This window comes from Elaeis guineensis, chromosome 6, assembly GCF_000442705.2.
Source record: "Elaeis guineensis isolate ETL-2024a chromosome 6, EG11, whole genome shotgun sequence".
NCBI classification, from domain to species: Eukaryota; Viridiplantae; Streptophyta; class Magnoliopsida; order Arecales; family Arecaceae; genus Elaeis; species Elaeis guineensis.
This window is the reverse complement of record NC_025998.2, coordinates 2,293,924-2,361,653: the sequence shown is the minus strand read 5'-3', so window position 1 is coordinate 2,361,653 and position 67,730 is coordinate 2,293,924. Positions and strand designations below refer to the sequence as shown.

General features: G+C 42.6%; 3 protein-coding genes and 1 long non-coding RNA gene across 9 annotated transcripts in view; 2 read left to right on the top strand and 2 right to left on the bottom strand.

Moving 5' to 3' along the window:
• Positions 1 to 12,961: 12,961 nt before the first annotated feature.
• LOC105047697 (myosin-17) lies at positions 12,962 to 31,462 on the bottom strand. Of its 5 annotated transcripts, none has more exons than XM_073258879.1 (39): positions 31,195 to 31,462; positions 28,390 to 28,518; positions 24,644 to 24,787; positions 24,406 to 24,470; positions 24,170 to 24,326; positions 23,982 to 24,040; positions 23,632 to 23,791; positions 23,382 to 23,531; positions 23,153 to 23,289; positions 22,904 to 23,050; positions 22,681 to 22,782; positions 22,516 to 22,573; positions 22,334 to 22,435; positions 20,883 to 20,920; positions 20,178 to 20,304; positions 19,919 to 20,089; positions 19,463 to 19,594; positions 19,242 to 19,351; positions 19,064 to 19,124; positions 18,426 to 18,603; positions 18,003 to 18,208; positions 17,705 to 17,824; positions 17,509 to 17,607; positions 17,130 to 17,351; positions 16,648 to 16,787; positions 16,335 to 16,452; positions 16,197 to 16,250; positions 16,019 to 16,099; positions 15,749 to 15,919; positions 15,366 to 15,518; positions 15,031 to 15,237; positions 14,754 to 14,894; positions 14,612 to 14,682; positions 14,386 to 14,485; positions 14,214 to 14,270; positions 14,070 to 14,126; positions 13,886 to 13,966; positions 13,661 to 13,743; positions 12,962 to 13,565 (listed from the first exon to the last, which is right to left on the bottom strand). In XM_073258879.1, exons 1-39 carry the CDS (start codon positions 31,195 to 31,197, stop codon positions 13,442 to 13,444), a joined length of 4,515 nt encoding a protein of 1,504 aa, XP_073114980.1. In that variant the 5' UTR covers positions 31,198 to 31,462; the 3' UTR covers positions 12,962 to 13,441. The 5 variants fall into 5 exon arrangements, with proteins under 5 accessions (XP_073114980.1, XP_010925048.1, XP_073114979.1 ...); XM_010926746.3 differs by having other exon boundaries at positions 16,197 to 16,247; positions 24,406 to 24,551; positions 31,195 to 31,461; XM_073258878.1 differs by lacking the exon at positions 31,195 to 31,462 and having other exon boundaries at positions 19,919 to 19,992; positions 20,090 to 20,304; positions 24,406 to 24,551; positions 28,390 to 28,530.
• An 18,022-nt stretch (positions 31,463 to 49,484) lies between these two features.
• On the top strand, positions 49,485 to 51,574 carry LOC140858402 (probable WRKY transcription factor 51). The gene is made up of 3 exons (XM_073258876.1): positions 49,485 to 49,992; positions 50,100 to 50,243; positions 50,509 to 51,574. The coding sequence occupies exons 1-3, from the start codon at positions 49,694 to 49,696 to the stop codon at positions 50,654 to 50,656; spliced, it is 591 nt and encodes a 196-aa protein (XP_073114977.1). The 5' UTR covers positions 49,485 to 49,693; the 3' UTR covers positions 50,657 to 51,574.
• A 2,115-nt stretch (positions 51,575 to 53,689) lies between these two features.
• On the bottom strand, positions 53,690 to 56,667 carry LOC105047698 (uncharacterized). Its single transcript, XR_012141970.1, has 2 exons — positions 55,977 to 56,667; positions 53,690 to 55,809 (listed from the first exon to the last, which is right to left on the bottom strand). It is a non-coding gene; the product is annotated as an uncharacterized lncRNA (long non-coding RNA).
• A 10,248-nt stretch (positions 56,668 to 66,915) lies between these two features.
• LOC105047699 (uncharacterized) overlaps positions 66,916 to 67,730 on the top strand; it is a 6,716-nt gene continuing 5,901 nt past the window's right edge. Inside the window, exon 1 of one of the 2 annotated variants that reach the window (XM_010926749.4) lies at positions 66,916 to 67,190. In XM_010926749.4, coding sequence (XP_010925051.1) covers positions 67,004 to 67,190 — 187 coding nt within the window. In that variant the 5' untranslated portion in view covers positions 66,916 to 67,003. The remainder of the gene's footprint in view (positions 67,191 to 67,730) is intronic. The other variant, XM_010926748.3, reaches the window with a different exon arrangement.

The following is a 67,730-nucleotide window of genomic DNA, read 5'->3' as shown; positions in this document are numbered from 1 at the left end:
CCTCCGACCTGAGACCGCCACGGTGACTTGCAAGCAACTCACTGCACTTAGGCACTGGACTACCTGAATTTCTAATTCAGTGACGGAAGGTTGCTGGGTGTAGTCAAGTACTTGACTTGTCGGTGCGTGTGTCAAGATGGGATTGACCACTCCAGTTTAGGAGCTGTATACAGTCGTGTTTCAATTTAGCAAAACCTTGGCCAGGGTAGTCCTAGTGAGGAGTCACAGGACTAATTGAGTTGAGCACGATTCGGATGATATCATCAGGGTTGACAGTTTAACCCTGAGTCATCCTAAACACAGGGGTCAAAAGGGATGAATTATACGATAACCATATTCACGTAGGTTCTGAATGTTGCGATTGCGATTATTCGACCTATCCGGTCGTCGGGTACCATTGCTAGATGGTCACTTCGATTAGTACAGAAATTGGTTCCTGTGCTACCGGCTTAGGTTCGAACCTGCGGGGTCACACACATTAGAGGTTCCTTTCTGATCTGATGGCTGATTATGAGTCTTATCTATCTGGAACTCTATGATTGAGAATTAGGATTCTCTAATCATGAGTTTCACACATTTTGGGTACCGGGGTCAAAATTTTGAATTTCGAATTTTGAATTTGAAATTTGAACTCTTTGATCAGGGTTTCATATCGATGGTCTCTGATGCCTGATTGCCCATCGAATTTGGACTCAATATTTATGAGAGGTTTAATTAGTGATTTAATCACTAATTAACTCAATTTGATTGAGTAATTATTTTTGGATCAAGTCCAATTGAATTAGATTCAGTTTGGATTGACCCGATTAGGTTAAATGTTGACCTAATCGCTAAGGTGGTTTAGTCCCTGATTTGATCAGGGGTTAGGTTTAGTTAATTCCTGATTTGATTAGAATTTTATTAAGCCTAATTATGTTGAGTTTAATTTGGTCTAATTGTGCTCAACCTATTTTAAACTAGGTTGGCTCAATTTGAATCAAACCACCTTGTTTTAAATTTCCAGCGTCACCCAACTTCCTTGCACCCATTTGAATTCACGAGAAGAAACTTCTCGTAAAATTTTTCTCACGTAAAATCCTTCCCCACGTCCTCATTTGTGCGCCATATGGATGGATAAATTAATTAGTTAGCCATTCAAATTCAAAGCATGTTTCAATTTGAATGGATAACTTATCACTTGCCCTTTCATCCTTAGCGATTTTGTGCGCCACATTACTTACATGAGAAAAGGTTTCTCGTGAAACTTTTCCACGCACAAAGAGCCACGCCCCTTCTCTTCTCACGCCCAAAAGGATAGGGATAAGTTGGTTTTCGTTTGAATTCAAATTTGATTTGAATTCAAATGTGTAACCTCTTGTCTTTATCCTCTCACGCGGATAAGACACGTTCGACGTTGTTTTAAAAAGAGGAGAAAGGTGGGACGTCCGTAGAAAAATTAGGAGAGAAACTTTGGGGCGTGAGGAAGGCTTCTGCGTAAGGTGAAGGTCCAAAACCTTCCGAGAGAAAAAGAAAGAAAAGAGAGAAAATTGGGCGCAGGGTTTTTGGTGTGTACCCTAGGGTTTCTACCTAGGGTTCGGGAAGTGAGATTGGTGTGCCACGAGTGTCGTGAGTCCACCAAATTTCAGAGAGAGATCCATCAGCCTCTCAAGTAACTGTGCAGACGATCCGGAGCATCCGAGAAGTCGGCACACATCGATCGAAGGAGTTCGATCAACATCTGCCATCAAAAGGGTGAAATCATGAACTAGCATTCGTGAGGAGCTGATCAGACGGGAGCTTCGTGTGGACGATCCGCAGAGGCCAGACAGTTGGGTGGCTGCGACGTGACGATCAGAGCCCTCCGACGGTGATCAGATTGCGGTGATCGACTACCCGCAAAAGGTGATGTGTTCTGAACACAGTACTGTAAAACGTTTACTGATTCAAATTTGAATTTCAAATTTAAATGCATGCTGTTGTATCATATTTAGATCCTAGTGTAGGGTTAATTAATATTAATTAATGAGATTAATTAATAATTTCGTTGTAAAATAATAATTTTGAAAAAGTTTTAAAATTATCATTTTGCCCCTGCACTAAATTTTCGCTTCAAGCGACATAAACCTTCAGGACAATTCAATTGCCAACGTATATGCCCCCATTGGCGAGGTCCTTTACATAGTCAGGTTGTCAATTCATATTGTTCTTATATCAAAATTTTTCATAAATCATGTTTTATATTCTAATTTCGATAAGAAAATCTATAATCATGTAGTATCGAAATAAATCAATATAATGCATCATGAAATCAATATGTTTAATCATGCTTCATCATAACATTTCAAATAAGATATTTTTCATAATAAAATATCATTCATCCAATTCATACATCTTTTCACAAGTCATATTGAAAAAATATATTATAATTTATCGATAAATCTAGAAAAAGTGAAACATTACTTACCTCGAACGTATTCCAATAAATCCATATAATTCTATAAATTTTCTTCCAAAATTTTTCAGTTCATAAACCATATTACAATATCTGATTATCAGATGTCAACAATACCTATACGAGATCAAATTCAATAATCAGAAAGAATACGAATACCATATTTCAACAGTTTAAATTGGATCCGATCATCTAATTTCATCTAATCAAAATCTAATTAGGATATAGACAATCCAAAGTTTGACTATCAGATCAAATCGGATTCGAAGTGATAAGATCGAGGTTTCTTCATTGGTTTCATAAAATCAAGTAGAGAGAGAAAATCAGTGGAAAGAAAATTCATGAGGTACAATTCGAATTGATCAGGTGACAAAATTCAATATTACGATTGGTCCAATATCTCGATTGATAAAATCAACATGATCAAATCAAGCCATGGCTAGATCAGGATCATGGATGATCAAATCTAAAGATTCATGGTCTGATTAAGGTAGGTTCCAGTACGCTGTTCGACAATCATGGATCAAGATTCTTCATTAGAATCAGATAAAAAATATTAAAAAAAAATTTATTGATAAATCGATCAAAAGAGAGAAATAATTTTAGAGAGAGAAAATTTTAGAGAGAGAAGATTTTAGAGAAAGAAAATTTATCTTGAACTTCTCAGATGATATGATTCAACAAATTCGATCGATCAAATCAAATCATGCTGAGATTATCATGTGGATAATTCAATAAAATCATAAAAAATAGAATCTTAAAAATACCTAATCTGATCAAAGTGGGTGCCGATGTACCGTCCAATGATCGCAGATCAAAAATCTATCACTAGGATCATTTAAATTCATCATCATTCCTCTCAAAATTCTAAAAAATCTTAAGAGAGAGAAATAATCTAGAGAGAGAAAGTAGAGAGAGAAAGTTCAATTTTAGAGAGAGAAAATACTAGTTCAGGCTGAAGGAAGAGAGGGAAGAGAGAGAAATTCTCTTTCTCATATTTTATTATTTATATCATTATTTATTTATTTTTTTTTCTTTCTTCTTCTTTTTTCTTCACAAGAGAGAGAGGAGAGAGAGTCCTATTATTTTATATAAATTTTTTCTATTATTATTTTTTTTCTATTTTTTCTTCTTCTTTTTCTTTTCCTTCTTTTTTTTATTTTCTTTTTCTTCTTCTTTTCTTTTTCTTTTTCTTTTCTTTTCCTTCTTCTTCTTCTTTTTCTTTTCTTCTTCCCACAGTTGCCTTAGGCTGAAACAGGGGATCATGTGGTCCCCTCCTTTTCTCGGCCGACCAAGGGCCACAGCCGGCATGGCGGTGGCCGGCAACAAGGGGATGACGATCCCATGACCCGAAGGGACCAAACGATGGTCGACGGTGACCATCGACATCGAAAAATCGAAAAAAAAAAAGGCAAAAATAAAAGTTTCTTCTGCAACAAAATCTGCTGACTCCGGTCGCCGGCGATCGCGCACACAGGCATGAAAAGAAAGGGGGAGGAGAGAGGAAGAGGAAGAAGGACTTACCTCATCCTCGGTGATCCTGCCGGTGAGAAATCGCGGCGAGCATGAATCGAAAGGCCGCGGCTTCAATCGGAGAAATCGAAGAGGAAACACCGGTGATCATCGGTGATTGCTATGTCCTCTCACAAAGGAGAGGAGGGAGGTTCTTATAGGGCTCATCCTAGGATCCTTCAATGGCCCTAGGACTCCGATTTTTAATCAGAACCGGAGAAGGAGAAGACTCCGATCGGGAGTCTTCTTCCCCTATTTTTTTTTTTTGGACTTTGTGGCTGGGTTTGTTACTTGGGCCAGTCCATAACATTTTTTCCTCTAAAAAAAATTTCATCCTCGAAATTTTTTTTGCTTGAGTCTTCATAGTTCCTTGAATCTCATCCACAAATATTTCAATATTCTAATTCTTGGTATAAATTTATTCTTAAATTATTTCATAAGAAAAAAGTGGTACATCAAATATCGATCTGAAACAGAACCATTCATTTTCTTATTTATCAAGACCAACATCTCAAAGATTTTTTATATTTCAAGATTTTAAAATTATGCTCTCATTCCCTATAAAATAATGTTCAATACCTCATGACTAGATCAAAATCAAATCTATCTTTTGTGAATAGAAAAAATTAATATCTTAATTTCTGAATAAAATTTTATTTTTCATCATCATTTATTTATTTATTTTTTAAAATATTAACCACTCTTAATTTCAACCCATCATAAGACAGGAAAACATATTTCTATGAATCATATAATGACATCCTAATCAATCAAAATTCAAAAGTATTTTTTCTTATTCGTACCTTCAAAAGTTGAAGATTTATCATTTCAATTTTATTCTCAAACTTTTGATATTTTAATTCTCGATATAATTTTATCGTTAAGTCATTTTATAAAAATCAATATCACCAATGTTGATTAGAATCAATATCACTATTTCTAGTCATCGAAATTTTCTTACTCAAATCCTCAAACTCTTAAATATTCTAATTCTTGAAGTAAATTTTATCATTAAGTCATTCCATAAGAAAAAATTAATAACTCAAAAGTTAATCTAAATCAAAACTATTTTTTTCTTATAATCAAAATCAATGTCTTTATTTTAAGTGAATCAATTTTTTTTATCTAAACATTAACTACTATTAATTAATCGATTCATTATCAAATTAAATTATAAATAACTCTAATCCATCTTTTGTAGAACAATCATCAATATCAATAGATAACCTCAATCTTTTTCATTCAGTCAGAGAAATAATAATGATCAAAAGAGTTCAAACTTCAAATTTTATTATATCCTGAAGTTAAATATTTGAGTATAATAATCTAAGATCAAAATCATTATTTGATAAACAATCTCAAATTCTTTCTAATAAATAGAGAATTATAAAATTTAATTCTAGGATAGAAAAAATTTATCTCTAAATATTCTAAATCTAAAATCAAAAATCAAGGATCCACTCATCCTAGAATTAGGATGCTAAATATTTTTATAGCATAGTAGATGGAAGTGCTACTTTTGAAAATCACATTAGGGATATCCAAAAATTATTCTTTCCAATATCAATGAATTTCTTGTATCAAATAATATCATCTATTATAATTCTTTAACTCAAAGAGTCAACATTCTTGACTTACTCAAAGTAATTCAGATCACCATGCTTTTGCTGCGCACTCTATTCTAACAATCAAAATTTCTTAGGTTCACCAAAAAAATTTTGATCAAATTATTTCTTTATCTTATCAATAGAAAAGATCTAAAATTTTAAATTTCAATTGAAGTCAAAGATTAACTTTCAATTCTCATTCATACTTTTACTAGTGTACAATAATCTTGATTAACCCTCGAATCCAATATCATATTTATAACCATATAGATTTACTATAATCAATATGAATCAAATCTTAATTCTCATATCAATTCAATTCGATAATTTTCAAATCAAAATTCTTATAAGTCAAATCAACGAGAAAATCCTTCGATGCTCCACTAAATTTGGACATAATCTGAATATATAAGAATTTCAAATCATTATTTTTTTTAAAATTTCTATCATCAAGATCCTTAATATCTATCAAGTATCCTTTTACAACAATCATACAAGCCTCAAAAATCAAATCTCCATTTAATAGTAGATTCAATTAGGGACCTCGTTAACAAAAGCAAAGGAACTCCGTATCAATTCCTAAATCCAAAATTTTAAATTATAAATTCACATGGATCCCATAATCTCAAATAAATATAAATCATATCTTTTATCTTAATCTAAAAATATCAATCTTTCATTAACAACCTCAACAATAATATCAGAAAATCCTTTGATCAACTTAGATACGAAATCTTTAAATTAAAATTTTATACACATCATATAGTCTCCAAGAGACACAATAAGATCTATTATTTAGATCCAAGGATGATGATTAAAGATTTCGGTACAATGAATATCCTACAATCTCATAATCCATTTCATCCATAAGAAATAAGTTTCTTTGCAATATCCTCAAATATGTATTAATCCTAATATGCCACTTTATATATAATCCACATATCAAAATCAATTTCGATAAATATTTCAATCAAGCATCACAAAAGATTTTTTTTTTGTCTATCTTGGAACAACATTTTATCATCAAATCTTTATCTTGCCAATAATAGTCAACTTCTCAACTAGAAGTAATATCATAGTATTATTCTCACATCGAATTTGAACTTACGATTCACTTGAATAACCAATGATCAAATTAATAACCACAATGTATAATAAAATTTTATGTCATCCTTTTGTGATTACTTTTGATCAAGATCTAACTAATCATATCATGATCTATAGATTATCCATCATATTTCAAACTCCATATGTCATAATCTCTTGTGATCCTCTTATACATAATGTCAATAATTAATAAAAAATTATAAAATTTCTTCCACTACAATCATCAAAGATCTACACCATAATATTCTAGTGTCTATCCACTTACACTCATTCTATATCTGATTTTATGTTTCATAATTTATTCACTTATACTCTGATACCACCTTAATTGTCACGCCCCCAATCCGAGATTGTGAATCGAGGGTCATGACAACCGCCGCATACTCATAGAAAACTCTTCCCATAAGCATGCAAGGCATCTTATCATGCTATCCTAAAAAACAGTGGAATAATTAGTCAATAATTTAAATTCAAAATATATCAATCTAAATTTTTCTTTAATATCTCAATGAATTCAACAATGATTCATAGGCCTTACATCAAATTCAATAAGACTTTCAACCTAAAATAAAAGTATGGAGATTCTACTTCTGATCACTCTTCCATTCATATCTTGTATCATCTTAATTCCTCAACATCTGTAAAAACAGTAAAATAGGAGGTAATGGGCTAAACAGCCCAGTAAGTAATAAACATTTTCAACAGATTTCATCAGATATTTAAGTAAATAATCATTTATAGAAAATAAACATATAGAGTTCATCAATTTGAAATCAATTTCGATTATGCAACATAATTCATGCAAATTCATGTCTTTTTCAAAATTTGAGTTTCTTTCGAGATTTTAATTTTTTTATTCTTAAATTTTTTTGTCAACCATGAGCTATGACCATATTTTTCCTGTGGCAGGATCATAACACCGCGTATCTTCTTGCGATGAGCTGCGAATCATCTAGCAGTAAAGTCCTTCGGAACCGCTGGTCTCTTTGACGATTTGTCGCTGGTCTCTCTGGCGACATGTTGCTGATCTCGCTGACGACATAAACCTTCAGATAATTCAATTGCCAACGTATATGCCCCTATTGGTGGAGTCCTTTACATAGTCAGATTGTCAATTCATATTGTTCTTATATCAAAATTCTTCATAAATCATATTTCATATTCTAATTTGATAAGAAAACCTATAATCATGTAGTATCAAAATAAATCAATATAATGCATCATGAAATCAGTATGTTCAATCATGCTTCATCATAACATTTCGAATAAGATATTTTCATAATAAAATATCATTTATCCAATTCATGCATCTTTTCACAAATCATATCGAAAAAATATATTATAATTTATCGATAAATCTAAAAAAAGTGAAACATTACTTACCTCAAACTATTCCAATAAATCTACATAATTCTATAAAATTTTTTCAAAATTTTTCAGTTCATAAACCATATCACAATATCCGATTATCAGATGTCAACGATACCTATACGAGATCAAATTCAATAATCAGAAAGAATACGAATACCATATTTCAACGATTTAAATTGGGTCCGATCATCTAATTTCATCTAATCGAAATCTAATTAGGACATAGATGATCCAAATTTGACTATCAGATCAAATCAGATTTGAAGTGATAGGACCAAGGTTTCTTCATTGATTTCATAAAATCAAGTAGAGAGAGAAAATCAATGGAGAGAGAATTCATGAGATACAATTGAATTGATCAGGTGACAAAATCCAATATTAGATTGGTCCAATATCTCGATTGATGAAATCAACATGATCAAATCAAATCATGGCTAGATCGGGATCATGGACGATCAAATCTAAAGATTCATGGTCTGATCAAGGTGGTTCCAGTACGCTGTCCGACAATCATGGATCAAGATTCTTCATTAAAATCAGATCAGAAATATTAAAAAAAATTTCATTGATAAATCGATCAAGAGAGAGAAATAATCTTAGAGAAAAAAATTTTAGAGAGAAGATTTTAGAGAAAAAAATTCATCTTGGACTCTCAGACGATATGATTCAATAAATCCGATCGATTAGATCAAATCATGCTGAGATTATCATATGGATAATTTAATAAAATCATGAAAAATAGAATCTTAAAAATATCTAATCTGATCAAATGGGTGTCGGTATACCATCCGACGATCGCAGATCAAAAATTCATCATTATGATCATTTAAATTCATCATCATTCTTCTCAAAATTTTAAAAAATCTTAGGAGAGAAAAATAATTTAGAGAGAAAAAGTAGAGAGAGAAAGTCTAATTTTAGAGAGAGAAAATACTAGTTCAGACTGAAGGAAGAGAGGGAAGAGAGAGAAACTCTCTTTCTCATATTTTATTATTTATATCATTATTTATTTATTTATTTTTTTCTTTTTCCTCACAAGAAAGAGAGGAGAGAGAGTCCTATTATTTTATATAATTTTTTTTCTATTATTTTTTTATTTTTTCTTCTTCTTTTTCTTTTCTTTTTTTTCTTTTCTTTTCCTTCTTTTTTCTTTTTCTTTTCTTTTTCTTTTTCTTTTCTTTTCCTTCTTCTTCTTCTTTTTCTTTTCTTCTTCCCGCGGTTGCCTTGGGCTGAAACAGGGGACCATGTGGTCCCCTCCTTTGCTCGACCGACCAAGGGCCGCAACCGGCATGGCGGTGGCTGACGACAAGGGGACGACGATCCCATAGCCTGGAGGGACCAAACCGATGGTCGGCGGTGACCATCGGCATCGGAAAATCAAAGAAAAAGGGCAAAAATAGAGATTTCTTCCGCAACAAAATCCGACGACTCCGATCGCCGACGATCGTGCACACGGGCACGAAAGAAAGGGAGAGGAGAGAGGAAGAGGAAGAAGGGCTTACCTTATCCTCCAGTGACCCTGTCGGCGAGAAATTGCGGGAGCACGAATCGAGGGGCCGCGATTTCAATCGGAGAAATCGGAGAGGAAACACCGACGATCATCAGTGATTGCTATGTCCTCTCATAGAGAAGAGGAGGGGGGTTCTTATAGGGCTCATCCTAGGTCCTTCAATGGCCCTAGGACTCTGATTTTCAATCGGAATCGGAGAAGGAGAAGACTCCAATCGGGAGTCTTCTTCCCCTTTTTTTTTTTTTGGGCTTTGTGGGTTGGGTTTGTTACTTGGGCCGGTCCATAACTACTGTTCTATAATAGTACATTATTATTTTATAATAATATAATATTACTTTATAACTGCAAAGATAATTAGATCATTTCATCTCATTTAGGTAGCTGCTTTTAAATTATATTTCAAATAGAGAGGATTTTTTGTTTGAAACTTAAATGAATAGTTACTTTTATGTTTAAATTTAATTGAATATTTCTCATTAGTTTATCCTTCCATTTATACTAGTGAGATTTATTTTTTCAAATCTAAACTGCATTTCTCATACAGGTAGAAATAAAGATTTTTTTTAGAAAAAAATAACAAGTGACATTATATTGGAGTGAAACTCATATAGGAGTTAGATATTAACTCCTACAACAGTTGGTCATCTATTGTCTAATTTCTCATGAATTGGAAGATATGCCTCACCAAGTCAAATTATTATTCAAAAAGAAAATTTTAATTTAATCAGTTTGCTACGGGTCCCCAATATCATTGGATCCCAAGTGATAGTCATGCTCTCCTACTATGCGAGAGTTCCATTTTAATGCTGAAATTATATGGGAAAGCAATGACTTTTGAAGTTATGCTTTCTGATCAGATCTTGGAAATTAATGATATATCTCACTTCTATACTTCCAAGCCTTACCTACCCAAAGTAGCCAACTAGCTCCATGATGGAATCATTGGTTATCCTAAACTAGAGATCAGTAAAATATCATCTTGTGTGCTTCTCGTGACTGCACACATCAAGGCACCTCAAAGCTGTCAATATGCGATTCTCGCAGATGCATCAGACTATCCAATGATACAAATGCTGCGTCTCATTGAATAAATTATATCATTGTCTCAACTGCACCACCATCATCCCTATTTCTTTATTGATATTTGATCATACTTATCTTATAGTCATCCACTTAATACATTAATGTATGTTAGCTGAGATCACATTGGTTGATCTGAAGATATTTTCAACACAATTTGAAAGCACTAGCCACCATTTTGTAGTTCCACTTTAGATGCATTCAAAAGAAATGAAATGTGGTGCAACAGCAAACGAATTACCGACAGGGGATTCATTAATTAAATTAGTCATGGGTGATTCAAGGCTCGTCAGATAGAATTTGCACCATGATTGCAATGGATCACACCAAATGATCTCAATTTTTCTAACACCTCATTCTGCATTTTGTTCGACGGATCTTGACCAAAATCTAAATATCTTGCGCTCTAGTTTGCCTGATGGATGGAGAAAATTTTCATAAAGAAAGATTCTGTTATAATTACCGTCTAGATCCGGGATAAAAAATAATTAAAAGCCAATCCAGTCTTCTATGATATTTGGAGTTTCTTTGGTGATTTCAACGTGATGTTAGTTTGGCATATCTTTCGAAAGATAAACAATAAAGTAGATTAGATGACAACATATGTTGTCGAATACACTGAAAATTGGATTTGATGACTGGACGAGACGTGCAGGATCTTTTGTTTTTTAATTTTTGTACTGTAGTCACGCTGGAATGATGTGAATGCTCACATGTATCCCAAAAAATATAAAAAAAATAATATATCAAACAGCAAAAAGCTTAAAAAAAAAAAAAAAAGGCAAAAAGAAGTGAGGGGTTGGTTTCGCGTGTGTTGAGTATTCCGTCATCGCTACATGGATGACTCAAATGAGATCTTCCTTCTGAATAAAGACCGATGTGCTGTAACCCTGCTGCAGTTGTGAGCAGTTGACGTGCACATCCTGTCTTGAGGGAGCGGTTGCTTAGGTTTTGCAAATTGCACAAATGCAGACCAAGATAGGGCTTTGTTGCCGGTCACCATCCGGATGGTGACCGATGGCGAATTTCCCGCAAATCCTGCCGTTGAATGAGATTATTTTGATGAGAAAATTTGTTAAAGAACGCAGGAGTCGAAATAAAAAACATCTCCACAATAAATTTAAATTAAAAACAACATTTGCTCGGGCTCTTATCGATTTACTCGTGTATATGCATCATATTTGGTCCTACATACAACATAGAGGACTTTCAACATTGGCATTGAAGATTATATATATATATATATATATATATATATATATATTCCAGGTTTCCATTTTCTTTTCTCTCTTTCACCTGAACCAAGTAGTCTTTCTTTAATCAGCTTCCAAGAACTCAAACCGTCAAGGTTGAGGACGGCCAGCGTGCTCTCATCTTCTTTCGAATCTTATCATTATTTCACCCACTTCAACTATCACGCCAGCCTCTACCAGCCATGCCTGTTCCACCACCATCGTTTGTTGCCTTTGCAACTACATAATTCACTAGCTTTTTCACAACCATAAACAGGCCGAGCTGACCTTTCAAATTAAAGCCACGAGAGTGCTGGGCTCGACCGCCTGAGCTGATGCACATACCAACAAGCTTCGCTTGTCATCCAATGATGCAAGAGAATTTATAAGCTATGCCTTGGCAAGCGAACCCTTGGATGCAGCTTGTGCTCGGCTTGTTTTGCTATTAAACCGTCGTCAGCGTGCATCCCACGCTGTACACCAGCAACCGGTTGAAGGTGCATGGGATTTCATTTGAAAACATTCATTTCCAAAAATGTTTATCATGCAATTAAGAGTAATATCGAGATGATTAAGATGATAAATTCTCTCCATCCTCTTTAGCTGAGGCACGCATCAGTACAAGTACGTCGGTCCTGGTCCGGTCCAGCTGAATACATAATATGTTCTTATACCCCGCTCCAAAGGCCGCTGGTCCTTGCGACCGGTTTGATGCTCGAGGAACCGGAGTGCAAGTTCAACGGCATTTGCGGGAGAGGGTTATCCAATGACTACTCCAAGGATTATTTCATAGATGACTGCAAATTTATACCCTCTTCATAGAATCCAATTTCAAGAATGATAGGTGATTGCAATCTCATGACGATTTATTACAAGAGCATTTGATAAATGCCGATGCATCGGTTACAAAAATGTTTTACCACCACCACCACCACCTTGGCTATTATTAGACTCTCTTTTGAGATATGCAAGACTTGCAACCAGACCAAGTAGATATTATACCTTCGTGTCGCCACAAATCAACAGAAATGGTTGTGCTTACATCGTTTTATGGCTCTAGTTCCAGTTGCAGATGCTGTCTAATCACAGAGACATCTTGGGTTCACAAGACTTCCAACAGAAAGAAAGAATGATATATTACATGATAATAGTTGTAGCGTACAACAAGGATTGGCCCCAACAGGCTGACACTGTTGCTGCTTTGATGGCTTACGTTACAAAGCACAGACACTAGTCTAAGCACAACTTTTACTGTAGAACCCTTTGGAGTGACTACTAAACCCTGGGCATTTTCAACACCAGCCCAAAGTAAGACTAGTGGCTTGCTGCCTCTTAGATACACCTCACGCATGAAATAAGAAAAAAAAAATCATGGAAAAAAGAAAAAAATCAAAACCCAATACTAGCAAAAAAATAAAAAATTCTACCAATTACCCTGGCCTGACCAGCTGATTTGGTGGGAATAGGATGATCTCATATTTACATGATGGGAAAGAGGTTGAGATTTATGCACAGGTTGCAGGTGAATGGTACTGAAAGCCCAACAAATGCTTGGGAAGAGAGAGACGAGGTCCCACGAAAAGGAACATCGCTATTCTTTTCTCTGTTGCAAAAATGCAAAGCTTGAGTTCTCACGAATCAAAGGTGGTGGATCAACATCTGCTATCTCTATCTCTGTCATTGACTTGGAGATGTCATCCACCGTAAACGGGATGCTGCATCAAGAAAAATAAAGGGAAAGCATGTCTCATTAAGAAATTCCTGGAGCGACTAGGAATATTTTCTGCACAGATTTAGTGAAAGAGTTCACCTGGAATCATCATCCAACAAGAAGGAGCTGCTCACTGCATTATTTGAGTCCTCAGTCATCATGACTCTCATATTTGAAATAATCTACAAAGTACAAAAATTTAGTGAACTTAGATCATCGGACAGAAATGCTTGGCTTAAGAACTCAAGCTCCCTTCCACTCAGGATTGCTACTTGAGCATAAACGGATGATGGATCAAAGAGTACATCAACCAACCGCACTTACCTCTGATGAAACACTGCGTGTACCATATTTGTCATCCCAATACATTGTACTGATCCTGTATAACTGTTGTATGCTAAGAACCTGAAAAAGTGAGTAAATCCAGATTGTAGTTAAATATGTGGATGAGGACCGAACAAATGAATGATACAACAACAATTGTTATGTATAAAGGGATGATGCTCACGGGGCATAGGTCATTGGTTATCTCCTTCAGTGTCTTCTTGGGCTTTTGATGCATGACCTGAAGTTGGAAGAGTTGAGTAGGATCAAAAAAATTAAACATCATCATGAACAATAGGCCTTGTTTCAATATGTAAAGGAAATGTACCAAGAATCCCACAGCCTGCCTAATATGCTTCAACTCATCCCAAGCTGAACCTGCATACTGAATGCAAATAAATTTTGGCATTAACTCTTCATTGATATTGAATCTCAACAAAAATACAGTCCAGATGTTTTACTTAAAAAAACGGGGAAAAGACTACGGGACAGATCGTCACCTCTTCAGTGGCATCATAGCACCAGTGTTCTAGCTCAGTCAATCCTGCTTTGACATATTCCCCATTGCTAAATGAACAGCACTCACGCCGAAGGAGGAGACTACATAGAGTTAAAAGAAAGGAAGAAAAAAAAAAAAGGAAGAGAATTACTCCTTTATATCTAGAAAATATCACATGATATTAACAGCCGAGAAGCAACCAATGCTGAGTAGAAATTAAGATATACCTGTTAAATAGCTGAACGTTGATAAATGAAAATGTTTGCGTAAAAACCTTGCGGACTAAGAATGGGGGGACCTGTAAAGTTGGAAGACATAAGAAGCAGAAAATATTCACAAAGAAAAAGCATTTACTAGTGCAAAACATACATAATTGGCTCTCAGTATTTTCAAGTAGTTGGTTAAGCTTTTCACGATGCCTTGCCAGTGCGCAATCAAAGCTTGCTGAGCCATGGCATTTGCTTGAGAACGTGATCCTTTCACCAAGCTTGCTCGAGATGTTCTAGGTGCCTGAAATTTTGCAGAAGTTAACAAACTTGCCAAGCAATACTATTTGGCAAAGACTGGCAGAAAATAGTCACTGGGAATTATGACATGCAGCAGTTTTCATTTGTTCATTCGTCATGCAATTAACTGTTAATAATACCTGGATACACAAACCAAGCAGGGGGGATATCTCTTTCTTCAAGTTGTCTCTTATCATTCCATAAATCTTCTCAAGGAAAGCTGTAAGCTGTTGCTTAAAAAGAAGGGCTGGATATTTGGCTTCAACTTGGCGCAAGTCATTTAATCCACCAATCAGACGGCTACTAAGAAACATATGCCCAGCACTTTGAGGAGAGCCCCGGATACCCTAAAAGGGGTGGAAAATTTTAAATTAATAATGAGAACTGTTAAGAAAGGAAACTCAATTGGAACCATACGTAAAACCTTTAAAATGATAATTTACAAATGGAAAACAAAGGTTTTGTTTTGTTTTACATGAGACATCCTCCCAAACAAAGAAGCTGACATTCTCCGCCTCTGTGGAGTCATGCTGGCTGCTCCACTTGCCTTCAGTGTTCGTTGCAGGAGCAACAACAATGTGGACGAATTGGATAACCAATAGGCTAAGATATCATTGTTATCTTGGGCCTTGAGATAAACAGGAAAAGGAAAATTCATCAATATGCGACATTAGCACAAAATACAACATGCGATAAATCTTGACCAATATGACTCTGATGCAGGAAAGTGACTGGTGTTACCACATATATGGAGCTGTTTCACATTACACCCCAAAGGGTGAAGTGTTTCTTTTCTTATTCAAAATATGGTACAGGAAAGGTTACGAGCCTCGACAAAAAGCAAAGACCGTAGTATACCTCTATGGCCAAGCCTATTGATTGAATGATGCGGTCGAAAACGCTAGTCCTTTCAACTTCAAATGATCTCCAGTGAAGAAGACATTTGTATATGAGGCAAGCAGCAATAGGTCTGCCCCCAGAGAACCCTAGATCTTGAGAGATGCACTTAATGAGCAAGTCCTGGTTTTCCTATAGAAGGTGACCGTGATGAGAAATTGGTGAGAGAAATTGAAGTACATTGTCTGATTGTCATGGTAAATGTATGGAACACGTATGACCCTATCATACCTGCTGCTTTTCATTCAGCGACTTCTGTGGTTTTTCCTCACTTTCAAGATCCTTGGGATTAGTCAAGGCAGGACTTAAATCCTACAATTATTTTTATGGATGGGAAAGAAATCAAATGTTTCACAATTAACTTGATAAATAAACCAAATTTGCATCCGAAGGACAATATTTCACTTACCAATGCATGTTTAGTTTCACCATTTGGAATATTCCCATTCTCTGGGGTTCTCTGCTAAGACATAACATAGAAACATGCATAATCTGGCAAGAACTTAAAAGAATATCAAACAAAGACCACAAAAGATGGGACAAGCACCAGGATAATAGTTGTTTTTGGACGTGCAGCCAATGCCCTGCCAGTTGGTGAGATGGAAAGTGCCTGTTGACGAAGTACCTGATTCTCTGACTCCAGATTGGATACTTTCTCTTCAAGCCTGCATGTACGGAAGGAAATTATCTCATATAGTTGATAGGGAGGTTTAGCTGATAAGTTCGTAACTTTTACTGGCTGACTCCTAATATTGAATAAAAACTAAAATTATAAAGCATTCAACTGCCAATTTTCCAACATATGAATTGAGTAATTGAGATAAACTGACAAACGACTCATTTCTTATCACAATCAAAACCTTTGAACAGTTTCCTGAAGCTGATCAGCTTTTGTCTCAGCATCTTCACCTTTCTTAGCTAGTTCCTTATTCCTTTCTTGAGCTTCAGCATATGCTTGCTTGGCTGCATCAGTTGCCTGCCTTTCCAATAGCAACAAAGCCTGCAACAATAGCAAAGGAGGAACCAAGGTCACCATGATTCCTTTCTAGTCATTAGCTATGAATCTGATACATCAAGTAATTCACTAAATGAGCATTCAACTAGGTAGTCATAAGGCACATGTGAGCCGGCTAAAAAGTCTCTCTATGAGTTAGCTAAATTCAATTCAAACCACGTATGAAAGTGCTAGTCAGCTAAGACAGTGATTGCGTTTAGAAGGCTACCTTGGCCTACATTTATATGATTTAGTTGATTACTTTTATAATAAATTTCTGTTTTCCTTATGCACTCTCATGCCTAAAACTATGAATCATTAGCAAAAGCTTAAGTTTGGTGATCCTACCTTCAAGTGTTCAACTTCAGCAGTCAATGAATCAATTTTTTCTGTGTCCTGAACTAAGACAGGAGTTTCCTTAATTACTGGTGGTGCTTCTTCAATAGCCTTTCGAGCAGCCTCTCGTTCCCTGATGAGCAGGGAGTTTGTTTCTTCTACCTGCAGCTGCATCTCATGCAACATATCCTGCAGCTTAGCAATTTCTTGTGCTTTTGTCTCCTCCAGATCAGTCTGCATATTGGTACCAAACATGATTAAGTTTCAAGATCATATTCTGCATAGGCTGAAAATGGACATGTTTGAGGAAGCAATGCAGAAGGCAACATCTGTTTAAACTTCAGAGCATGAGATTGGACAACAGGAATTCAACATAAGGTATGATAGTTACTCTTAATCGTTTCTCCAACTGCAAACGCCATGTCAATTCCTCCACACGCTTTTCAAGTTTGTCTTTTGCCTCTTTGAGGGCCCCTGTTTCTCTTGCAGCCTTGGATACATTCAAATAAGTAGCTCAAAGTTAGAAGCCTCGTTATGAAATACATAATGCTTCCCAAAAGTGAAAAGAGACAGGAATTGGACAAAACCATTCGGAGCTTTCTGAGCTCTCTCCTTGCAAGCCTTTGTCTCCAAGCACACTGATAAGTAAGTGTTGCTTTCTGCAGATTGTGGTAATATGAATAATCTCTGTGACAGCGCCATTGAGCCTGCAGCCAAAAAGGAAAAGGTTTGGCACCAGAGGTTTAATGCTTCCAATGACAAGTGAATTCAAAATGCAAACCATTCATAGACAGATAAAAGAAAACAACACAAATGGAGAAGAGAGTAAAAGCATTAATTAACAGTGAACAATAGCAACATCTTGGTGCTGAAAGAAAAAGCAACCTGGATGAGAATTGCTGCTTTGGTTTGCCTTTTGTATCTAAATTCATTGCGAGCAACCATTGCCCTGAAACTTGTCTGCAATGTAATTGCAGATGATCGAAGTGTTGTATAAGATTTCCTGGCAAAATATCGACGCAAATTTTTCTGAATTTTCAGTGCAGCTGCTTCCCGTCTCATGTACTCATACAACTTACAAGCCAATCTTCCTGCAATTAACAAAAAAAAGAGAAGAAAGTAATGGTAATTTAACATATTGATCAGTCTAACTACATAGATCATGTGGGCCATAAATAATTAATTGCATTACAGGACTTTGAATAGGAAAACAGTCATGCAGCATAAAGAGGCATGCAGTTTATGGCCAGTGCAAAAACAATCATCACTCTATATATTTGCATTTTTAAATCTAAATTAGGAGTATACCCCTCCAATGAGCTTGCAAATGAATAGCAGCTTTCCGCAACACAAGGAATTGCTTGCGAGCAATATGCGTACAGATCTGTCTTTGAATAGTTCTGGCTGCTCTTCCTAGTACTTCAGCTCTTCTAGCATCCAGTTCAGCCATCTGGCCACCTCTCAGAAACACCTTGTTCTTGCCTATCTGCCACAGCCAATCATATTGTGCAATGTAAGAGAATAACATTTCAAAATAACAACGTGACTTGCAAAAAAAGAAAATATGTATACAAAAACCAAGGGCCAAAAGATATTAATATAAATTCACAAAATCTAATGGAGTAAAAATACACTTATTAGAAGAACAAAAGAGAAGAAGAACCAAGTCATGTGGGTCCCTTTAGGTGTGCTTCATTGGGTTATTTAATTGTAGATGCAGTTTCAAAGCATAGAGTGGTAAGGCGGAGCAAAGCCATCATATATTTTTTGTTCACCCTTCATAATCTTTTACGCCTTTCATCCATTTGATAAAGTGAAGTTTTTATGTCCTACTTTCTTCAACATACTTAAGTTATTCAAAATAATTCACAGGCAACTTATACTAGAGATATAATGGATATCAGTATTCAGTACTAGTCAACCCAGTTTGGTGGCAAGTAACTTACTTGATAACCTTTGAGTCCCATTTTATCCAAAATCTTTTGGCATGCAACTTTGTCGTCATAGCTGAACAGTAACAAAAACATCCAGTTGAAGGTGCATCATTACATAGCTGCAATTTAAGCATAATTAAGTACTGGAAGATACGCCAACAATGCATGTTTCAAATCATAAAAGACCTACTTTCCTTCCAAAATTTCTGGGGCAAGAACACCAAAACGATGAAGAAACTCATAAAACGTTCTTCTAGTTGGATATCCAGCACAGCTGATCCTAATTGCTTCGAGAACACCCTACAAGCATGAAAACAAGAATAAAAAGGAAAATGATTTTAGATACTGAAAAGCTTGTTGAAAAAGATGTGCAATGCATAAGGCATAATGAGTCTAAAGTTGGCTGCTTACTCCACAGCGTAACTGATGGATAATGTTGAAGTTCTCAAAAATAGCAGGTTTAAGGAGATTATTTGGCTTCACACATCTGATGTAATGAGGTTCTGTAGAGCTTAAGGTCTCCATGAGAGATTGAAGTTGCAGCTGAAATTTATTTACAACCATCATTCCAAAATTGAGTATAATAATGAGCAGCTAATCGGATCAAATATTGTCATTTTCAATAGTGAAGCATAAACATTCCATTTATAACATGCATAAATACCTTAACATTCAGCACAGGTGCAATATTTATGAAAAAATATGGAACAATAAAAAATATGGAAGAGGCAGATGAAATTAAAACTTGACAAATAACAACAATAATAGTTCTTTTTTTTTTTGTTTTCATTTTCAGGATAAGAAGTATCACAGAATTTATTTCCAAGGAGACCATAAATAAAAATAAACAAAATATGTCTAACTTACTTTAAAACGTGATCCAATGGAGGAAAATTTGGAAGATTTTGATGTCTCCTCAGGAAGTGGTGGAAACAAACCCGCTACAAAAGGGCACTTAGAAGCATTCAGTAAATTCTGATGTTCAGCCACCACATAGTCTTTATTTTTATCTAGAAACTGATCAGCTTGATATATTACCTGTGCAGAGCATAAAGAGATTATGAAGGAAAGATGAAAACAGTTCATGTGAAAGAAGAAGGTCTTTTGAGGGCACACACATGCTTACCTCCCCTGCATAATGGGAAATGGTAAAATCAGTACGAGAAAGCTTTGGTTTGCTAAACCGCTTGTTGTTTTTAAATGTTTGATACAATTTCTGAGCAAATGTTTCGTGTGTTGACTTGGGAAACATGCTGAACACATAAAAATAATAAGAGGAAAAAAAAAAAAAAAAGATAAGCTTGGTTACATACCACAAAGAATAACATCTGCCCACAACAGGCATCATAAAGCATGTACATCTGGAAGAGTGAGAATAGAAGGATGCTTTGCAATTTAATGATAGCATTCTGCAAAGCTAAAAAGTGTTAACTAACCACTATAGCCCAAAAGCTTGAACTGTTAGGAAAGAGGTTGACAATGTATATCGGACCTTAACACCCTCCTACCCCCTATTTCACGTGCAGCCCAGACCATGCACATGAAGTGATGAAGGCATGAATGAGTCAAGAATGGCTCAAGATAACAAGTCAACAACAACTCAAGTAATACCCAGGAACGAGCCAAGACAGGAAAAGCTTCAAGAAAATAAACAGGTAAAATTGACCTGAATGGGTTTTAAATCCATAACCTTTGGCTCTGAACCATGTTCCCTCACCACTAGACCCAAAAAGCTTAAGCTATCAAGGAAAGGGTGAACAATATGCATCAAGCCCTAACAAGAAGAACAATGATGGCAAAGTCTAGCAGAATTGAAACACCAGGCACATACCAGGCTTCATCAAGAAGCGCTATGATTCCACCAGGTTTCTGCACAAAAAGAGAAAAGAAGTAGCTTTGTTAAAACTACCATATCCAGTGGATCCAGTAGCATAATTGTCAGATACGAACTTCTCTATAGACCACGTATGATAAAAATGATGATGACAATAACGATGGCAAAGGTGCTTATGGAAATGGTGATGATTGTAGCCTTGGGGATGGTTGGGATACATGAAGGACACCTAAAGGTACTGCATTTATGGCGGCTGTACTAGATAGTCATCTTTCTAGCTCATCTAACCATAGGGTGGAATCCAGTTGTAGTTATGCCAAGAATAGAAACAAAAATGCTTTAATACCTCAAAGATGTAACTCAAATAATCACTCAGCTGATGTGGTTGTATTCTCATCACTCCTTCGTATTTTCTTTGTCAATTATGCCACATAATGAACCAATTTGAATTATAAAAGATAGTTAAATGACTTTGTTTAGTGATTTTTCTGAGTTACCATATCATTGCCCAAAAAATGAACACCCACAAATTCAGTGCCACCTCAATTGATGAGGAGCTGGACAATTACGACAGAACCTATTCTCATGGTGGTTATAACCAAGGCTCTAGCTTAATAATAATGAGTGAGTTACACTAAAACAGATGCCCTGCCATGCACTGGAGATGAATTAATATATGTGTGCTTGGCACCAGACACTTCATGCGTTGTTATGTCCACCTTTATACATGTTGACATTATTGTGATGATCAAGAGAATGATGATGCACGTCCACCTCATCAAAGTGTTACATGAAGTGATGATTCCTTTTATTGGTTGGTAGAAGCAACTTATTTTACAAACCTTTACATATGCATTCACTATTGATCCTTTCAATTCATTTGTAATTAATAGTTATGAACCCAAAATAAACATGTATCATATTGATGATTGATATGATATCCATTTTGCCCATCAACAGAGTTAACGATTGGTGGTTCTTACTACCTTTCCAAAGAAATACAAGTGGTCAATGAGATACATGGAGTGCTGGAGCCTAAATTTAATTTGCAGTATTTCAAAGAGATATCACAAGTGAAACTATTCATAAATAATTTATTATATGTTACTGCCTCTTTTGCATTAATAACAATATATTTCTCTTAAGGAAGTTTGTTGAAATTAGCCAGCACAATTTCATTAACTGCTGTTTAAGCCATTGTCTAAGACTAAGACTGCTATGTTCTCATCCACAGCTACTGCAAACATCAGCCAAAACTGTAATTTTATCATCCTTGCTTTATAGATAATTATCACATCAATGCTTCACCAATCTCCCATCCATCTTTCTTTTTTTCAAATGTGTAGTACAAAGTCCAAACAGATTATGATTAAATTAAATAATAGATAGCTCCTAGGGCAGACTTATGGAGTCTGAATATCATACATCAAGAGAAGAAAAAGCCATACCTTCTCGATTAGGTCCAGCACATCTTGATTATCAACAAACTCAATGTAGCTCCAGTTAATCTCCTCCTTCGTATACTCCTCCTGCTCCATTTTAAAGACATGCTGCAATGACAACATCACGTGTTAAAAATGACATTGTGGGAACAAAAAATTCCAATTTATGGTCAGGATTGCAGGAAAACCTGGTTGAAATGTTGTTGCAGCTTTTCATTTGTAAAATTGATGCAGAATTGTTCAAAACTGTTCCTCATAAAATGCATAAATTTAGATTCAAACAATATCAAGGTTAATAATTAACAGATTCTCAGAACAGATACTGCATTTGCTTTATTCTGTGGATGGCTTACCTATTACATTCAAAACTTTCAAAGCCGTAGATATCAAGAACTCCAATCAGTGACTTCGAGTTTGGGTCCTGCCCAATAGATACATTGATTTTGTCCACCAGCCTGCAGATGTTATAACCAGTCCTAAATAACTTGCTTTGCATAAACAGACTAAGAACCTTTCAAATAATAAGCAACCTAGCTAAAAGCTTCTCAGATAACAGATTAGATTCTTGGTCAGTACCAATCAAATAGGCGGGAGTATAGAGTTTTTGCTAGACCATCCCTGCTGACAATTGCTGAAGCAGGATCAAGAGTTCTTGTAATAACTTCTTCTGGTGTTACCATCACACGTTTAATTAGTGCATCTTCCAAACCCTTGGCATCACACCTGCCATTAAGCATTTACTTATGCAAGTTTGTTAAACTGATAGTTTATTAATAAAAGTAATTTCAACTATTTCAAACAACAGAACCAAAAACTTGGTCATACATCAGTAGTTCAGCTGTCGTGTTGAGATGTAACCTTGACTTCTCATCCCTAATTACGGATGAATCTATCTCTTGACCCTTTGCAAATTCTATATTTCCAAGATGTAGTATAGAAGCTACAACCCTAAATATTGCCTCCTGAATGCAATTATATTATTATTGAGCTATAGAATAAATTGAATTCAATGTTTGCATAGCTTCATGCCTTAAAAACAACTCATATTGCATACCTGTTCTTGCTCACTGATTCCAACTATATCCATGGCCCTTCTAGTTGCCAGATATTCGTGAGAATCATTAACCCCATCCAATTCAAAGCAATTGGACTGATTAAGATAATGGAATGATCTAGGACTTCCCAGCTTATACCTTGCAATATCCTGCCAGTTTGATGATATTGTCATGTGTGGCTTTCCTTGGATTATTCGGCAAGTGCAATTAAAATGTAAAATAATAGGCATAGTATTACAGAATAAACACCTCAGGTGGGGCAGCACAAAGAAGGTAAAAGCAATGGTAATTTCTCTCAGGATCATTGATTTGGCAGACACGAGACCTTTCAAGCAAGTAGGTTCTGATAGCAGCACCAGATATCCTTCCGCTTTTGTCAAATTGAATCTCAACGAACTTACCGAACCGACTTAACCACAATATAATGCACAGCAATGAGAAGAGCACAATTAGCTGATCACAATTAACAATTATTTAATAACAGACAGGAGACATAATTGGCTCCAATTTTCCACTCATAAAACATCTGTTTTAAACTCTGAATAAACATATTTAAGAGAATGTCTCTGTTGAAAAGAACAATTTTAAGAAAAACTTACCTCGAGTTGTTGTTTCTAACAGTTTTGGCATTTCCAAAAGCTTCAAGAACTGGATTAGACTGAATTTAGAATGAGAAGAAATTAATCCAGGCTGATCTTCAAATACCATTTGTCAGGACTAATAAGAAGAAACCATATGTTGCTGAAAAAAACTGAATTTAAAAATGAGACAAGTTTTTCCGACTTACTTCCAGTACTTGCTGTTCAACAGTCCTCCCTTCTACTCCAGATCGTCCACACAAGTATGCCAGATATCTCATGAGCATCTTTGTTGTTTCAGTCTTACCAGCACCACTTTCTCCACTGACCAAAATGGAGTTGCTTTTTCCTTCATTTATCATTGCTCTGTTTTTATTTATTTGAAAAATCCAGATTAGAACAAGCTTAGATATAATAACTTATGAAAAAAGATACTGAAAATCACCTGTAAGCAACATCCGCAACTGCAAAAACATGAGGGCTTAGCTCCCCAAATGCTGCTCCTTTATACTGTTCCATCATGTGAGTGTCATAAAGATGTGGTAGACTTTGAAAGGGGTTTATTGCAATCAATATATTGCCAGTGTATGTCTGAAAATACAAAAGAACCTAGTGTCATGAACAACCTTTTTTCCAGTCAGCAGCTTTAACATTGTCAACAGAAGGCAAAATAAACAGCTTACATATATTTCATTGAGTTCATAACGGGTGGCCAGATTCTGCAGTACACCAGGTTCATGCAAATATGATAATTTTGTCATGTCATCCACACCTCCAGGTGGAGCTTCTGTATCCTTGGGAAACACCTTTGATAAATTTGCAACAACCTGCATGCAAACATTAACCACGACCAACCTCAATAACCATAAAATTTTGCAAAGCTTTCAATAACATGAGTATTAATTATACCGATTAATGAAAGTAAATTTAAGCATTGATCAGATTTAGGTTGTGATGTCATTATATATCTCTTTGCATTTTTTCCTCCAAATACAAGCCTTTCATATTTTACTCACATATTCACAATCATCCATCTAATAAGAATGGAGGGCCATTGAACATTATCCTACCTGAATTTCAGTAAAATCAAACCTCCAAAAAGTCATAACTTACGTTTGATTGGACAAATTTTCAAAAATTCATGGCAGGAAAAGATTGCAGAATTAGAATATTCTGTGAGATTAAAACATTCTAACAGAGAATTGAGGATGAAACAAAGAAATTACAATCATTTAACCCAGCAGCAGTTGAGCACAGTTCAAAATCGAAACTTTATTTTGAAGTGCAAGGGGTTTGATAATGCGCCAGAATAACTAAAGCCCAATCGTAAACTTCGCGTGACTAAATTGTTCATCATATCTTGAGCTAATAATATCTTCCTGACAGTAACATATGTTCATGTGACTGGATAGTTTTAAATTTATCGGAAAAAGGACTGTGATAGTGGTTGGCTTTCATAGGTTGTATCTGTTATTTTGGCAGATTCCCCACTCCAATACTTTGAAATGCCCATCAAAGCTCATTCAACCCTATGAAGAAAGGGAGAACATGACAGATGAACCATATCTACATTTTGTTTATCAACGATGGATTATTTTATGCATACTCTCTATCTTGTGATGGTGAAAAGTTTTAACTCGTGATGCAATCTTTTATATATCTATCACATGAGAACACTTGGTCCTCTCTCTCTCTCTCTCTCTCTCTCTCTCTCTCTCAAATGTAGTGGTTAGAAGCATGCTCTTTATCCCCTCCGTTCTTACTTGAGATCATATATGTTCACCCAATCCCTCCATACACCCACTCAACCTGTAGTAAAAAATTGTATGTTTTGTAGATTGCAAACATTCATTTACTTGAAATTCGGGTGAGGCCACTTGTGTTGACTTGACCCTAAGGATCTATTTTGATAATACAAAACATTTTAATACTAATGATTTTAGGTGTTTTGGAAAGAGATAAATATCTATTTGCAAGAAGTTCTTGGTATTTGACAAGATGAAGAACTCTTTGAGTGAATAGTGATTATTTCAATGTTTGGAGAAGCGGTCAAAGCATATTGGAAAATTCAATGCAAGTGGAGCCAACTCTAGCCTTGGAGGAGCCAACTTCATGATGATCACAAGGTGAAATAGAAAGGCTGATTTCTGCAGGGTGGTCAAGAGTCAATCCCACCAGCTGATTTCTGCAGGGTGGTCAGGGATCGACCCCAGCATCTCAGGAGCCGACTCCAGCACACAAGAGTGGATTGGTACATGACCAGAAGTCAACCCCAGCCTCGGAGGAGCCAACTCTAAAATATCCACAAGGTGGAAACAGAAAGGTTGTTTTCTTCGACATTTCAGGAACCAACTCCAGATGTTCGAGAGCCAACTCTTCCATAATTGACAGCTTTCAACAGTTAGTTTCCAACGTGTTTAGAAGTGTACTTTTGGCCATTAATAAGGTGGGAGAGCCCTCTAATGGTTTGAAAAGGATCCAAGGTAGTTTCTATCCTATTTAAAAGGCTTCAAAGATGTAATAAGAAGAAGTTCTTTCAAGAAGAGGATTAAATACAAGAGAATTACCATGCCAAACATCATTGAATAGAGCTTCCAAGCAGGAAAAGCACTCAACCGGCTGAATTTGTTTTCCTCCAAATTTGAAAAAGCTGAATAGTGTAGATCATGCTCACAACAAGGAGCTACTTGTCTCTATAAACTTTTCTTGCAATTTGTGAGTGATTTGGATAAGTTTCAAAGGAAAGTTTTGAAACTTTAGAAGAGATATGACTGCGCCTTGAAGTTGGTTGTTCATACAAGCTTGGAGATAAGCTAGGGATGCTTGTTTGTCAGTGACAGAAAGACAGATTGTTGTAATCGTTGGAATACGATTAGTGGATTAGAATTCTCAAGAAGGTTTCCTCAGGGAAAGGATGTAGGAGATGAGCTTGGCTCCGAACCTATATAAAAATTCGTATGTTTGTGGGGTGCCTGATGTCCTTGCTTATCTTTATCTGTTTACTTCTGATTTTCTTCATTGTCGATTTGTTATACTTATCTATTGCTTCTCACTGTCTTATCACTGCACTTTATCACTCATCCACCATATCCTATTTTAAAATCTAAAAGAACCCAAATCACCTCCTCTCTTAGGTTGCATATCTGGCCTGGGGACTCTAGTCACAACTTGAAACATCTAACACACCTAGAGCTAGTTTGCAGCACCAACATAGAATCAATAGATAGGGCTGGAAATGGATCCAAGCCAACTCAACGACTATCCAGTTGGGCCAGTTTAGAACGGGCCATGGCCATGCACTGAATTGTTTGGGTTTGGCTTGGGATCAAAAATAGGGCCCTAATAAATTTTGAGCCATTCTTAGGTAGATGTTTGGCCTAGTCCGAAGCTTGAGCTTGACAGTGAGCCTGATATTAGCCCAAAAATAGGCCCACCTCCACATTCTCTCTCCCCTATCCACTCTGCTCTCTCCCCTCTCCCCTCTCCCGCTCTCTCTCTTCTCTATTCTGTTTCTTCTATCTTCCTCCTAATCTCTTCCCTTTCTCCTTTCTCCCTTCTCCCACCTGATATGTCTCTCCTCTCGCTTTCCCGATCTCTCCCCTCTCTCCTCTCCCCCCCATTTGCTCTCTCTACTATTTCCCCCACCTGATCTCTCTCCTCTCTTCCACCTGATCTCCCTCTCTCTCTAGTCCCTCTTGATCTCTCTCTGCATTCTCTCTCTCTCTCTCTCTCTCTCTCTCTCTCTCCATGTTCTCTCTTTCCCTCTCTCATTTTATATCAAAGCTCAAAAGAGAAGCTAGATCCAAGCCAACACATTCAAACTTCAGGCCAAGATCGGGTACAAGCTCATGGAGTCATGTCAGGCTCATGTCAGAATTTTGAAAGAAATTTCAGCCCTCGATTTGCCCCGAAGCCTAAATTTTTTTCCAAACCAAGCTCGGGCTGCGTAGAAACCCAACTAGCCCTGGCCCAATTCCAGCCCTTTCAAAATGTGACAATGTAATTTGCATGAATTCCTCTGAAAAATACAATGGAAAAGAAGTAGGAGGCAAGAGGCATAATGTTCCCTCGAACAAATGTGTATCATGTAAATCTTCATGTCATAATTATGATAGCAATACACAATAACAGGAAAATGAAAAAGAAAATATTTTATACACCTTGTAAAAAGCTAGAAAGACTGTTGAAAGAGTAAAGCTATAGAGCAGCAGGTTATGTTTTTAAAATATAAAAAACACTACAGCTTTGCCTTTAGCAGAATATCAACCAAGTTATATTTAATTTAAACAAAAGTACTTCTGCCACTGACATAAGAAAGCACTATTAAAAGGTGATGTAGATTGGCATTTGGCAGTAATCTACAAGGATTTTGAGAAGGTTGCTCACGGAGTAGAAACAAAATTAACAAGTTTATGGTGTGCATACATACCATTTTTCCATTAGTTGTATGCGCGTGGATCTCACTACCACTGATCTGGGAAACCTCCCCATCTATCCAAGCTAAAACTGGATCTTCAACCCATACATGGGAACCTCCAATAATATTAACTGGGGTTGCCTGAAAAAGCATGTACAAAATTAGAATAATTATAAAATATATAAAATGTTAGCACTCCACTAATATACTACACCTAAGCATGACAGAACACCTGATTTTGATGACAACGGAAAGGATTCGGATTGCAGGTGTTTTCATTGGATTATTTTGTCAAACTTTGGACTTGCTTGTGATGCAAGTCTACTGTATCCTGTGAAAGTGTTGCTAATCAATTCCTTATCAGCTGGTACTTTTACTAGGTAGTTTAGTGTACAAACACAGTCTATGACATAATAATGGCACAATTAGACACTACAAATATTCAAACTTAACCTGTCATTGTCTGAATCTCATAAGCAGTTTTTCTAAAAAATTTAAATCACATAATTGGAAAAAAAATTACTTCTAGCATATGAGTTTGTTAGATGTGATAGACCGATTGATTGTCTGTATTGTACCTTGAATCATGTTAGTTTTCACACCACAAGAAGCATGTTAGACGATAATATGGATATCAACAATAGAACATTGGCAATATCTTCACATATTGTTAGGTATTAGTTTGAATTAGAAGATTTCATACTGATTAAGAAATACTTTGAAATTGTGACACACTTTTCTGGCATTTTTGAACTCGATATGCATGCCATGCATGCATCTTCATCTACGTGAACAATATTTTGTACACTAGTTATGCAAAGATCAGGTATTACAAGTTATTCAGCACTGCATGAGTCAGGCTTAAAATCATGATTACATACTCCAAAAATATGATATGTAACTATCATGATAACCACAAGCCCTCGGAATTTGACATGTTAACAGTGGTGAGTAAAGGTTCTACCTAATGCGAATTTATTTTGCTCACTTTTCCGTCTTAATATGCTGTTCAACCAAATTATCGAAGCACTTTACTAGGATCGCATCTTGCAATGACAAAGAAAGCAAGTATCACCTTCCATTCCTTGTCTCCTACTAGAAAGGTTATTATATTCCTGTAAGGAACAAAACATTTCAAAACTTATGTTCATCGATGATCACTGTATATGCAAGTTATTTACTTATTTGCTATGATTTATTATGAAAGGCTATGGACTGTGGGTATCTTTGGAGATAGTTGATTAAGCAGGACATCAAGGATGGTTGGAGTGCTTGAGCTGTTAGGAATTCAATCATTGTAAGGATTTTGGAAAGGTGAGCACCATTTAAGATGGTAGGGGAAAGAGTTTCAGAACGTGAAGAGACTTGTGTTGTGATTTCCCTCCATCACTATGTTTTTGCTTAGACAAAAGTCAAAAGGTGTTGGCTCCAGCAGTTTTCCAAAAATATATAGGAATGATGTGGTTTGGCAGTCTTTCTTGCGAAGAAATCTTATGAAAGGAAGACCAAGTAATCTGTTTTGTTCCTCAATATCATATAAGATATTTGGTCTCCTGATGTGATCATCAAGTATGTTGAAACAGAGAAGGCTCAATGAAATTTCATTATTTACTAGTTTCTACCTTCCTCACTGGGTAGGGGGCGGGGGAGGCCGCAGTCAAATCTTTGATTTTTTTTTCCTTTTTTCTCTTTTTTTTTTTTTTAGTTGTTGTGGGGAGGGGGGGGGGGTCAGGATCAATTGTGGCCCTAGGAGAGTACCTCATATCTAATTATTTCCACAAAGAAGGTAATTGGGCTCTATTAGCAACATTTGCTTGTGGACTCGCACATGTCCCAAGAACTTTGAGATAGAAATAAGGAGACATGTAGAACCTCATGGTATATTCGCAGCACTAATTGATGAGCTTCTCAGAGTCTAGAGTCATGTCCCATCGGGTAAAATTAGTAAGTAGTAGGATTTAAGCTTCCCCTATGATTTGGTGAAAAACTTGGCAAGCATTATACACAGATGAAAAACTAAAAAAACTGAGGGCAATACCATCTCATCTCATTATGTTGTCTGCTACTCCCTTAATTAAAACTTATGTATGGTGTATAAGGGATATGGAAGCTCATAAAAAGATGATATTAATTAGAAAAATCCAATCCTACTCCAGCTTTAGTTATCACATGTCTTAGCTGGCAAAACAAACTTCACCCTAGCTTCATTTGTCAGGTTGCTTTTAAATTGTCCAGAAAAGTAAAAGAAAATTTGAACAAAATTGCTATTTTCTTTTCATTTGCAGGGGGTGGATCTATTCCCAGGCAATTCAAGAATTAACAAGTGATCCTCTTGATCGTCAATCTCTAACTTATTTCCGTAAACTAATGTGAAAAACCAAAAGCAAAAGCTTTAATCGTTTTTTCCAAGAAAGGCATGGACTTTCTAGCGTGCAGGCACTGTTCCTCGAGACGATGACCCTTCCCCACCACTTAAAAGAACCACAATGACGATTACCTTCCTTTTCCAACATTCTACCACAGAAAAGCAAATGTAACAAAACCCAAAATCCCCAGCACTAACTCACGGTCCAATCATCCGATCCAATGTAAACCGCCGCCAACCCCTAATGATTCCCCAATCAAAGCTCATACCACATGACTAGCAAACCCAAATCCCTAGAATCATGAACACCTTCTATTTTCACGAATAGCATAGAAAATTAAGAAACAGAGAGCGCTATCCGAAATTATGACCTAAAAACAGAAACAAGAACGTCCAAAAACAAACCAAACAAGATTTCAGGCACAATCCGAGCACGAATTGAGGTTCCGTACCATAGGTCATCCGCCCGATATCGCGCGATCGGAGACGCTCTCTTTCGCCGCGACGGTCTACGGAGGAGGAGATCAGAGTCTTGGAGGAGAAGGAGGAGGGGATCGTTCTTGGAGGATTCCAAGGCTTTTCCCCTGAGCCTCTCCTCTCTTTTTTTACGCTCTCTCTCACTCTCGCTATATCTACGAGGCTTGCTGTCTCTAGGTTTTTGGGTGAGAGGGCCAGCCGAAGAGAGACTTGGTGCCGCGCATATGAGTCGCGGTTAAGCGGCTCTTGGGGTGCCGTTGCTGCTGCTAAAAAGGGGCAGCTAATTATAAAGGTAATGGTAATTCCAATAATAATTTGTTTAAATAATTGACGAAAATGTGCCATGAGTCGGCGTTCTAGACGTTAATTTTATTTTAATACTAATGTTATAAAGATAATACCTGGGAGTAGGACGCGGAGGTCGAGGCTGCCCTTCCGTATTCGCGCTTCTCGCTACGGTCGATTCTTTGAGCCTCGGAATGCGTCGGAGCGCCATCTACCGTTGGACTCGCTCCGTCTCTTGGGTTTTCATGGGCCACATGTACCAAAGCATAAATGGGCCTTGGCCCACACGGCTATTGTGAGCTCTTTTTAGGGGTTGTCTCTTCCGGTCTACTCAGTATAAATTAACTTTATTCTAATTATCACCAACTTTTTCTTGCTGTTGTGAGCTCTAGAGAATGAATAAAAAATTCTTTTTTTAAATGCATTCGATTTCTTTATGATGAATTCAACACCAAAAAGATAAAGCTAGATGAATCTTTGCATCATGCACATTGTTCCTAAAAAGCCTAGCACACCGGTTCGAATACATGAAGCAGTCTAACTAGACATGAAAAACTAACAGGAATGAGACATGAAAACCACAACCTCCTCGACAAAAAGGAGGGAAACAATACTTTGATGTTGCCACTTGTTTCTTAAACATGTCATCTTTTTGACTTTTTAATGCAAATCCAGGACCTTTTCCTTTCTAGATTTTCATCAGTTATCGTTGCATGCTTTTAGTTCAACATCATCATTGGTTGAATTACTCATCCATGGCAAAGTAGGATTAAGAAATTTCGCTATTTCATTCATGGCCATAAGACTCTTTCTTTATTATCTTCTTCTTATACTTTTTTTTATCAACGTTCATGCAATTATAAAACATGTTTTGGTTTGCATAAAAAATTTTTGTTCCATAAAATATTATTTATGAAAAATTGATTCATAAGAATATGGTGCTAAAAAAAATGATTTTGGCATGTTTGGTTGACTATGCAAAAATGATTTATTTCAGAGTATTTTATGTTTGGTTGAGCATCTACTTTCTTGAAAAAAATTATGTAAAATATCAATTATATTGTTAATAAATATAAAACCATATTTTTTTACTCCCAAACTTTGTATAAATATTAATATATTATTTATACTAATATAAATTTAATATTAATATAATATAACATTAGATCATAATAATTTATTACATTGTATAATATTAATATATATTTATATTATACATTAGTATAATATAATAATACTAATATAATATTATTATAGTAATTTAAATATTAATATAATAATATAGGTATAATATCAAAAATAAATAAAAATATTATATTATATTATTTTTTATATTATTATAATATAGAAGGATGGCATTAAAGGGTATTTTAAAAAAATAGAGGGCTTCAACTTCCATCCCATATAAATTCCAAAAAGCCACTTTTTTTTATGAATTTTTTTTTCATAAAACATGAAAATTATATTTTTTTGAGAAGATATATTTCCAATCTCTTCTCTTAGAAAATTTCAACGAAATAAGGGAGATTTTCTCTTCTCAAGAATCATACGTTCTTCCCTCCATTTCTCGTGAAACACATGGGTCCATAGTTTCTATGACAAAATTGCCTCTCTTTTTTTTTTTGATATATTTGAGAAACTGCAGGAAAAAAGAAAAAAAATTTCTTGTCTGGTCATAACAAGACCGAACGTAATGGTAAACCAGTGAGGCCAAACCAAAACACGTTGAATCGGGTCAGCTCAAAATCATTTAATACCTGGACATCCTGGTTGGGTTTAAGTCTCCATACCAAAAGTACTCAATTTCTTAATAACATGCTCGAATTTAACAATAAAATAGGCATTATCTTCCATCACATGTTAACCATCTTGTGCATCACATGTTTCCATAGTGGAAAAACAAATTTCATATCCAAAACATAAATGAAATCCAACCATTCAACGGTTATCCTTCCCGGCTTCAAATCCACCACATATCTTCAAACAGACTTGTCAAAATCAAGAAAACCAAAGAAAAAATTCATGCATGTATAAATAAATGGATAATGAGTCAAAAAATACCGGATTGATTGTCAAACATTGAATAATTTACAAGTGGATAGATACCCATTGGAGGCATTACAGAATATGGAGAACAAAGATAAGCAAGAGGCTTACCTCCAATCACCAGACCTTGCCATGCAAGCAGAAACCCACACAGCATGTGGTAGGGCACAGGATTAAAGTTTTTTTTTTTTTTTTTTCCCTCTCCTTCCGGTTGGGTCTGGGAGGCAGAGATTGGAGTGGCATACACGTAAATGCAGGGGCAAAACCAGGGGTAGCTGGTCAAACATGGGGTTCCACGAGTCCCATATACGGAGGCGGATATCGTGGCACTCGTCTGTGGGTCGCGGATGTGAAATGCCGAAATTGTAATCATTCATTCGGATTTCGGATTGCCCAACCCTCCTCGGTGAGGCGTGCGACAAAAGCACAACAAAACACCTATCAAGCATAGCATTTGACCCATTACATATATAGTTACAAGAATAGACATGAAACATAGACAGTGCTTGATATAGTTCAGCTGCTTCAAATAAAATTCTGGCTTGCTCTTTGAGCCATAGCATAGAGAGAATTTGGAAATATTGAAAGTAAACTGCGGTGGGAGTTTACCCATTTTCCTGAGGTATTTGAGATAGAGGAAAAGAAGTCCACCTCTTTTGTATATTATACAGCTCTTGGCATCCTGCATTAGCTCTTTGTGAATGACATTGATATCTCTTTGGTTTTCCATCCAATTTGCTCATACAATAACGAACCAAGTGAATTGCTAATGCTCTTTCCTTTCTTTTCTTTTCTTTTCCTTTTTTTTGTTGACCACTGATTACCGAAAGCACCATAATTGGTGGTTTGGCACCTAACGATGAGAAATTTTTTTTTTTTAAAAACCCTATTGAAGATGATGTATATGTAGACCTGTAGGTGATCCATCTTGCATGCATTCCACAGCTTCACAGTATTTATTGTTCAGAATTCTTCATTGCCTGTCAAAAATGTTTTTATGGCCATTTTTGAAATGGTTGGTTTTGACTGGCTTGGATTTGTGGGCAAAGTAACCTTTTGCACGTGCCTGGATGTGCAGAATGTAGGGACAGCTGGGCAGAGAAGTCTCATGCAGCAACTTGATCTGAGATTGAAAAAAATTAATATTCAAAATATAAGAAAGAATAAATCAGGGAATGTGATCATCTGCAGATGGACGATTCCTTTCGATTTGTGTCGATGGCTGGACTCAAAGGACTGAAATATTTAAGTTTATTGACTCTTGATGCTTTCGAATTTTGAGGAAAAGGGGGTAATTGGGAGTGGTTAATTGGCAGCTTTAACCTGTTACCCATTCTCGATTGATGCTAATCACAATAACTTGATTCTTTTGACCATTATGAGCTGGTAAATTTAAAGCTGTTATTTTTTATATGCACCAATATTGGTGATTTGATGTGCTTGACCAATGTGATTTTCTACCAAATGAGTCTATTCGTTTAAGGGTTTGATGCGTGTCTTCAGAAAATAGAGACTCTCTCTCTCTCTCTCTCTCTTCTAAAACACATGCATGGACGAAAAATTGTTGGTTGAACCTAGTTTTATGGTTCATAGTGGATCACTAATAATTTAATTCTTCTTTCTCCACCTTTTTTAACTATGACAATACATACTACCATACAATTAATGCCTTTTCCCACCTTAACAATACAAATTACCATACAATTAATGCCTTTTCTCCTTTTAACTAATAAAGTATTCATAGTCCACTATGAACTAGGTCCAACCAATAATTTTGCTGCATACACACTGGAATCTAAATTATCTTCCTTCTTTTCAATTAGCACATAGAGCAATTGTAGCTTGGAAATGAAACATTCTTGCACTATCCCATACATTTGCAATTCTTTTTGCTTTCTCATAATTCCAAAGTATCTTTTGCATTTAAATTTGCAATTTTTTCTTTTATAATTACAAAGTATATTTTGCATTTGGTTCACTACATGTGTAACCTTCATGAATCACTCTCTAAATTAGTACTTCCAATTTCATCCTGCTTTGTTGATAGCGTTGATGAACGGCCATTTTAAGTGCAAAACGTTCTTATTGCCTTTTTTCCTTAATACACTTATAGATTGGATAGCTTTCTACGGTATAAATTAAAGGACTTGCCGGGGGTTTTAATATAAAGGGAAATTAGAGTCATTTTTAACTTTAAATGAATGTTTACTGACAAGATCAATTGCAAATATGACAAAAAGGTGCACTGAAAAAAACAATATGAAATGATGGGCGGATAAATATATAATAAACTATGTCTGTAAGAATATATATATATATATATATATATATATATATATGTGTGTGTGTGTGTGAAAATCACTCGTTCTCTATAGAACCTTATGTAAAATCATGGTTGTTGGTACAAAAATCCGCTTGCGCCGGAGAAGCTGGAGTCGAGGAAGTCGCGGTCGCCGTCGGGACCTGCAAGAAAGTCTAAACCGGAGGTGGGGTTGCTCCGGCAAGACCCTCCGACGCTCAAGTCAGTTCTCTGCCTCAACAAGAATGGAGTGCTCGAACGGAGAATTTAGCAGAGTTTTAAAGATGAAAAATGAGCTTATAGAATAACGTATCTGGGGTTCCCCTTTTTATAGGCGGAGGGCGCCACAGACTGATAGCGACATTCGTAACCGTTTGGTAGTGGGCCGTCCATAGTCAGGAGGAATTTATTGCGAAGGGTAGTGGAGCGGAATCGTGGCTATCGCCATAGCTTGCCATGTGGAATCAGTTGCGAGGAGTAGAGCAGCGTCCATTGTCGTGACTTGCCAGCGGATGGGAGAATCGCGCAGTATCCGTCGCAGGAAGTGGAGCAGGATCGTGGCCGTTATTGCGGCCTGTCAGGGGTGATGGAGCTGCGCGGAATCCACCGCAGGAAGTGGAGCAGGGCTGCGACCGTTACTGTGGCCTGCCAGGGGTGCAGATCCATCGACTGAAGTTCGGCAGCGGTCGGAGTCTAGCCTCCGTAGGGGTCCGGGCGGAGTCCTCCTTGCGGTTGAGGTCGTGGATGGAGCCCGGCTCCCGTGGGAGTCCGGGCGGAGTCCTCCTTGCGGTTGGGGTCGTGGATGGAGCCCGGTTCCCGTGGGAGTCCGAGCGGAGTCCTCCTTGCGGTTGGGGTCGTGGATGGAGCCCGGTTCCCGTGGGAGTCCGGGCGGAGTCCTCTCGGAGCTGAAGTTGCGGGCGGAGCCCGGCTCCCGTAGGAGCCCGGGCGGAATCCCCTGCAATTAAAATCAGAGGCGAAGTCCGGCTCCAGTAGGAGTCCGGATGGGACTTACCGGCAGCTGACGTTGAGGACGGAAACCGGCTCTCGTGGGAGTCCGGGCGGAGTCTACTTGAGGTCGAAGTTGTCGGCGGAGTCCGGCTCCCGTAGGAGTTCGGACGAAGTCTGTCTGCAGCCGTTGGAGTCGAGGACGAAGCCCGGCTCCCGTAGGAGTCCGAGCGGAGTCTTCCTGCAATTAAAGTTAAAGGCGAAGTCTGGCTCCCGTAGGAGTCCGGACGGGGCTTACCAGCAGTCGACGTTGAGGACGGAGCCCGGCTCCCGTAGGAGTCCGGGCGGAGTCTACTTGAGGTCGAAATTGTCGGCGGAGTCCGGCTCCCGTAGGAGTCCGGACGAAGTCTGTCTGCAGCCGCTGGAGTCGAGGACGAAGCCCGGCTCCCGTAGGAGTCCGGGCGGAGTCTACTTGAGGTCGAAGTTGTCGGCGGAGTCCGGCTCCCGTAGGAGTCCGGACGAAATCTGTCCGCAGCCGTTGGAGTCGAGGACGAAGCCCGGCTCCCGTAGGAGTCCGGGCGGAGTCTTCCTGCAATTAAAGTTAAAGGCGAAGTCTGACTCCCGTAGGAGTTCGGACGGGGCTTACCAGCAGTCGACGTTGAGGACGGAGCCCGGCTCCCGTAGGAGTCCGAGCAGAGTCTACTTGAGGTCGAAGTTGTCGGCGGAGTCCGGCTCCCGTAGGAGTCCGGACGAAGTCTGTCTGCAGCCGCTGGAGTCGAGGACGAAGCCCGGCTCTCGTAGGAGTTCGGACGGAGTCTACTTGAGGTCGAAGTTGTCGGCGGAGTCCGAATCCCGTAGGAGTCCGGACGAAGTCTGTCCGCAGCCGCTGGAGTCGAGGACGAAGCCCGGCTCCCGTAGGAGTCCGGGCGGAGTCTACTTGAGGTCGAAGTTGTCGGCGGAGTCCGGCTCCCGTAGGAGTCCGGACGAAGTCTGTCCGCAGCCGTTGGAGTCGAGGACGAAGCCCGGCTCCCGTAGGAGTCCGGGCGGAGTCTTCCTGCAATTAAAGTTAAAGGCGAAGTCCGGCTCCCGTAGGAGTCCGGACGGGGCTTACCAGCAGTCGACGTTGAGGACGGAGCCCGGCTCCCGTAGGAGTCCAGGCGGAGTCTACTTGAGGTTGAAGTTGTCGGCGGAGTCCGGCTCCCGTAGGAGTCCGGACGAAGTCTGTCCGCAGCCGTTGGAGTCGAGGACGAAGCCCGGCTCCCGTAGGAGTCCGGGCGGAGTCTACTTGAGGTCGAAGTTGTCGGCGGAGTCCGGCTCCCGTAGGAGTCCGGACGAAGTCAGTCCGCAGCCGTTGGAGTCGATGACGAAGTCCGGCTCCCGTAGGAGTCCGGGCGGAGTCTACTTGAGGTCGAAGTTGTCGGCGGAGTTCGGCTCCCATAGGAGTCCGGACGAAGTCTGTCCGCAGCCGTTGGAGTCGAGGACGAAGCCTGGCTTCCGTAGGAGTCCGGGCGGAGTCTTCCTTTGAGGTCGGCATCGTGGGCGGAGTCGTTGATTCTGTTGAGGACTTCAGCTGGGGGTATTTTATACCCAACACCAGTCCCCCTACTTCCGAGGTTGAATTTCAAACGAAGGAAGTACAGAGAGATGGGTACAGCCGAAGCCGTCCCCTCGAATCCCGCGCACTGCTGCCCCCAGATTTTTTGGGCATTAATTGCGCGCGTGCCGGAGTCTTTTCGAATTGGGGCGGCACGAAGGGACTCTTCGAAATTCTCGCAGGTACACTGGCCTAGGTACGGTGCAATAATGGCCCTGCCAACCGTCAGTCGCTTTTAGCCGCCTGCCAGGGGGAGTGGGACACGTGTCGGATGCGGGCTGGCTTGGGGGGATTCGCGATCATTATGGCACCGGATCCCAGGGTCTATTTAAACCCGTCCTCCCACCTTTAGGTGCCCTACTCCGTTCCTGAGTTCTTACTAGCGTCTGCCTTCTCTTCGAGAGCCCTGTTTCAGTTGGCGTCTTCTCGAGCCGTAGGCGTCTCCTGTTTTCGTCCCTCAGGTCCCTCAGAGTGATATAGGTTAGTTCCAGCACCGCCAACCTTCTTCTCACCACCTAGGGACTTCTTTTCTGTCATTATTTTTTTGCATCCCTCCGAGTTAGTTTCCTGTGGCCTCTCGTCCTCCCTTTCTGTCCGCCTTCTTAGGGACCTTTAGAGCCCCCCTTTGAAACTACTCGAAATATCTTCCGGCTCTTCTGCTCCCTGCAGTTCCGGGAGCTCCTCCGCTTCAAACCCCCAGGTCTCCGTCTCTGTAGACGAACCTGCGTCTGGGGCTGGGTCCCGCCCGGCTTTCGCGCCGGACGCCATTCCATATTCCTTGACCCCGGAGGAACTCCTTCTGATAAGGGTTCAGTATGGAGTTCCTCCGGAGTACGACTTGGAGCTGCCAGACCCTTCTGACCGGGCCAGCACTCCCCCACCCGGTCGCTTTTGTCTGTACCAGAAAGCGTTCCGTGCCGGACTCCGGCTTCCGCTTCCTTCTTTTGTTGTTGCCCTCTTCCGCTTCTTAGACATCTCCTTGGCTTCCGTGGCCCCGAATTCTTTTAGGTTCTTGATAGGATTTCTCTCCCTCTGCCACGTAGTCGAGGTCCAGCCGTCCCTCTCCTTGTTTAGGCACTTCTATACCTTCAAGCGCCATCCTTCGGCGAAGGACTGGTGGTACTTCTCCCCCCAGTTCGGCAAGAAGGGGTTGCTGAAAGGCGCCCCTTCTTCGATCCACAATTGGAAGAGGAAATACCTCTTCGTCCACTGCCCGACCCTGAGACTGGGCCTGCCCCCTTGGGGCTCTTTGAGGGATTCTGTCCGCCGGGCTCCCAGCCTGGGGGAGGACGACCTCCAGGCCGCCCAGAAGCTTCTAGCTCATTCCGCTCCTTCCCTTCCCAATCTTCTGAGGGAGCAGTTTCTTTTCAACATCGACCTGAGTCCCCAGGATCCAGCGAGTATTCATCTTTTACCTTATCTTTTCCTTTCATACCTTTCTTCTCTTCTTATCTTTATCACTTCTTCCTTCTCCCCCTGTTTCTTTCTTTCTCTCTCTCTTTTCCTTTTTTTTTTTTTTTTGGCTCTTTGATTGATTGGTTTGCTTCTTTTTCTTCTTTTCTCTTTTCCTCTTTTTCTTCTCTTTTCTTTTTCTCTTTTTCTCTTTTTTCTTTCTTTTTTTTTTTTTTTAGAAATGGACGCCGAAGCAGCGCGGATGCTCGCCAGAGGCATGAGGGCCCACAAGAGAAAGGGTGCTGCGACCTCCGAATCGGCGAAGAGGGCCAGGGCGGAGGAGACGAGCTTAGCTGCACCCGTCCAGGCGGCCCCGGCCATCGACATTCCCTCGGATGCCGAACCAACGCCTCCCCGAGCCTCCTCGAGGAGTCCACCGACTGGGGCCCCCGTTCTGGGGGTTCGCTCTACGGAGACGTCCGCCGCGGGGAAGAGAAAGAAATCGGTGGCCCGCAGGACGAGTAGCCGTCGAAATGCTGTGGACGAGTCCCTCTGCTCCGAGGAGGGATCGGAGAATCCCTTCAATGATAGGGATTTGATCAGGCGGCTGATCGACGGCTGCATTCTGTCTGACGTCGTGGAGAGGATCGACCGCATCGATCCTGAGCAGCGGGCTTGGGACTCTTTGGGGTCCTTCCTTGAGGTAAGCGGATCTTTATTCACACGGCTACTCGACCTTTGTTCTAATTCCCTAGCCGCCCTTGCAGATTGGGCACCAGCTCTTCACCTATATCGAGGCGGTGAGCCACATGAGGAGGGACATCCTCCAGGCGGAGGAACGCTGCCAGGCCGAGGTTGCTCGCCTCCAAGCGAAGACGGCTGAAGTAGCCGCCCTCTAGGAGGCCCTAGAAAGGGAGAAGCAAGCCCGGGAGGAGGAGAGGCAGATCTTGAAGAAATCGACGAGGAAGGCGGAGGCCGAGGTCGCCAACTTGGTCGAGCAAACTCCGATCCTGGTCTCGGAGGCCAGAGCCCTTACGGTGGAGGAATTCAAGGCCTCCGCGGAGATGAGGGACCTGAATGTCCAGTTCGGCCAGGAAGCGTTCATTAAGGGGTTCGAGCTCTGCCAAGAGAAGATGGCCAGAAAATTCTCAGAGCTCGACCTCGGCTTCCTAGGCGAGGAGTCTGAGGACGAGGCCGGCCCCTCGTCAGCCGCCACTGCTGTCGCAGCCCCCGCGCCGAGTTCTCCATCCCCCGCCCCTGAGGTCTGAGACCTCCGATCTTATACCTTTACTTCGTCGTAATTTTTCTTTTCCGTTTGTCTTTAAAAACCATTCAATCAATAAAGTTGAATTCCTTGTTGCGGACGGCTTCTCCTTCCCCCTCCCTCCTTCTCTCTGCTTTTCTTCTTGCAATAAGTCGTACTTTGACGCTTTTGCCTTCCGATGGCAGTGTCCTGCAGAAGCGCTCCCCCTGCCCTTGGGGGTCCCGCTGAAATCGACGATCCAGCGGCTGAAGAAGGAAGTCCTTCACCTGACAAAGAAGTTGAAGAAGACGGAAGGCGAGCTCCGCAAATCGAGAGAAGGTCACTCTGAAGCCACCACTGAGGCCACCCACTTTCGGAGTCTCCATGTGAAGGGGATCATGGAGTATAGCCGGAGGAAGGCGAACTTCGCAAAGGAACTCGAGGAATGTAAGAAGAGCGCCAGTGACCAAATTTGGACCCAGGCCGCCAGGATCAGCGCCCTCAAGGTGGAACTGTCAGCTGCGAAGGGAAAGATCGGCCAGCTGGAAGAAAATTCATCTCGGCTCTTGGCCCGGGTCGATGATGAACAGAGGTGGTCGCAGAAGGTCTCCGACCTTCAGCAGCAGCTTCAGGACGTCGAGGTGAGCCACGACGTGCAGCGGGCTAGCTGGCGCAGGCAGGTGGAAGAGTATAAAGGGAGATTCAGGACGGCGGCCGACGAAGTCGTCCGTCTCCAGAGGCAGCTGGCTAATAGGGCACAGCTTACTTCTGCCCAAGATTCTGAAGAGCTCCAAGCCCTAAGAGGCACCGTTGAGGGGATTTCTGTCTCCCTCGGGGAAAAGACAGCCGAGCTACAACAAGTGAAGATCCAACTGGCACTCGAGCGGCGAGCCGTCGCGGATGCGGAGGCGGAATCCGAGGTCTTGAGGAAGAGGCATCGAGAGGCGGAGGCTGAGAGCCAGCAACTTCGTCGGGCGCTCCAGGACGCGCTGCGGAAGAGGGAAGAGCTAGAAGAAGAAATTGAGAATCTGAGACAGTCCTGGTTAAGAGACGGAGTAGATAATTCTAGGTCAGAAGGAGCAGGGCCTCCTTAGAGCTCTTTTGTCTTTCTGTCTTTTCATGTTTTTACTTCTTTTTTGTCATTTTGCCTTTCTTTCCTTGGCCTTCCGAGCTTTGTAGTGTGTATATCGGAAATAGAATAAAAAGGGTGTTTTGTGTTACCTCGTCCGCGCGTTGCACTAAATTGCTGTCCGTCGAACCTTTCTTGTCGTTTGACTTGTCTGATGTAGACGTCGTCAGGGGGCGTCCGATCGTCGATGCGTTAGCTCGCCTTTCTCGTCGTGCGTGGCCGCAAGTCCGAGCTTGACCGTCCGGGCCCCACATTATTTCGGGGATGTCGTTGTCTTCCTAACCGGTGCCGAAAGTCTTCCTTGGCGTCGTGGACGGAACCCGGCTCCCGTAGGAGTCCGGGTGAAGTCCTCCTTGTGGACGGAACCCGGCTCCCGTAGGAGTTCGGGTGAAGTCTTCCTTTGCGTCATGGACGGAACCCGGCTCCCGTAGGAGTCTGGGTAAAGTCTTCCTTGGCGTCGTGGATGAAACCCGGCTCCCGTAGGAGTCCGGGTGAAGTCCTCCTTGTGGACGGAACCCGGCTCCCGTAGGAGTCCGGGTGAAGTCTTCCTTGGCGTCGTGGATGGAACCTGGCTCCCGTAGGAGTCCGGGTGAAGTCTTCCTTGTGGACGGAACCCCGGCTCCGTAGGAGTCCGGACCTTCCATTTTGCTCGAGCCAGTGTGAGGTTCTCCTCCCGTTACCAGCTTGGCTGTGGGGGCGCGTTAGGGCGCTGTAAGGCCTCTCCCCCCATCCGGTCTAAAAGAATCGGGCCTTCGACTTTGCTCATGTCAGGACGAGGTTCTCCTCCTATTCCTGACATGGCTGTGGGGGCACATTAGGGCGTTGTAAGGCCTATCTCCCCATCCAGTCTAAAAGAACCGGGCCTTTGACTTTGCTCATGTCAGGACGAGGTTCTCCTCCCGTTCCTGACATGGCTGTGGGGGCACATTAGGGCGTTGTAAGGCCTCTCCCCCCATCCGGTCTAAAAGAACCGGGCCTTTGACTTTGCTCATGTCAGGACGAGGTTCTCCTCTTGTTCCTGACATGGCTGTGGGGGCACATTAGGACATTGTAAGGCCTCTCCCCCCATCCGGTCTAAAAGAACCGGGCCTTTGACTTTGCTCATGTCAGGACGAGGTTCTCCTCCTGTTCCTGACATGGCTTTGTTTTTGGAGGGATCATATCCAGTCATAATAAATCCACGCCAGGTGGGAAGAGTACGTTAAGTAGAAAGGAATTTAGATTCAAGGTGAAATCGTAAGTGATACATTTACAGGTTCCCCGCTCCTCCTTGAGGCCCTCCGGTGATGGAGTCGATGGTCCCGATGGGAGGCCGGTCCCTGGGTTGCTCTTCCCTTCTTGGCCGTTCAGGCTGCGGAAGGGCTCTCGGCCGGTCTCCTCTACCCTCAGGCCTGCGGCGGATGAACCTGTCGAGTCGACCTCGCCGAATGAGCTCCTCGATCTCATCCTGGAGCTGGATGCATTCCTCTGTGTCGTGGCCGTGGTCGCGGTGGTAGAGGCAGAACTTGTTGGGGTTGCGCTTCCCGGGGTGTGTACGCATCCTCTCCGGCCTAGGGAGCTGCTCCCTGACCTCCATCAATACCTGGGCCTTCGAGGCGTTGAGGGGGGCGTAGTTGCGGAATCTCCCTGGTGGGGAACCCCGTCGAACCCTGCGATCCGGGCTTCTCTGCCTGTGCACCCGGGGTGGAGTATGGGCGCGCTTATGCCCGGGAGGGGATCGAGAGCGCAGCCGGGCTTCCTTTGGCCTTTTCTCAACTGCGGGTCTACTCGAGTCTCCCGCTTGCCGCTCCCTCGCCGTCTCTTCATCCTTCATTTTGAAGGCTTCTTCCGCTCGGGCGTATCCTTCAGCCCGAGCCAGCAAATCAGCAAAGTCTCTGGGATACTTCTTCTCCAGGGAGAACAAAAGATCATTCTTCTGAAGGCCGCCTTTCAGGGCGGCCATGGCGACTGATTGGTCCAAGTTCCGGACCTCCAGCGCCGCAATGTTGAAGCGGTTGATGTAGGCCCGTATGGACTCCCCTTCCCTCTGCTTGATGTTGATGAGGGACTCCGAACCCTTCCGGGGGCGCCGGCTGCTGACAAAATGGGCCACAAATTGGTGGCTCATTTGATCGAAGAAAAAGATGGTACCCGGTTTCAAAGCCGAGTACCAGTTCCTTGCCGCTCCCTTCAAGGTAGACGGGAAAGCCCGGCACAAGATGGCGTCAGGAGCACCGTGAAGCAGCATCATCGTCCGGAAGGCCTCCAGATGATCAACCGGGTCCGAAGTCCCGTCGTAGCTTTCGAACTGGGGAAGCTTGAAGTTTGGCGGGATCGGTTCCTGCATGATCATTTGGGAGAAGGGAGGGTCAGTACAAATATCCTCACCGTAAGCGGGAGGCGCATGGCGGAGTTCTTCAATCCGTCGGTTCATCTCCTGGAGCCTCCGGTTCAGGAAATCCTCTCGACTTCGAGTCTCGAGGGTCCTCTGGCAGAACGAGGGCAGGGATCTTCCAGGGGTGGAGTCGTGGTCCGATTGAGGACTCTCTACCCTCGGGTTTGTTTTCCCAGGAAGGACGGGGCGGCTGGCCCAGGTGGCCCGCCCCGCCACCGGATTCTGGCATTCCGGAGACGCCCTTTCCGGATGCGCTGACGCCTGCGGCTGCTGCTGCTGCATTACTTGCACAGCTTCGACGAGGCCTCTGACCTGCTGTGCCAGCAAGTCAAACTGCTCCGTGCCGACCGCCGCCGCCGGAGGAGGAGGAGGTTGAGAAACAGGAGGGGAGGCCAGAGCCTGAGATCTGGCCGCGGAGGCCGTGGACCGTCGTGTGGACGCCTTACGTGGAGGCATCGAGTATGGATCCCGCGGGGGGAAACAAGGAGTGGGTGTCGGAGGAGACAATCGGAGGCGGCTCCGTTGAACGCTCCTTTAAGAACAAGGATACTGCGAAGACACAGGCCCCTTCCTCTAGCGTCAATCCTGTTTGTGCAAAAATCCGCTTGCGCCGGAGAAGCTGGAGTCGAGGAAGTCGCGGTCGCCGTCGGGACCTGCAAGGGAAGTCTAAACCGGAGGTGGGGTTGCTCCGGCAAGACCCTCCGACGCTCAAGTCAGTTCTCTGCCTCAACAAGAATGGAGTGCTCGAACGGAGAATTTAGCAGAGTTTTGAGATGAAAAATGAGCTTATAGAATAATGTATCTGGGGTTTCCCTTTTTATAGGCGGAGGGCGCCACAGACTGATAGCGACGTTCGTAACCGTTTGGTAGTGGACCGCCCATAGTCAGAAAAAATTTATTGCGAAGGATAGTGGAGCGGAATCGTGGCTATCGTCATAGCTTGCCACGTGGAATCAGTTGCGAGGAGTGGAGCAGCGTCCGTTGTCGTGACTTGCCAGCGGATGGGAGAATCGCGCGGTATCCGTCGCAGGAAGTGGAGCAAGATCGTGGCCGTTATTGCGGCCTGTCAAGGGTGATGGAGCTGTGCGGAATCCGCCGCAGGAAGTGGAGCAGGGCTGCGACCATTACTGTGGCCTGCCAGGGGCGCAGATCCATCGGCTGAAGTTCGGCAGCGGTTGGAGTCTAGCCTCCGTAGGGGTCCGGACGGAGTCCTCCTTGCGGTTGAGGTCGTGGATGGAGCCCGGCTCCCGTGGGAGTCCGGGCGGAGTCCTCCTTGCGGTTGGGGTCGTGGATGGAGCCCGGTTCCCGTGGGAGTCCGGGCGGAGTCCTCTTTGCAGTTGGGGTCGTGGATGGAGCCCGATTCCCGTGGGAGTCCGGACGGAGTCCTCTCGGAACTGAAGTTGCGGGCGGAGCCCGGCTCCCGTAGGAGCCCGGACGGAATCCCCTGCAATTAAAATCAGACGCAAAGTCCGGCTCCCGTAGGAGTCCGGACGGGGCTTACCGGCAGCTGACGTTGAGGACGGAGCCCGGCTCTCGTGGGAGTCCGGGCGGAGTCTACTTGAGGTCGAAGTTGTCGGCGGAGTCCGAACGAAGTCTGTCTGCAGCCGTTGGAGTCGAGGACGAAGCCCGGCTCCCGTAGGAGTCCCAGCGGAGTCTTCCTGCAATTAAAATTAAAGGCGAAGTCCGGCTCCCGTAGGAGTTCGGATGGGGCTTACCAGCAGTCGACGTTGAGGATGGAACCCGGCTCCCAAGGAGTCCGGGCGGAGTCTACTTGAGGTCGAAGTTGTCGGCGGAGTCCGGCTTCCGTAGGAGTCCGGACAAAGTCTGTCTGCAGCCGCTGGAGTCGAGGACAAAGCCCGGCTCCCGTAGGAGTCCGGGCGGAGTCTACTTGAGGTCGAAGTTGTCGGCGGAGTCCGGCTCCCGTAGGAGTCTGGACGAAGTCTGTCCGCAGCCGTTGGAGTCGAGGACGAAGCCCGGCTCCGGTAGGAGTCCGGGCGGAGTCTTCCTGCAATTAAAGTTAAAGGCGAAGTCCGGCTCCCGTAGGAGTCCGGACGGGGCTTACCAGCAGTCGACGTTGAGGATGGAGCCCGACTTCCGTAGGAGTCCGGGCGGAGTCTACTTGAGGTCGAAGTTGTCGGCGGAGTCCGGCTCCCGTAGGAGTCCGGACGAAGTCTGTCTGCAGCCGCTGGAGTCGAGGACGAAGCCCGGCTCCCGTAGGAGTCCGGGCGGAGTCTACTTGAGGTCGAAGTTGTCGGCGGAGTCCGGCTCCCGTAGGAGTCCGGACGAAGTCTGTCCGTAGCCGCTGGAGTCGAGGACGAAGCCCGGCTCCCGTAGGAGTCCGGGCAGAGTCTACTTGAGGTCGAAGTTGTCGGCGGAGTCCGGACGAAGTCTGTCCGCAGCCGTTGGAGTCGAGGACGAAGCCCGGCTTCCGTAGGAGTCCGGACGGAGTCTTCCTGCAATTAAAGTTATAGGCGAAGTCCGGCTCCCGTAGGAGTCCGGACGGGGCTTAGCAGCAGTCGACGTTGAGGACGGAGCCCGGCTCCCGTAGGAGTCCGGGCGGAGTCTACTTGAGGTCGAAGTGTCGGCGGAGTCCGGCTCCCGTAGGAGTCCGGACGAAGTCTGTCCGCAGCCGTTGGAGTCGAGGACGAAGTCCGGCTCCCGTAGGAGTCCGGACGAAGTCTGTCCGCAGCCGTTGGAGTCGAGGACGAAGTCCGGCTCCCGTAGGAGTCCGGGCGGAGTCTACTTGAGGTCGAAGTTGTCGGCGGAGTCCGGCTCCCGTAGGAGTCCGGACGAAGTCTGTCCGCAGCCGTTGGAGTCGAGGACGAAGCCCGGCTCCCGTAGGAGTCCGGCGGAGTCTTCCTTTGAGGTCGGCATCGTGGGCGGAGTCGTTGATTCTGTTGAGGACTTCGGCTGGAGGTATTTTATACCCAACAATGATATATTAGTTACCATACAGTCCAATGCACTCATCATACTTAATATTCTTTTAAATATTTCATCTCTATGTTGTGCTTAAAGGGCATTTTTATAGCGCCGGTGGGCAAATCCAACAAAAAATCTCTCCAATCATCCCCAGGAGAGTTGTCTCTCGCAGAAAGAGCCATTTTGCATGCATGCTGGCCTTAAAAATTGTCTTCCAGTCAATTTCAGCCATACACCTTGGTTCAAAACAGTCTGTTTCAGCTAATTGAGACGTACTTATACCGTTAGCGTAGTCACCCTTTCCCATATGGTTCAAGTTCTCGCTTTGCCGTATGGCACACATCTAAAGAGACTGTAAACTTCCTACTGATTGGTAGAAACTACAACACCACCTTCCCACGATCCAGCGAAAGAGAAAAATATGATGATGCCTCCAAGAGTTTTGACTTTTGTGAGTTTAAGAACCGGGTGTCTCCGTCATCCCAACCCAAAAGAAGGGCTAAGTCTCATAGTGGGCACAAAGTCTAATGGTCTGTTTGACTAAATGGAGACTAAATTAGCACTCCAATTCGGAGTCGAGCCAACATCGAACCCCAACCGCACGTTGCTTTCAAGTTCATCGAACCCACTAAAGCCACCGTACATTCCGCCTTATGGACACGGGCTGGCTTGGAAGAAGATAAGTTCATCCTTTCGTCACAAAATGACATTCAAAGTCATGGCGTGGAGAGGACCAAAGAAAAGTAGTGCAAGATAATAACATTGGTTGTCTACCACGTACGAATCGGGTGTTGGTATTGGTAGACCTGTCAATGGATCAAATTTGGATCAGAATGTGGATATCCAGACTTGGACTCGATCTTAGTTACTAGTACCGGACTCGGATCCGAATATCCGACGAGTCTGGTCTTGAAGTATTGGATCCAGATTCTAATGGATCTTGGATATCCGGATCCGATTCCGAGATCTTAAACTCCTCGTCACAGGTAGTCTGAATAGCGGCAGAGACGATGCGAGGCAAAAGAAGGACGCGCGGAACGGCGAAGCCACGAAAGGCAGCAGTGACGAGGGAGAGGCGGCCCGGATGATGGCAGAGACGATGTGAGGCAGAGGGAGGGGGCGTAGATCTCACAAGGGAGAGGCGGCCCGGATCTCCTCTGTCCACAACCCTGGTGCCGAAGTCCGATCGCCGGCGAGCATGGGTGTTCACGATGAAGGGGGTCTTGGCCTCACGGTAGAAATCAAGCATAGGGGCGAAAATGGCACGGTCGTAGCCCTGATGAAAACAGTCGAAGGATAGAGGCTCAGAGACGGAGAGGATGCCGAGAGTGGGGGATAGAGATGTGGATCTCGAAGAAACCGATCTCGACCAAAACAGTAGAGAGGGAGCGCATGGCTGCGATGAGGTGGGTGATGATGTTACGGTCGGTGGTGGCTCTGATCTCGTCACCGACGGCGAGGAGGGGTGAGTTTGGACAGATCGAAAGCGAGGAGCTGGAGGAGGGAGTCGAGGGCTGACATTGATATCGGGTCCGATCGTCGGTGAGTGGATCTCGCGGCGGAGAAGGAGAGGCACCGTCAGGATCCTCAGAGAGACTGAGAAAGAGAGAGAGAGGGAGATTGAGAGATAGAGAGAGAGTGTTGGATGGGATATTAAACATTTTTAAAATATATTATATTATATTATCAGGTTTCGGATCTATCAGATTTGAGTATTACATATCTGGATCCTATCCGTTTACATTATGGTTTATTAGGTCCGGATCCAGATCCGGATAAACAGGTCCAATGCTAGTATTAGATCCAGATCCGTCGGATAAATACCCACAAGTCTCGGGCCTGGATCCGACCCGTTGACAGCACCAGATATTGGGGTCCATCAAAAGAGATGAAGAGAGGGAACCAATAAGAGTAGCAGCTCACAGAAAGTATAGCAAATTATCTCCCTCTGTTAGTTTCATTGGTGCTCCAAATCTCCCCTTGCCAAAGTGAAACAGACTTGATATTCTCTTGACCATGCTGGCTGACCACCAGCTACATCTTTCACATGAAGAGTATTATTGGAGGTGGCGATACCAGCTGAAAATAGTAGTGGAACACAAGTCTTTTAAGTCACAGATTTACCAAGTCGTCGCCGATGGGTCCTCGTCTTCTTAACTTCGAGCTGTGGGGACATGTCTATAGGTAACCCAGAACAGCAGCACGGGGTGTTGAAGTTTTCTTCCATCCCACTAAAAAGGTCTCCATGAAAGCATGGTGCCCCATTAGAAAGATCATGCAGGCTTCGCAAAATCTTCCAGCAGACGCTCACTCCAAATTGGGTTCTGTCACCATGTCCTCCTACCACTCTTTGTTATTGTCGAATTCTTCGGACAATGACTGGCCCAAAGACATGCTATTTGAGATCTCCAACCACCCAGCCTTCAATGAAGAGTCCCAGGAAGCGTACTCGGTGCCACCTCCCGCTTGCCAGAAGAATTCCTTCCTCCTGCAGGCAAATGGCAATCACGTTAACAAAACCGATGCCGGTGATTGCAGCAGCAAGCAAGTTTTCACTTCCAATCTTTTCCACAACTCATGAGCTCTGATTCTTCAAAATATCATCCGGTCATAATCCTTTGTTTTTGTATACTTTTGGTGCCTGTGTGCAGAAATAAGAATGCTGCGAAGACCGCTTCGAGGGGAGGTAGTACCAAAATTGCATTCAAAACAAAATCAGAGGTTGAGATATTGGATGATGGATACAAGTGGAGGAAGTATGGAAAGAAGATGGTGAAGAACAACCCAAATCCAAGGTAAAAATCTGCCCAAGAGTAGAGCACATACTTTAAAAAAAAAACTAGAAAAGAGAAAAATCAGAAGGTGAAAGATGGACATACAAACTGTCGGAAATCAATTGATAATAAAATGCCTGTCAGTTGTTCAGAAGAGCCTTCATATCATCCATATTCTTTCTGTGTTTTTGGATCTGCGGTAGCCAAATTATATTACCGATACTTTGCTTTGATAGATAAGTTAGTTTATAATTTAAAAACTAATAAAATGGTTGACACTTGTCAGGAATTACTATCGCTGCTCAAGTGAAGGATGCAAGGTCAAGAAGAGAGTAGAGAGACAGCGGGAAGACTCCAGCTTTGTGATAACCACCTATGAGGGGGTCCATAATCATGATGCTCCCTCCAAGCATCTGACACACCAAATTCCATGAGTCCATGACAAACATTCATGGTGACAATCAAGACTCAAGAGAGTGCTTTCACAAACCAAAGCTGACAGAGGTTTGCCAGGGTAAGAAGAATATATCTTTACAACATAATGGATGCAATCACACATTTGATCATTATCCCTTTTTGAGTAAAACTACTGCAAGATATTTGCAACTTCAATTCTCAAAATAATAGAAAAAACAATGTACAGGCCATGAACTAAGGGAGACAATATGCTTTTAGATATCAAATAGTGACATATACTGGGGGTTCACAGCCTCCTAAGACAGTGTACCATCCATCTACTTCACCAATCAGAAGAACTAATAGTATTCCGCTAAAACATTTACAGTATTTGACAGTCATATTTGCATCGAAGTGTTGTTGCTCTGACAGCTTTTGGAATCCTAGTGTGCATATCTTCAAGATCAAGACAGTATCTGGGAATTTGGGGACTGCATATTGAAAAACAAGGGGGCACAAGGGTGTGACTTTTGGGTTGGGGTGCCCAGGGCTGCTATGCTTCTCGGAATTCGATTCATTATTGATTATATATTGCTATGGGAGATGGTATTGAGACATTTTAGATGATACAGAGTGACATATACGGTGCACAACTAGCCAAATATTGCATGCACAGGAAGACCAGTACACCCATTCTTGCACCTAGAGATGATTCAAAAGGAACCGGCCAAATGTTGCAGCAAATGCAGACTGGCAAACCCATTATTGCACCTAGACGTGACCCAAAGTATGTTGAAACCGTGCACATTTCAGCAACCCTAGTCTGTTGAAGAAAACCTGATGGATGCATAGGACCAATGCAACATTCATAATGTATCACGAATGCATGGTCAAGGATGTTGAAAGCTTCTTGTTAATTTTAGAGTCCATATGGTGTCCTCAAACCAAAACTGTAATCATGCAAAAGCTTTTAATGCTTACTCATAAACAATAAACCAATATATTTATAAGTGGCATGTTCTGATTTTCCTCTTCAACAAGCTCTGCCTATTAATTATTAAATATTATGATGGATCACCAAGTTCATATATACATAGTGGGAGGTGCCAGCATCAGTAGCTATCATAGGAGCTTTCACTTCCACATATCTAGCTGCTGATAGAATCTCGCTTCGTGTCTCATCATCTCTTAGTCAATATAAATGGAAAGAGCAAAGGATTCCCTTTTTATTCCTCCTTAAAGAGAGTTATAAATTAATAGCAATTACCAGAAGCAGGTTTGAGCTGAAATAAATGACATCTATTGTCTGGCCCACAGTACGGCTTCCTCGTTTCAGGTCCACAAGCAGCTTTTTTGTTTACCATTTGAAACGTAGGTGCAATTTCCTTATGATTGAACAGAGTATCAAAGCATGCAAACATAGTTCTGTATGTATTAGTGCTGAAGAAAGGGTAAGATCTTGGGAATGGATCACATATAAACTTCAAGAGAATAATTCTTATGTTAAAGATGAATCTTTGCAATAAAAGAACAGCAAAGAACTCCAATGAAAAAGATCAAGAAAAGCAAGATATTCTTTTGTTTACAATTTATCTATTTTCCCTTTTTTTTCTTTTTTAGATAGACATTTTCGTTTATCTATTATATTCACAAAAGCAAGATATACTTTTCCATTTATTTTATGTGCCCACGATGATATCTCCTTTCTTCTTTTAAAGACAAGTTCTATCTCAATTGAAAGGAAGCAAAATAGAATCAGCAAAAATTGTAGACCTAGTCCAAGATGCCAGTCTCATCTTCAACCATTCTACTATTGCTTCCTTCCACAAGCACAACAACTGTATTGCAAAGAGTTCACCACAAATTATAACTTCTTGTCTCTATAAACTTCAGCATTATTCCAGCTCTCAACCAACTTCAAACTCCATAACAATTGATTTTGTTTCAAAGACATCAATATTTAAACTCCATATCTTCCATGAGAATCCATTCATGTACATAAGCTGGAGCAACATCAGACCACCTTCCCAGAAAACAAAGATTTGCCTCTTTTCATTTTTCACATTTTTTGTGCACACATGCATGTGTAGAAAACTCTAAACAAATATTATTCATTCAAAGAAGAAATTACATCTTCAGCTCCAGTACACTCCCCTAGCCCCCCTTCCCTTCTTTGCATATCATTACAAAGGATAAACTCTCAATCAGCATAGAGGTCACTGATTCAGAGGTTCTGTGCATGCGTGCGTGCATGTTTGTGTGGTGGGATGACTTGATGGACTAGGAGGAATAGCTTTGCAAGGATCTGAATCCCTATTGCCCTACCTCCAAATACTTGAAACCTAAAATCCTACTACATGAGCAGAAATATCCCAGATCCTGCAAACCAAGATAATAGCATCCCAAGAGAACAATGTCTAACACACCTTTAGAACATTGTCTCCTCCTAAACATGTACAGTGTCATATTTCACTGACTGTTTGTGCTCGATCCATCAGATCTGCAACAAACAAGAACAGTTTAAGATTGCGAATCAGTCCCTTTTCTTATTATTTAAAAAAATAAAAATAAAAAGACTCAGTATTCAAGCTATAATGCTACCAAGGAGAACATTGACAATTTGCTTTTGAAAAACTATTCCATTGTTAATACTATTGATTAGAAAATTTCCCAAGAGGTCTCACAAATCTTCATGGTTGCAGCCAAATTTACTGCAATTGATAAATTAACATCTTCAAGGAATCTATTATGGTTCCTCGGTCATTGATTATCTCATGGAATGTGTACTAATGAAGCTGAACAAGCACTATCCAGTTCATTCTTTAAGCTGAACAATCCTAAAGAAAATCCTGAGGATGAGGACAGATAAGAGTCCGAAAAATAATATTCAGAATTATGATATTAAGCTTTAAGATCCTTCTGAACTTCACAACACGTAAGGGGTAAGGTACGCTTCTTTGGAATTTAGATAAGCAATCATTACCCATGAAACCAAAGCAAGATGACTCCAGTTTTGTTGCGAAACAGTGCCACTTAGATGCACTCAAATGCAAGAAAAAGAAAGGAGCAAAGAACAAAACCTTTCCCAAAAGGACAAAGCAATAAAGCAATTAAATTGACAGTAATACACACCAGAAAACTCAGCATAAGAATATAATGCCTCTCTTATTAAAGACGACAGTCCAGTAACACTCATTTTAACTCTGAATCCAAAGGACTCCTAAGGACTGCTTGGCATCCTCCTTATCACCCAGCATTACCTCTAATTTTGTGTTTCCGAACCTTCAGAATGAGAGGATAAACTCTTTTGCGCTTCCTCCATCTCCACATCATTTCCTGCAAACTTTTGGGGGGGTTAGCCCCATGCTATAGCAAGCACAGACAGATCTAACCAAATGGGAGGCCATTTCCTGTGCATTTGATAAGTAGTTTGGCAGAAAGATCTTGAAAACCAACAAAGCAAGTTTTGAATTATATTACCAAACAAACCTAAATTACATTGAAATTTATGGGAATGGGGAGGTGGGAATAATTTTAATTTACAGCAGTTATTTTAAGTCAGTAAACTAGGGAGCTTGGATCAAGCTTCATTTGTATATTAAACAATGCTTGAAATTGGTGTTTGTAGGTTGCCTTCCCATCAGCCTTTTTTTTTTTTAAATTAAATGATGGCCTTCTCTCATGTTCTTCCCACCTTTCTATCTCTCTGACTAAAGTACTCAAATGTAAAAGAAATCCATTTACATACTATAATTGGAATCGCATAAACTGCTTCCAACCTCACTCGCAGCGACCATGCAACTCCATTCAATGAAAAGGTAAATTTGATCAGGTAAGGTGATTGCTTCCTAACTCTTGTTTAAACATTCACTAGATAAGTGTTGGTGTCTGATTAGTCCCACATCAGTTATATAATAGATGATCTTTGGGTATTTATATAGGACCAAGGAACCCAAATAATAGTTTTTGGCTAGCCTTTTTAAGTGACATCTTAGATTGTTACAAATGGTACTAAGCAAACCCAATCCATGACCCATGTGGACTAGAAGACATTGCAACATAGATATATCCAGGGATGACACAAGCATATCGTGGTATTTGACTTGATTTGATTGAATTTATTATCAAATTTGGATCCTTAGCCTAATGAGGATACTAGGGATTAAACGAGGGGAGTGTATGAGAACCCATGCTGGTGTTTCTTTAGTCCCACATTGGTTTTGTAATGGGTAGATCTTCAGTACCTATACAGGTTTAAGAAAATCAAATAATACCTTCTAGCTAGTCGTTTTGGATGAAATTCTGGATTATTACATAGACATCTAGGCTTTACGTCCCTTTTTTAGCTCTCCTCAAGATTTTCAACTACTTAATATTGTAGGATAAATTGATTTCCATTGAATTCCTTCTCAACATGGGGTTCTCAACAATATCTCCAACCATTCACAATATTAATGTGAGCAGATCAAAACAACTTAGCTAAATGAAAAGTCAAAAAAGCAAGGTACGCTCCAAAAGTATAATTTCAAAAAATAAGGACCGATAATAAATAGCAAGCCATTGCTTTAATGTTGTCATTATGGAAAGGAATGCAATGAAACCTGCAAATTAGCAGCACACAGCATACCATCTATCATAGCAATGTCGGTACTGCCCACCTAGGCAAACATAAACCATGAAATTAGCACTTTTCTTTCTTTTTGTAAAAATAAAAATAATAAAAAGCTTCTGCATACTTTAACGATCATGTAGTCCCTTGCTGAAGAAGCAAAGAGCATAAATTTTATATAGAAAGCAAGGAACCTCAGACAATATTCATATTAGTCATTAGAGAGCATAAAACAGATGATAAGCCTAACATGACTATTCATATGAGCATCAGAAAAGCTCTAAAAAAGGAAAACAAAAAAGTTCATTTTCATGCAGAGCTCACCAGAAGGTAATAATGCCATTTCTTGTACTGATAGTATATCCACCGAAGGGGTACAAATGTAACATAGAACAAGCAATACACATAAGGAACATCTTGTGGTCCTGCTCAGTCTTTTTTTTTTTTTTTTTTTAAAAAATAATTGAAATAAAACAAAACTACCAATGCTAGACAGGAAAATAAATACCAAGAATCAAGTATTACTTACGTGCCCCCAATATCAAGCAAAATGCACCAAATCCAAGAACGCCCATCAAAAACCTGATATCAGCAACAAAGTTGTTAAAAAAAAGAAAACAACTTCCAATCTCCAGATCAATAACCCCGCTTCCAATCGCTCTATATCCACAGCACCATATCAAACATCAACAGACCCAACCAAGGTAGGAAACCCGGCGGATTAAAATCGATCAAAAGGGGAAAACAACCTTGAACAAAATCCGCTCATGCTGCTCGGCTTGTTTGGCGATCTTGACAGCCCTCTTCAACAAAATTTCTTTCGTCTGCACTGCCTGCTCCGACAAAAATCTCCTTCGTCTGGACGACCCTCCGACCAATTGAATCAACCAAGCAAACCACAAGCAAGAAATCCCATGCAAAATACAAAAGGCGGCTGAAAATGAATAGGATAGTAAGAAGGAAAAAGATTAAGGATTGGTACGCTAGAATGGCCGGGATCCCTCGCCGGACCCTTCTAAAGGCCTATCAATCGTCGAGGCCCGCCTCCCATTCCGACACTGGAGAACCGATTCCCTTGTTTGCCCTTCGTTCTTTGGGAGAAGGGCCTCCGTATTGCATGCACCAGGTGCAAATGGACCGCGCAAATCCCACGGTGCATAACACGCCACGCGACCCCTTGTATTTAACCGATTACCGATTGCGCGCTCTCCACCGTGTATATGCGGTGGAATTTGCCCCGGTTCACTTGCACCTGGTGCGTGCAATAATGTCTCGAACTGGGGACGCTTGCGAGAAATGCCCCAGAGAAGAAGGCGCTATTTCGGTCTGCCTTCACGAGATCGCCATACTTTTAGTGACACGACACGCGAGTGATATGATCACGCGCAGTCATCGTTGGATGAGGGCGATGGGCCTATTCCGTCGTAGGTGTTGCGGTCAATTTTTCTTTACCGTATATCTACAAAAAAAAATTTCACAAACCGAAAATATCTTCGATGAAGATCTTTGATAGCCGAATCAGAGAGAAGACTAAATAACAGTAAAAAATCAGAAATCCAACGATAGAGAGAGCTAGAAAAAATTTACTCAGAACTTACCAAAACTGTTGCCTTATCCCATTTTATAGTAGAATGCGGTATGATCCCATCATTAATAGTACAGACAACTGGAGAGTTGTCAAATCGTCGGAGATTGTCAAATCATCATAGGTTGTCAAGTCACTGGATTAATCTATATCCTTGGCAGGATAATATCCCAGGACGGCAATATCGGATGTCCTTGACAGGACAACCGTCCATAGCGATTGTACGGTATTTGGGTGGGCTAGCCGACTATAGGTCAGTATTCGACTGCTGAGACGTCGGATGATGATCCGGAGACACCATCGGCTTGTCTGGTACCTTGCGGAAGTCGGACGTCGGCTGCCACCCCCGACAGTGGGTCGGTGATTTGGGCTCGACCGCTTGGCCGGTTGGAAACAGTATGAGTCTGTTCGGCCGACATACCTTCGGTCGGATATCGTCGAAAGCCATTGTCGGCAGTCATCATCGGAGTCGTCGTCGGAATCATCCGTCGGTTCGGTCCGTAGAGTCGGGCGTCGGTCGAATCGGTCCGAGGGTAAGTCGGCATACAGGGGTCGGTCGGTATATCCCAACAGTTACCCCCTACTCATGAGTCGGATGTCGTATTGGCCAGCGCTTCTACGTGGACGACGGCTTCGGGTGAAAGGAGTGGTTTCCCATCACGTCATGCTCTGACTCCGGCGACCGAACCAACGAGCGATCCGGTGTCGGATGACTCTTTGGGAACGCGAACCGCCGTCTCCTTGGGAATGCGAACCGCCATCTCCTTGGGAACACGAACCGCCATCGGTTAATGAATTTCGAGACGCGGTTTTTCTGCCACGTGTCAGGGAGCTATTGGGCCGGAACCGTTCACACGGATGGAGGCGACGTGGCTTGATCTGGTGGCAGGTGCGTCGAACCGTCGGACCAAGGAAGAGCCCAAGCGCTGCCACATGTCGGCATCCGGAAAGCCCTCATCCAGCGCGCTTTCATCTCGACTGTTGAAGGGCCTTATATATATGCGGTCACTTATATCCAAAACTTCACTTTTGCTGCAAATCTGCTCCTGGCGCTGAGGCTCTGTCGAGTTGTCCCCCAGTCCCAGGTAGTTGTCTCCATCCTCTTCTTTGAAAGCTCCTCTCGAAGTTTTCTTTTCCGTGCTTGTTTCCTTGCATCCTTTCTTCTTTGTCATTTTTCTCTTTGTTCTTCTTTTTGGGGCTAGCGTTATGGCTAGGACCTCTCCTTGAGGAAGTCAGTCGGAGAATCCGATCGATGATTCTGGGTCGATCCCGGAGGTGGAGGCTTCTTCACTTTCGGGACAGAACGTCGAACGGCTCAGGAGCAGTACGGTATCCTGGAGCAGTTCGAACTCTTCGCCCCTGGGGCTGAGGGTCAGGTTAACAATCCATCTCCGGGCCAGGTGGCCTTCTATGTCGAGGACCTTCGGGCAGGTCTTCGCTTCCCGATTCTGGAGTTCGTCTGGAACATTTTGGATTATTACGGACTTTGTCCGACGCAACTGGCGCCGAACTCAGCCCGGTTAATAATCAGTTTTGCTCTGTTGTGTCGGCTTTTGCCGACCTTTCTCCGTATTTCTCTCTTCCGGACGTTCTTCATCCTCCGACCCCACCCGAAAGCTCGAGGGTGGTGGTTCTTCAATCCTCGGAAGGGTCTTTCATTTATTACCGATCTTCCATCGTCGATCCACGGGTGGAAGAACCAATTTTTCTTTGCTTCTTCTTCGCTTTCTTGGGGGTTCCCTTTGAAGCGAAAATTTAGTGCAGGGGCAAAATGGTAATTTTAAAACTTTTTCAAAATTACTATTTTGCAGCGAAATTATTAATTAATCTCATTAATTAATACTAATTAACCCTATACTATGATCTAAATATGATACAACAGCATGCATTTAAATTTGAAATTCAAATTTGAATCAGTAAACGTTTTACAGTACTGTGTTCAGAACACATCACCTTTTGCGGGTAGTCGATCACCGCAATCTGATCACCGTCGGAGGGCTCTGATCGTCACGTCGCAGCCACCCAACTGTCTGGCCTCTGCGGATCGTCCACACGAAGCTCCCGTCTATCAGCTCCTCACGAATGCTAGTTCGTGATTTCACCCTTTTGATGGCAGATGTTGATCGAACTCCTTCGATCGATGTGTGCCGATTTTTCGGACGCTCCGGATTGTCTGCACAGTTACTTGAGAGGCTGATGGATCTCTCTCTGAAATTTGGTGGACTCACGACACTCGTGGCACACCAATCTCACTTCCCAAACCCTAGGTAGAAACCCTAGGGTACACACCAAAAATCCTGCGCCCAATTTTCTCTTTTTTCTTTCTTTTTCTCTCGGAAGGTTTTGGACCTTCACCTTGCGCAGAAGCCTTCCTCACGCCCCAAAGTTTCTCTCCTAATTTTTCTACGCACGTCCCACCTTTCTCCTCTTTTTAAAACAACATCGAACGTGTCTTATCCGCGTGAGAGGATAAAGACAAGAGGTTACACATTTGAATTCAAATCAAATTTGAATTCAAACGAAAACCAACTTATCCCTATCCTTTTGGGCGTGAGAAGAGAAGAGGCGTGGCTTTTTGTGCGTGGAAAAAGTTTCACGAGAAACCTTTTCTCGTGTAAGTAATGTGGCGCACAAAATGGATAAGGATGAAAGGGCAAGTGATAAGTTATCCATTCAAATTCAAACATGCTTTGAATTTGAATGGCTAACTAATTAATTTATCCATCCATATGGCGCACAAATGAGGATGTGGGGAAGGGTTTTACGTGAGAAAAATTTTACGAGAAGTTTCTTCTCGTGAATTCAAATGGGTGCAAGGAAGTTGGGTGACGCAAGGAATTTAAAACAAGGTGGTTTGATTCAAATTGAGCCAACCTAGTTTAAAATAGGTTGAGCACAATTAGACCAAATTAAACCCAACATAATTAGGCTTAATTAGGCTTAATAAAATTCTAATCAAATCAGGAATTAACTAAACCTAACCCCTGATCAAATCAGGGACTAAACCACCTTAGCGATTAGGTCAACATTTAACCTAATCGGGTCAATCCAAACTGAATCCAATTCAATTAGACTTGATCCAAAAATAATTACTCAATCAAATTGAGTTAATTAGTGATTAAATCACTAATTAAACCTCTCATAAATATTGAGTCCAAATCCGATGGACAATCAGGCATCAGAGACCATCGATATGAAATCCTGATCAAAGAGTTCAAATTTCAAATTCAAAATTCGAAATTCAAAATTTTGACCCCGGTACCCAAAATGTGTGGAACTCATGATTAGAGAATCCTAATTCTCAATCATAGAGTTCCAGATAGATAAGACTCATAATCAGCCATCAGATCAGAAAGGAACCTCTAATGTGTGTGACCCCGCAGGTTCGAACCTAAGCCGGTAGCACAGGAACCAATTTCTGTACTAATCGAAGTGACCATCTAGAAATGGTACCCGACGACCGGATAGATCGAATAATCGCAATCGCAACATTCAGAACCTACGTGAATATGGTTACCGTATAATTCATCCCTTTTGACCCCTGTGTTTAGGATGACTCAGGGTTAAACTGTCAACCCTGATGATATCATCCGAATCGTGCTCAACTCAATTAGTCCTGTGACTCCTCACTAGGACTACCCTGGCCAAGGTTTTGCTAAATTGAAACACGACTGTACACAGCTCCTAAACTGGAGTGGTCAATCCCATCTTGACACACGCACCGACAAGTCAAGTACTTGACTACACCCAGCAACCTTCCGTCACTGAATTAGAAATTCAGGTAGTCCAATGCCTAAGTGCAGTGAGTTGCTTGCAAGTCACCGTGGCGGTCTCAGGTCGGAGGGACATTTATACCCATATCCCATCGGAGCAAATCTTGACAGCAGAAATAGCTCCGGAGTTGGTCACGTTCAGTGCAGATGTACCATTACATCTCACCTGTATGCCATACCAGTGTCTCCACACTCTTTGGTTATGAGGACAACCAACCCATATGGCACACAACGACCTATGCTCGATAAATATTGTCGTCCTTGGTAACAACGTATCATTTGGTCGCGAACATGTTTAAGGACTAAATGATAAATCCTCCTTTGTCGAGTCTAAATAGTCCTAAGGACTTCACCACAACACAGGAGTTCATTAGAAGATGAAACATTTGTGATGAAAAAATACCAAAATAATTTTTATTTATTTATAATTCATGTACTAATACAAAAGGAACACAATCGTCAACAGGCTGACGATTGGCTTTGGGACACTATTCCCAACACCCTTCTCGCTGGGACGACCCTCGGACTCAGCCGAATGAAAACAGTCGGGTGGAGGATGGAGACCGAGAGGACTTTCACCGACTGAAGGATGTGTCGGTGCCGAAGCAGAGGGAGCTCGTCACCGAACAAGCTCTGTATGACACCGGTCTGAGTTCGGTTCTCCATCTAGGTACAGTTCGGTCTGTCGGTCGTCTTTTAGTTTTTTCATCCATCTTCGGACTTGTGCTAACCTTTTGTTGAATATTGCAGGCATGCCGTCGAGAGTGAGATTGACAGATGCCGACATTCGGCAACATGCAGCAAGGAAGAGACCGATGCCTGGGGCCGAACCTTCGCGGCCTCCCAAGAGAACTCAGATATCATCCCCGGCTGGTGTTGCAACGGCGGCAGTGCAGCCCGACCTCGAAGGGTCGTCGAGCTTTGAGTCGGTTATCGCCCTATCGGTGCCGGTGGTGCCACCCGAGGCACCGTCCGAGGAAGGGGCGGCTGAGGGGCAGCCGAAGGAGTGTCGGCTCCCCCGCCCGTGGAAGAGGTTCGGGCCGAAACAAGTGAGCCTGAGCGAACTGCGGTGGCTCCCGTCGCACCCTCGGGGGGAACTCAGTCGAGTTCAAGTTTTCCATCCCTCTCCGATCTTCAGGCCTGGGCTACAGATCAGGGTAAGGCTCCGATGGTGCCGGCGGACGACTCTAGGTCGGTGAGCCGCATTGCATCATCCGACACTCGAATTTTCAAAGGAGCGTCGGCCCTGGCCAACCACAATTTGGCCAGGAGGTTGTGTCAGGCAACCATTCTCCCGGCCGACCGGGAGCTCTTGAGGAGTCGGCCGGTGATCGAGATGCTCTCTTCCTTTTATCCGATCATGATCCAGGTGAGCTTTTCTTCTTCTTCTCTCCTCTTCATTGTGTTATTTTTATCATTTCATTCTTCTGATGACTGGCCTTCTACTTGCAGCTGATCTACAATATGTCCGAGCTGGAGGTCAGGTACCGGAGGTTCGGCGACATCCAGACGACATAGAAGAATAGGGCCGAAACCGTCGAAGCTGAGAAGGCGACGCTGGTGGACCAGCCGAAGTTGTTGGTTGACCGTGAAGCTAGGCTCGAGGAGGAGATCTCCCGACTCACCAACGGCCTAGCCGCCTCGGAGGCTGAACTTCAGTCGGCGCGTGAGCAGGTTCAGCGCAAGACCCACTCTGTCCACCGGCTGCGGCGCGAGCGAGACGGCTTCGTCAGGGAGCTCAAGATCGAGCGTGAATAGCTTCGGGTTAGCCTGGAGAATCTGGCTAAGGTTGAGGAGAACTTATCCTCCGCCCAAGCCGACGCCAACATAGCGAAGGCGGAGACTGAGTCGGCCAAAGAAGCACTGAGCCGGGCGATGGAGGACTTTCGTGGCTCGGACGAGTACCGGGAGGAGCTCCTCGAGAGCGGCTTCGCCTCCTACCGGATGGGGTACGAGGATGCTCGTGATGCAACTCAGAGTCTGTACCCGGAGCTCGATCTGAGCAACGTCGTCCCTCCAGGGTCGGAAGACCAAGCCGCAGAGGAGGAGGCCGACCCACTGCCGACGGCATGAGTTGCCGAAGGTGAGGCGGCTCCAACCTCGGTCCCACCCCGACTCGAGCGGGCACGCCGGTTGCTCCCGAACTCTCCCCTGTGCAAGAAGTCAACTCCGACGAATAGTCGGAGTGTCTGCTCTATCACTTTGTATTCTTTTATTTTCGTTTTGTCTTTGATATTTGTAATCGGGCTTCGGTCCCATTTTGTAATCGGGCTTCGACCCAATTTTGTAAGTCATTTCAACTAAATGGAATCAAAGACTTTTCAAACTTTTCCCCACGTGCGGTTCAAAGTGTTTGATTTGCCGAGCCATCCCCGAGAGTATAGGTCGTAGCTCCGACACACCTCATTAGGATATTTGGTAGGATCCAGTGTAGCCGATCAAAGTAGTTATTGGCGTGTGCCATGCTAAGGGCAGTGCAAGCCTCGATCGTAGGTCGGCGTCCTGACTGTCGTACAGGTTGTATAGGATCCGATGGTCGAGAGTCATCCCGATCGTAGGTCGAGCGTGCACGTTGGGTCGGATGTCGGCCAACCTCCGAACGTAGCATGTCGACACGATCATTTCGTAGAGTCCGATAGTCGAGTAGCGTCCGACGTATTCGATAGTCGAGTAGCGTCCGACGTATCTGATAGTCGAGTAGCGTCTGACGTATTCGGATAAGAAAACGATGACAAGTCGAATATCCATTGTCCGACCCCTGGTCGGGCGTAGCACGTCAGCACGATCATTTTGTAGAGTCTGATAGTTGAGTGGCGTCCGACGTATTCAGATAGGATAACGATGATAAGTCGAATATCCGTTGTCCGGTTCTTGGTCGGACGTGTACGTCAGGACATATGATAAACGATGGCAAGCCGAATATCCTTCGATCGATCGTGATCAAGTCGGTATGTCGCAAGTTGAATATCCATTGCCCAGACCTTGATCGGGCGGGTACGTCACGGCGGTGCATGATAAATGGTGGCAAGCCGAATATCCTTCGATCGATCGTGACCAGATCGGCATATCGCGGTCGTCTTGGCGTTTTGCCCTTCTTAGTCAAAGCTAAGTTGGCAAGTTAGCCAGCCACGTTGGTCGAAGCCCTTTGCCTTCAGAGGCAGAGGCCGTCGTAGATTCGGCGATCGATGATCGAACCGTAGATTCGACGTAGATTCAGCGATCGACGATCGAACCGTAGATTTGACGATCGACGATCGAGACGTAGATTCATCAATCGAGCCATCGGTTCAGCATCGAGGTTCTTTGCCTTCAGAGGCCAAGACCGTCGGTTCGGCGATCGACGATCGAGCCGTAGATTCGATGATCGAGCCGTAGATTCGACGATCGACGATCAAGCCATAGATTCGGCGATCGACGATCGAGCCGTAGATTCGACGATCGACGATCGAGCCGTAGATTCGGCGTAGATTCGACGATCGGACCACGTTGGTCGAGGCCTTTTGCTTTCAGAGGTCGAGGTCGTCATAGATGTTCCGCTCCTTCGATCTCCATCAAGATCTGCGCACGAGGAGCAGAAAGAGGGGTGCAGGAGTCATACCTGCGATGCGTCAGTTTCGGACTCCATCGTCGGGGCGAGACCCGTCTATCGGTGGGGCCTGTTGGGTTCAGCAGGAGTCTGATTTTTCTTCTGCTTCTCCTTCTGACCCGTGCCCTCGGTCAAGCGTCGGTCGGAAGCTCCTTCGTCCGCGCGCCTCCAGCAATTCGATGTACGTTCGGGGGAGGGTCTTGTCCAAAGAATATGTGAATCGGGACCCCCTTAGCCTCCTCTTCATGGTCGAGATAGCCATGTTTTCGTTGAGGTTTCGGACTTCAAGTGTGGCATGTTGAATCGGGCCACAAAGTGTCGGAGTGTCTCATTTTCTCCCTGCTTGAGAGAAAAAAGACTGTCCGAAGTTCGTAGCGACTTCCGACTGGTGCTGAAATGGACCACGAAGGAATGCTCGAGCTGCCCGAAGGAGTGGATACATCCTGAGCGGAGATCGGAGTACCAGTCCTGGCAGCTTTATGAAGCGTGGTGAGGAAGCCGATACAGAGGAGGACATCGGTTGCCCCTTAAATTGTCATGAGAACCTTGTAGCTTTCCAGATGGTCCACTGGATCGGTGAAGCCATCGTAAGGCTCCACATGAGGCATCTTGAACCGACTAGGGATCGGTTCATCGAGGATAAATGGGAGAGAGGTTGGGTGGTCCGAAAGTCAACGTCGTTCGAAGACTTCTGACCATCCGCCTGGAGCTGGACAAGCCGACGGTCGATTTCTTCGAACCTGCATTCGTAGTCGTCCAACCGTCGGTATTGAGAAACTCCAGGGTCGAACCTCCCGACAAATTTGAGAGTGAGGCGGACGGTCTCCGCAGCCGCTTCTCCTTCCTTGCTCGCTCCAGCTGGGAAGGAGAGGACGCCGAGATCGGTGGGTGTCGCACCGTAGCCGCCTCTCTCTTTCTCGATGGGAGTGCTGACACGGCTGCTCTTGAGGAGGAGACGGAAGTTGATGCGGACGTCGGTGGCTGCTTCTGGACGGCATAGGGTGCGCTGCCGGTTATTCCACCGGCGGTTGCGGCAATTGAGCTGGATGTTGCTGGAGGTTTTTGACCGCGTCCGTCAGAACGGTCATTTACCGCATGATCGCCGTGATTTGCACCTCCGTAGTTACTACCGGATGCGGAGAGCTGGGCTCCGCCATGGAAGGTGAAGGAGGGGCCTCTTCCGATGGGAAGAGTGCCTCACCGACCCAATAGCTCTCGATCGTTAAGTCCTGATTTTCTCATCTCGAGAGATTTTTTCAAGCTCTGTGGAGCTTGCTGGCTTATCTCTGTCGAATACCCTTCTGGCGCGCCAAAATCTGTTGCAACCAATCCCCCCATCGTCCATCATCGGTGTTGCGCATCTGCAAGAAAATCCTCACAGACCGGAGATGCCTCCGAGGGGATCCTCCGACGGTCAAGTCAGAGAGGAGACTGGGCAACAGTGAAAATTAGGAGCCCAACGGGGGAGGAGAGAGAGCTCAAGAGCTAAGAGGTGCTTCAGAGAGCTTGAGGAACTTGCTCAGAACTTACCAAGACTGTTGCCTTACCCTATTTTATAGTAGAATGCGGTATGATCCCGTCATTAATGGTGCAGACAACTTGGGAGTTGTCAAATCACCGGGGGCTGTCAAATCACCGTGGTTGTCAAGTCACTGGGATTAATCCATATCCTTGGCAGGACAATGCCCCAGGACGGCCATACCGGATATCCTTGACAGGACAACTGCCATAACGGTTGTACGGTGTTTGGGTGAGCTGGCCAACTACAGGTCGGTATTCAGTTGCTGAGACGTCGGGTGATAACTCGAGACACCATCGGCTGGTTGGTCCTTGTGAAATCGGACGTCGGCTGCCACCCCCGACAGTGGGTCGGTGATTTGGGCTCGCGCTTGGTCGGTCGGGAACAGTATGAGTCTGTTCGGCGACATACCTTCGATCGAATATCGTCGAAAGTCATTGTCGACAGTCATCGTCGGAGTCGTCGTCGGAATCGTTCGTTGGTTCGGTTGGTAGAGTCGGACGTCGGTCAGATCGGTCCGAGGATAAGTCGACGTACAGGGATCGATCGGTATATCCCAACGGTAGATTTCGACTGCGGAATTATCGTGGTTGCCTGAAAAGGTAGCAGAAGTAGCGGGGATGCGGGGCGGTGACTCACCCCGATTTGGGCTATGAATTGGACATATTCTTCTCTGTGTCTAGCTAGAAAAGGCTTGCTCTGGACCAAGCATTTTTCTATCCCAAACAGATCTAAAATAACTTGACAAAAAGGACCAGCAATTCTATGCCATTGTCTGATAAAAGAACAACCATATAGATCTCAAATCCGCGGTTTTTGTAAAGCATAATATATTCCCTAGTACCTGCATCTATTATTAAGAATGTTTGGATGAACACACAAGTTTGCTCTTAAATGATGCTATCCATTGATTCAGTCTTGTTTATTTAAGAATATTTCTTTGCCCATGCAATGGTATAGTTGATATTTTTTTTGGGGTCCAAGTAGATACATATCTTTTCAATTTATCTATTGGGAAAGGTATATAGCAAAGAAAAAGAAAAACTCTCACCAAAAAAAAAAAAAAATGATAGGGATTTTTGGGTTGGACCGAATCAGGTCCAAGTTGGGTGGTTTTTTTTTTGGATTCGATGATGTCCAGACCGGATCAAATTGGTTTGGAAAATACAAGCCCGGGCCGGATCCGAATTTTAGATCAGGTCCACCTTTTGAACCCCAACAGCCTGCATACGAACCGTCCGTGCTCGAAAGGACGCCGCGACGCAAGGAAGGAATTAGGGCAAAAAGGAGAAGGAGAAGGGGTCTGGGGGCCAATGGAGAGCGCGAGGGAGGCTCGTCGAAGGAAGATACTGGAGCGAGGATCCGACCGCCTCGCCTTCATCACCGGCCAGTCCCCATCCCTTACTCCTTCCTCCTCCTCCAGTTCGCCTCTTCCTCCGACTCTCCAACCTCAACAACATCAAGAGCAAGAGAATCCACGATCCACCACCACTACCACCGGTAATTCTTCTTCATCCCTTCCTCCTATCTCTAATCAGATTCATCTTCCTCCCTTTCCCCTTTCCACTCTAGGTTTTCCAAATGGTCGTCACTTCACTGGTTGTATCGATAATAATTATCGACAGTAATCTAATTTACCTATATTTCGATCTTGAAGCCTACCATGGCCATAGGATTGTATGACCAAACGAGAAAACCTATTTTTTGCCCTCCTCTTTCTTAGATGCTCTGAGATTCGTCTCGGATCTTAGGGTTGCATGTCATTGAAGAAGTCTCTCTGATGGTGCAAGATAGTTATATGATGATTGGTTATAGAAAGCATGCGTGTATCGTGATATGTAAATCAATTGGCTTTTAATTTCTGTTGCCTTTATAGGCGACAATTTATTGAATATTTACTGCTTATCTGTTTTAGGAAATGAAAAGAACTGGTGATGATGTTTGATGAGTGGATTATCACTTTCATGTCGATCGGTAAATCCTTCTTTCCATCCACAGGAAGTCATAGTATTTCTCTCTGTTTTAGGAATCGTATGCTCT

Coding starts and splice junctions, on each gene's coding strand:
- LOC105047697 (XM_010926745.3), bottom strand. CDS start 28,530: ATGCTTTTTCAGGCAACCCCAGTTAATATTATTGGAGGTTCCCATGTA. Junction 24,041..24,169: donor TTGAACAGCAAGTACTGGAA/GTAAGTCGGAAA, acceptor TTCTAAATTCAG/TCTAATCCAGTTCTTGAAGC. Junction 23,792..23,981: donor GTTAGAAACAACAACTCGAG/GTAAGTTTTTCT, acceptor ATTGTGGTTAAG/TCGGTTCGGTAAGTTCGTTG.
- LOC140858402 (XM_073258876.1), top strand. CDS start 49,694: ATGAAAGCATGGTGCCCCATTAGAAAGATCATGCAGGCTTCGCAAAAT. Junction 49,993..50,099: donor GCCGGTGATTGCAGCAGCAA/GCAAGTTTTCAC, acceptor GCCTGTGTGCAG/AAATAAGAATGCTGCGAAGA. Junction 50,244..50,508: donor AAGAACAACCCAAATCCAAG/GTAAAAATCTGC, acceptor GACACTTGTCAG/GAATTACTATCGCTGCTCAA.